Below are 69,686 nucleotides of genomic sequence, written 5' to 3' on the forward strand. Positions count from 1 at the left end.
GGCATTTTTTTCCTTTCAGGTCTAGCGTTTTTGAAGGCAACATTTCATAGAAGAAGCCCGTTTCGTCCACATTATAAATTTCGGAGGGCTCGTACTCGTCCATTATGCCTTCGTAACTTTTCTCCATCCAGGAAGATGCTGCTTCAGCGTCTACGCTCGCACACTCCCCCGACAACACTTTGGCGACGATGCAGTGCCGCGCTTTAAATCGACTTAGCCATCCGGCACTCGCCTTAAAGTTGTCGTGCCCCAGAATGCACGCGTAGTCAATCGCCTTTTGCTGCAGGAGGCTTCCGGACAAAGGCACCTTGTTCGCTCTCTTGTCCAGGAACTACTGAAATACGGCTTTGTCCACGCCTTCGTAGACCGGCGCTGCCAAAGTCTTGTTCTGAGCGCGCGCGCCGTTCTGGAGTGCCGCCATGATGCCATTCCTTGATTTCAGAATCGTAGAAAGCGAGCTGCACGGGATACCGAACTCCTCCGCAATATCAGTCTTCTTCCTGCCTTTTTCAGCTTCGGCGATAATTGCAGCCTTTTCCTGCAGCGTCAAAAACTTGCGCTTCCTTACAGGAGGCGGCATGTTTCCGACAGTAAAAAAAAAACAAAAAACACTGTACACAGGCAAGTCGCGAGCGGCACAAGGCGGATGGCGAGATCGGCGAGATAGCGTGGTCGGCGCAATAGCGAAAAAAAAAGAAAAAGGAGGTTCCTTCCTCTTCCCCGGTTGGCCGGCGGTGTCGTCACGTGGCGTGAAACGTCACATACATGCGTAGTGGCCAACAGACAGGCTAGCAAAAAGCCGCTTTCAGCGGGCAAAAAAAAAAATATGCTTTGCTATCATCATCATTACCGAACCAACCGAAAGTAAACAAAAATGGCTGCGCCGGTGCTTGTTGGCAGGTGAAATGAACGGGCTCGACTTGTCGGATGAGTGTGCTGCTGCAGTTTCGCCCATTCTATGTTCCCGACTGGCTGATGTGTCGAAAAAATGTTGCAGATCACTACCTCAAACTTTCGTTAATGCGGGACTGCTTTTTAAAAACCCTTCGCTGTTGAGAGGGGACAAATGCATTGAACCCTATGGGAGTTCGCCAGGGGCGCCAGAATTTTTCGTTGTCGCGAAAATTTCGTTCTTGAGGGCTTTCGTTATAGAGGGGTTCAACTGTAATGAAGAAAAAACAACCCACTCTGCCTGTGGAATTCAAACCCACTTGCAGCATGTGTTTTTTTCGTCTAGTTTCTAGTTATTTCCATGTGTGATACTTCCCATTGACAAAGAGTAAGACATCCTCTATTATGTTTGTCATAACGAAGCTCCTCATTTTCCCTGCACTTGTTTGCTAAATCATTCTTGAAAGCGCATATTCATTTAGACCCTCAGGGTAAACTAGAAAGAAAAAAAAAAGCTAACTCTGTAGTGATATTCACCCACTATGCTCCCAAGAGCCTTGCATGTGATGATGAATGGTGCTCGATAAGGAAAATCAGAGGCTACTCTCAATAAATCAAACTTGACTTCTGATTAACGTTAGTTTATCTAATACACAAGTAGTATAAAACGAGACTATCAGCTCAACTGTGGTGAGGTCAAATGACCAAGAGTCTACTTGACGTGTATGTCACTTGCATTGTTCACAAGGGTATTCTTACCAAAGTAGTAGTATTATGTGATTTTTTATTACATAAACAAAATGGAAGAAATTGTTGCCAGCCCTGTATCTGTTATCACTATGGCAGAGGCACCTCAACTGTGCCAAAGGAGCAAATCAAAGAGGCGAGTGACAAGGAGAAAGGATGACAATGGAGGCAGGCAAGGTAGCTGCGAAAATTCAATATGGCCATCTACAAACTTTATCTGTGTAACAATATTATTTCTGGGTAAGGAAAATTGTTAACGTTTTCCTGTCATGACTAACGGTTATAACAGCAGTTTTAATATGTTAAAAATGGCCAGGCTTGTTTTCCAATAAGCTTTGGCTGTGTGCCCACACAAACTGTTTGGTTAAAGTAAAGGTAGCCTTAGAGGTTTGGAAATGTGTTTCCTTAATGCTATCACCTCCAGAATCTGCTGATGGGGAGTTAAGACTAAAAAAAAAAAAAACACTTGCAGCCGACATAACATCTGTACATGCAAAACTAAGTTCGTTTAACACGTTTGGAACATGCTGTACTGACTGGCTAAGCTCCCCGAGAGTACTTTGTGCTAATCAGGGAATATAAGCCATTTGAGCTTTCATAGAAAATGCTTCAGCAAACAAAAAAGCTTTAAGCCCAACATAGTTCTAGCAAACGTATTTTACTCTCCTCGAGTTTCACTACACATGATGAAATCTGAATGGCAGCACAAAAAATTTAGCAGTGACCTGTGGTGGTTAGTGCCAACAGCCCTTCGCCAAATACACGCGGAAGCAATATAAAATGGAACGTATATGAGCTTGTGGAAAAGCATGCTGATTGTACACTAGTGGTTGTGCTAAACATTGGCGGCATGTCTAGTCATGCCACCTGTTTGCTTTGCAGCAGCTATGCATGTCGAAGTCCTTGTTTAGCGCACACCTTACCTTTGGCAGAGGCCGCTGTACTTAAAATTTTTAGTGTTCATAAAATTCAGAATTGTTTGTAGTCTGTGAGGTTTGAAAATGCTAGGGGCACTTTTGACCCCTAGAGTGCGACGAGGCGAAAGCTTTTGTAGTGCAGTGGTCAGTAGCCCTCCACTATGGGACCTCTCGCTCTTTTTTCACTTCCACCTTCCTCCTTTTCTTTGCAGCTTGGTTCAGGTGCCTGCAGAGAACTGTGACAGATACAGCGCCTTTTCTTTCATGTAAACCAATTTGAAACGCCACTGATGCCTGCTGTACTGCGTCTGCTTCTATATGCTGTGTGGTGTGGTGTTTGAGGAAACGCCAAATGAAAGGCGTCTACGGAAGCCTGGATCGGACACCCGGCAGGATCAGCTTCATATATGCATGAATTGTCTAGTGGCGCCATGACCAGTCGTGACATCATGACCGGATGTTGGTTTGGTTTGGTTGGTGGGGTTTAACGTCCCAAAGTGACTCAGGCTATGAGAGATGCCGTAGTGGAGGACTCCGGAAATTTAGACCACCTAGGGTTCTTTAACGTGCACTGATATCGCACAGCACACGGACGCCTTGCTTTTCGCCTTCATCGAAAAGCGGCCGCCGAGGCTGGGATTCAATCCCGCACCCTTGGGAACAGCAGTCTAGCGCCGTAACCACTGCACCACCCCGGCAGGGCATGACTGGATGTGACCTCACAATGATGTTACATCTGATCATGATGTCACCATGCGATGACATCATAGTGAGTCATCTCTCTTATTACTATTTATTCATGGCTAATTAGAATTAGTTATTGACTAGTTATTAGTTAGTACTAGTTAGTGACTAGACGTCATCACACCAAAGCTTTGCAGTCGGACGGACGAACATGATCATAGCCACGAGCATGAGCCATTCAAGGCTTTCACCTTTAAGCTTTAAAGCTACTTGGGAAACTGTAGAGGAGGAGGGCTCCGGGTAATTCAGCCACCTAAGGTTCCTCAACCTGCACCGATAACAAAATTAAAGAATTTAAATTGTATAGTTTAATATTTTCATGCAACACATCAACCACGAAAGATGCTGCAGTGGAAGGCTCTGGATTAATTTAGACCTTATGGGTCTCTTTTATCATCTGCTGATATTGCACAGCACACAGGTGTCCCTATGTTACAGCCACCCATTTAGGAATGCGACATTCTCGAATCACTTTCAAGCACTGTTGCTTCCAAACCAGCAACATGAGGCAGTGCACAGGTTTCATTTTTGTATTTTCCTATTCTGTACTGAACAAGATTACAGGCCCTCCTGAAAAACAAGATGGCTGCAGCAGCATGTCTTCCAAAGCTTCCTCCAAACGTACATTGGCAGTCTCCCTGATAACGGGAGGTGAGGCTGGCAGTGAGGTAGCTTCTACAAGGCAGCAGCACCAGAGATGATTTCAATCAGCTCCTTGGTGATGACCGCCTGCCTGGTCCTGTTGAAGGTCAACGTCAGCTTGTCAATCATCTCGCCCGCATTCTTGGATGCGCTGTCCATGGCTGTCATCCGGGAACTCTGTTCGCTGCACGAATTCTCTTTCATTGCATAGTAGATCAGGCTGGCCAGCGAATACTCCTGATAGCACTGCAATACCTCGGCATCCAGACTGTCATACAGAGAGATCTTTTCGCTGCCGCTCACAGTCTCCAGACTGAAGACTGGCAGCTCGCTCGTAGCGTATGAAACGACAGACTTGAATCGGTTGTACAGCAGGATTCCTTTGTCGAATTCATAGTCGCAGCCGAGGATGGCATTGGCCACTTGGACAGCATCATCGAAGATCGGTGGCTTTTTGCCGAAGTCCGAGAAACTCAAAATGATGTTCTGGCCAAAGAGTCGCTGAAGAATGCCACGTACCTGCATAATGGCAACCACAGAAAAAAAAAAAAAAAAGGTGATGACATTTTTGAGCATGCTATGAAACATGCTGCACAGGCAAGCTTCAGATTAATTCACCTTACATAGGGTTCATTACCGCACAGCGAAACCTAAATGCAAAGGTGCTGTCGATATCGCGGCTGGTGTGGCTAGAATCAAGCCCATGGACCTCGAGCTTAGTGACAAAACGGCACTGTGGGCAATGAGCAAGAAATATATTGTAGATATTAAATGTTACAGCCCTGAAATGATTTGGCGACAGATATTGGTGTTTTAGAAATACGGAATTTACTAGCAACTGTAATTAAGGGGTAATTAATAATTGGCATCCACTGGAACACACCCTTACGGCTAGAAAAGAAATGCATCCCAGCCTGGTGGTGAAACCCGGGACCACTGCCATTCCTGGGCAATTGCTCCACTGAGCAAGCTAACCAAGACATCATTCTTTGAAGTGCTACAATCAACGTGGACATGGAAAAATCCATCTGTCTCGGTACTTGCATTGCTTATCAGTCAACCTTCAAATAAGGCCAAATCCAGCAGATCGAATTGATGAGCAACTCAAAGTGGGAATAGATTGTCCAATGTTCAAAGGGATGCCCCAAGGTGGAGCAAATTAGTAATAAGGTAGCAGTTAGTCATTAGCATTCACCCAAATAAAGAATTATGGCAGACAAAAGCTATACAGTTTTCATAGAAACTTGGTAGTTGAAGGAAAAATCAACTGGTCACCAAACCCAGGACCACCGCATTTCCCACCATGCTGAAGCCAAATCGATCTAAATTGTACCAAATTAATCTCCAGCACATACATCCTGTTCTCTTTCTGATGCTGGGTCATGAGTGAATTTGAGGTCATGTCTTAACATGCACTTAACGTGGCAAATGTTGCAACGCAACAAACACGAAATAATGCTATGCCTGCTGCAAAGAAGACTAAGTAAGATGACTAAAGAAAATAGACTTTCTACCGGATAAAGTACCTTCCCCGACTTGAACCACAGGCGCAGATGTATAGGAACCAAGGTGACATTAATAAAATTACGAACAGCTGAAAGTATCCTTCAGGAAATAAATGATAAGAGAGATGGGACGTTCAGTCTGGATTCTTTGAGCAAAGCAAGTGTCACTTGGCAGTCCTGCAGGTACTGCACGGTCTACAAGGTGCAAACGTTTCGCCGGTATCGTAGGCGGTACATAGTTGAGTGCTAATAACAACTAATTATCACTACACCGGGGTAGCCAGAACGCACGAAATTAAACATTTTAAATTTTCCCTCGGCTGTCCCCCTAAAGTGATCCCACAGAACTTCCCCGAGGCAAACACTTCGGCACGCCACAGGCACATTTAGTGGCGCACTGTCCGGACAGAGTCCTGTGCAAGATGACAAATGAAAACTGCACACAGGTTAATGTACCGAAGCCTGCGAAACCTCACCTTATCGCCGACACAGACGATACGAGCGTTCTCTAGAAGCTGTGGGTCCTCCTGCATCATGGTTCGGATGCGCTTAGCGACGCTCGAATGGATCGCACCACAGAGGCCACGGTCCGACGAGATGGCAATAATGAGTGTCTTCTGCTTGCCCTCGGGTGGCTTGATTTCGGCCACATCATAGAAGGCTTGGGCCCCTTCACCGTAGGGTCGTGCCTGCTTGAGGTCACGCTCAGCACGGGCGTACTTGGCGGCCGACACCATCTTCATACTCTGGGTGATCTTCTGGATGTTCTTAACGGACTTTAGGCGAACTCGGATGTCTTTGAGGGTGGCCATGTTACGGGCCTGAACGCATACGGGCGCGAATGCGCCGACTTTTTGCAAGGCGGAGAACATATCGAGTCGGGGAAAAAATTTACTAGCCGGACAAAATGTCGACCTCCACCTTGCTCTCGCCGCCGGAAGTGCAGAAGAAAAATTGCCGTCTGCGGAAGCACGTGACTGTTTCTTGAGCGGGTGGTCTTTCGTTGTTGCTTACTTACAACGCTTTTAAAAGTTTTAATTTTTACACTTATATAATTTTATAGTGTAAGCATAGCATACTTAGTTTAGCGCAGCAATAATAAAGTATAATTCACTTCTGGTTTCGATTGTCAACTTTTTCCCGCTCAACTTACTCGATACAGGCGTACAGGTACAGCGCAACCAATCTGAAATTAAACATGCAGCCATTATGCCTCTTCTGTACTTTTCAAATTTAATGAATAATACGGAACATGAAGGAAACTTATGTAAAGTGCAACACTGACACCACAATCAGACAAGAGAGACAGGACAGGGCTCTCCTGTCTGATTGTGGTGTCTTTGTTGCGCTTTACATAAGTTTACGAGCATGAACCAACTAGCCTCGCAACGCATTTTACTGGAACATGAAGAAGCATGCGCATTAGAGCTTCGGTCAGCGACTTACCTACACACCCACCACGAAAAACGTCCCCCCCCCCCCCCCCCCCTCGTTTTTTTCTCAAGTCACCTAGAGTTAATACACAAAATACACAATACACAAAAGGCACTACCCTTAAATTTTTAGGGATATCTTTTTACATCGACGACTAGCAAAAGTTACTACTGTTCCCTCATTGCTCTCAGTACCACTCCCCCCCCCCCCCCCCCCCCCCCCACACACACACACACAAATTTTAACTCTGGGTAAACCCATGGCTTCAGTTTGGAGAATGCCCTGTCCATATGCTTACTGCAAATATGTTTTACGTTTTATCACATTGATGCTTGAACTGAACCGAAAGGTCGTTTCTTTAAACGCAGCAAATACAGTCAACTCAAGCAGACTTTCATTTTACTTCTTTATAACTCATTCAGTTTTTACAGAGCTCATGAAGGAGTAATTTTGTTGTTTTTGTTACATGTCAACTTGGTGTACATCAGATGCAAAAGCTGTTAAAATTTAGCCGATGGTTAATAGAACAAAGGATTGTGCGTAATCCAGTGAGGCTTTGGTTGGTTGATAGCTGTGGAGTGAGACGTAAATAGCGATTTAAAAGCCTCGCTGGTGTTTGGGTCCTTGGCTATGCTGTAGCCTTGACGTGCTTTTTCAGGAAGAATCATCGTGGTTGCAGCACCAACTTCAGAGTTCTTTGTGGTACCACTCGTGGATGCTCCACCTGAAGATAAATACAGATTGTTTCCAGATGAAAAACAGTATAACATGAGCAATGCACTCAAGAAAGAACATGATTAGCCCTAGTATCTTCAAGAGAAAACTTTTATACAACTACCTATGACAGATACAACAAATTCACACAGTGTGAGTGTTCACAAATATTTACTGCATGGTTTGGAAATTCGAGTGATTAGATGTTGATCATGAATGCTTCAGCACAACAAAGAAAAATGTGCGACAGTACACAACAATATATTTATTACCTGGTTCTAATGCAGCTCCTTCAATTGGTGGGCAAGGAAGAAAAAAGTAACATAAATAGTGAATTTCCGCACAATTAAAAAATGCTATGTACAAGTACAAAACAAACTGCAAACTATATTTTCTGCTCCATTCTTTGTGGTCACATTCATAGCAAAAAAAAAAGGGTGAGGTGCAAATACAGTTTACATCCTTGTGTATCATAACATATATGCATTTTGAGTGTCATCATCGCATGTAGACCACTTCATACCATTGACAACTGCAGAACTCTTCTCGCTGATTCCATTCTCTGTCCTCACTTTTTTCTTTCCATCTTCTGTGCCATCCGATGCTCGTTTCTTTAACTTCTGCAAAGCACAGGGACAAGAAATAACCATTTCTTTGATGCAAATTTTGGTAGTTAGACACTTAGACAACTGTTAATGCCTTCAAGGCGGTAATGATTTACTCGTTTGTTATGCAGGTAACCAATTTGAAGCACCCTGTTTAAAAAGGAAAACAAAAAATTCGAAGTGGTGAAAACATGGCCACATCAGTGGTACTTGGGTAGCATTTCAGCTATTTTGCAAGTGCCAATTGCAAAGTGCAAAAAGTTGACAAAGAACTTGCGACTGGTTTCAATATGCCTATCCTCAAGCAATGCTAGGATGCATGGCTCACCTTCTCAGACTTTGCTTTAGCCCGGCGCAGCTCCATTCGTGCTGCCAAGACAGCAAGGTCATCATCTGAGCCATTCAAGACAACAATATCGTCATCCTCGAAATGCTTTCCGCACTGGAAAACAGAAAAATATACAACTTAACAAAGCCATCAAATAACTGTTGGCATTTGCAAATGGCGAAATGACATCTTCAATAACTAAATGACAGGCACAAACCCTTTTTTGGCAAATTATATACGAGCACCAACTTTACCACTGCTTATGCAATACCAGATGTAAAAGTGTGGATTCTTGAATGTGTAAAGAATCTGCGAACAAATGTAACCAGAGTCAGGAATCATACCTTGTGACAAACTTCTGATTTCACTTCCTTGAGGGCACGCTCTGACAGCACACATCCGCACTGCCTGAGGTAACAAAACCTGCAAAAGGCACAGAAATAAGTGCAAGCTCAAATAAGCAAGAAGCACAAGGAAAGAAACAATGAGTGCTAAGTGCTGTCACACAAACACGTGCAATGTAAGGTATTTTGCCTTCGACAAGTTACAGTGATGGCACCAGGCCCAACATCAAAATTAAGCAAATTTTTCAGGCCTTTCAGAACCATGCTACAGTTATGCAAAAGAATATAGCAAACTATCACTCCAAATAAATTAAGCGCTCCCAAGAAACTTTCACAGCATGCACAACATACTATTCATAGAAAGGTACTAATTCTAAGTCCTTAGACTGACCTTTATTTCTTATTTTGTGAAAGAATTTTCTCCAAAAAGCTTCATAGATGTAAAGGGAACTGACATAGAAAAATTGCCCACAATGAATCTGCGAGTCACATTTGCTGACTGCTTAGAGAGTGCCCGGTAGTGCTAAACAAGTCTCAGGAATAGCCGGACTGCTAAGTAATGTGAGAAAAATAAGCTTTCTTGAAGCCAATGCTAGACACCTTTAGAGCTTGCAAGTGACAGTTGGGGGAAATGAGCTTTTTTGTATGAAGGAACAAGTCCAAACCTCTTTCTGTCATAGGCAAGTCCACAAAAGAATAGAGGAGACACTCAAGCTCTGTCTGTAGCACCGTTAATGGGTTCCATCTGTACCTTCCTTTGAAGTTCCTTGTTCGTGTAAATGCACTTTTTGACTCATTAATCCCTTAATTTGTGCCTCTATTCTTTCGCACACACGATGCCCACATCTCCCTTCTATCTCAGCTATGTCAGGTGGCCTCATGACGTCACACAGCCTGCCAACCGATCTGTGTTTGGCCATGTCACCTGCCAACGACCACCTGCCAAAGGCATGCTCATAATTTATCGTTCACTGTGTCGACAATGAACGCTGGATTTTCTGAGGAATGCGGCCTCTAACACAATCGCATTAAAAGGCAAAGGTGAAATGCCTGACAACTGCTCACCTGTACTTTCCATTCATTTCCAGGCCAACTACTGGGCAGATGAACCTGGAGGCTCTCAGGTCAACGTATTCGTCCCCTTTGTCTGCATCACGCTTCTGGTAGCCAGGATTTTCAGTGGGCTTCAGCTGCACAACATCCTAAAGAGGGAATCAGCATATGTAACTTGGAATTATAACAATATACTCATGGAATAAATATGCACAGCTTTCTCGATATCATTATGGCTGAACTCATTTTTATTTTGGGAATGAACCTGAAGTTACCACCTGAAAGTCAAATCCTGCTGCATATGCTCTAACTAGAACGGTTAGGCGTTTAACGCAGAAGCAAAATCAAGCTATTGAGAGTTCGGAGTGGACGTTTCTTTTTATTGCCTGGAAAAACCGAGCTACAAGGAAAAAGAGCAGTGTCATAAAATTGAAAATTGCGTGTGGCAAGGCGGCATGTATTCGAACTCAAAAGTAAACGAGGCGGATGCTCGGGCTGCTGTTACGGATGCTGTACTTGTTGTTGGGCTAGTTGGTTTGATTCCATGCTTGCGTGACACATGCTCCAAGTCCCGCAAGCATGTTGTGGACGGTTACTAACAAACGAAACTAACTTTCAGTGATCGGATGTGCTTGGCGGCTTCGCAGGCAGTGTCTTTGTTCAGCAGGCACTCGATGACAGCCTCCTTGTTGTACAATCTGAAAAATGAGAAGGATCGGTGCGGTTACAACACAAATTGAGGAGAACGAATATGTCAGGCCTGATTTACAGGCTAACGAACGTAGCCTGTTTGTGCGCGGTGGTTACCAAAAGACCAAAAGAACGATTCATGAAAGTGGCTACCTTCCAAGTTCGCAAGATACGATCGGTTGTCTGAGCTCCTCCTGGGTGATCGCGCAGTGTTTCCACTTCGCAACGGCTTCAGCATCTTTATCTTTCTGAAATCCCATGAAATAAGCAGTGACATGAGTGAAACCGTGTAAGCAGGAACAAATTCGGATGACTGACTGACCACTACTTACCTGTTCGGGCTTCTGTTTGGTTTTAACGAGTTCGTCACGCCGTGGGATAGTACCACCATCACATCCCATCTTGATTTAAATGCTGAAATCAGGCTAAAACTAACAAAAACTGCGATCGCAAAAGACGACAACGCTGAACGCACTGGCTGAACTGAAAGACAACACAGGAAGAAAACGGAAGCAGTGGGCCAGGACACGTGACACAAACTTCCGTCTTCTGTTGTTTGCTGCGTCGCACCGCTGGCTCTCCTGGAACTATATTATTTTTTTCTATTTGGTTATCGTCAATTCGTTAACTTTTTTTTCTATATAGGTCACTAGCGAGATGCAAATAAATGTCACATGACATATGTTGATTTGGTTATGGTTGGCACGAACCATCGCGTGCCATCGCCTCCTCACGAGCACGAGCGGCGGGATGAGGTCGGTCGGTACGATGAGGGGTGAAATGCGTGTGCTCTGAGATGAGGCGTTGGTTTTTGTGCGGTAGTCCATCTTAGCGAAAGATTCCATTTTTTTATTCGTCAGCATTAGAGCTTTAGAAGTATTCGAGATGGAATTTGCGTTTGAGGACGACGTATTCGACTCTCCTAGGGTCAGGAATCTGCAAGCGGAAACTTCGTACAACGCAAAAATATGTGAAAGCGAAGTGAGTAGTATCTTGCGCTTGCAAAATGGCTCACACGTGGGTAGAAGTGGTGCTCCATTTTGTTCCAAACTGGCTGCCGCGATGTTTTACTATAATACAAACACACTTTTTGAAAGGTAGCGAAGCCTGGAACATGGTAAATATTTGTTCGCAAGTAAATTTAGTCGTAGGCACAAACAAGTGATTAGAAGGAATTAATTGCGAAAAAATGCGCTGTTCTTGTAACATAACCATCTCCTCTCAGCCTTTTGCATCGCCGGTGGAAAGAGAAGCGAGAGCAGCATGCGAAGCAAACAGCACAAATTACCACGAGACATTAGGAAACTTGTCCAACTGCAACTGCAAAAAACTGCAGGTTCTGATGCTTTTGCTGTGAAAACAAGCAGATACTTCAACATCGAGCCTCTTTCTCAATGACAAGCACGTCAGGCCTACGTCAAAATCATACTTGAAGGGTTATGGTTGATGTGCCGAAGGTGCCAATCACCAGAGAAAGGTGTTTAAAGGTGGTAGAAAAGACCCCGGCCTGCTATTCCGCATTAGGGTTTGTGGAAAAGGGAAGTAAAGGAGAGTTAGGGTATATGTCAAATGATTAGGGGAATCCCCCAAGGTGGAGTATATTTGTAATAAGGGAGTAATTACTCATTGCATCCACCCAAGCGCAGCCACACACGGCTACAAAGGAAAGCTATACAGCTTTCTCAGAAACTTCGTAGTTAAAGAAAAATTCGTCCTGATCCGGGAATCGAACCCGGCACCACCGCCTTTCCGGGGCAGTCGCTCTTCCGACTGAGCTAACCAGGACGGTCAGCAGATCAGATGGTAGGGCGAGAGCGAATTGATCTATAACTCGAAGTGGGAATGGTGTTTGTCAAATGTTTAGGGGAATCGCCCAAGGTGGAGTAGATTTGTAATAAGGGAGTAATTACTCATTACATCCGCCCAAGCGCAGCCATACGCCTACAAAGGAAAGCTATACAGTTTTCTCAGAAACTTCGTAGTTAAAGAAAAATTCGTCTTGATCCGGATCGGGACGAATTTTTCTTTAACTACGAAGTTTCTAGATTCAGATAGTAGATTCAGGTAGATTCAGATACAGTAGACACCACTGGTAAAGATTAAAACCAGCCGAAAGACGCAGACAGGGAGGGAAGCACACAACACAATGCAAGCGTTGTGTTGTATGCTTCCCTCTTGCGTCTTTCCGCTGATATTATTCTTTACCGATATGTACCAACTGGCCCAACTGTCCACTCTGTAGTAGACACCACATTTGAATCTATAGAAGCCAAAATAGCCACTAGCTTTAGGTTAGACCTGGTGTTCAGTTAGGAAGTGCACAAGCAAGCATTCCGTTTGCTGCTAGTCTGTTCCAAATTGTTGCTTAGGTCAGCCTATGTGTTTAAACTTCTTTACATAATTTGGCCGCTTGTCTTGTACGAGGTGCGTGCGAAGTCTGAAAATCATTCAGCATTGCATAAAAAAGAATCGTAGTGGGGATTTTGTATGTCAGAAATTGAAAGCTGCAATTATCAAAGCCGTTTGACCTTATAAATGTGCTCCAAAACATAATTAGAATGCTTCAAAGGCCTTGTTTTATTGCTCCAAAGCTGCTCCAAAATGGCCTTAGTGTTACTGCTCCTTAAGAAGCTCCATATTCTGCTTCCACCCCTGCACTTAACGTAACGTCCCCTAATGATTACTTTCATATGAAAAAAAAAAAGTAAAATAAAGAATATCTTTCAGTGGTTTACCACGACCACATCTGATGATCCGGAAGAGAAGATGATGCTGCAGAAGTACCAGGGGGATTACCATTATATGAAGAACGACTTCCGCCGTGCACTGGAGGATTACGGTCTCTGCTTGAATCTGGCGCCAAAGTCTGCCACCTCTGTGCAGAGGGACTGCATTGAAGGGATGTCGCGATGCTGCTGGAATGTTGGCAGATACGACGAAGCCTTAAATCATGCTGAGGAGTTGGTATGTCAAGTACCGTTCCTATTCTGTTGCCAAACAGGTGCGCCCATTGCCATTCGAATCTCCGTTTATTGCCTTTTTGAATTTCGCAGGAGACATTGTCGACAAATTGTGATCACAGGGTCGCTGTGTGGATGCTGCGTTCCGAGATTTACAACCAGATGAGTAATACGATTGGTACGAACGGCATGTTACCTTTTATTGCCTTGCAGTCAACTTTGCTTGGACTGTAGTTAAATAAACTGTAACAGACCATGTGGTACGCCACTGTCGCACGCGTAGGTGTCTTGCCGCTCATGCACTTTGGCTTCGAGCTCTTTGATGCAAATGCAGAACTGAAATACGACGAGCACTGATTGTAAATTGACACCTGTTTGCCAGCTGGTTCAAGTCATCATTATGCATTTTACTGATAACAGTTTGATCTCCACATTTCAGAAGAAAGTGCGGCACTTTGCAGGTGCCTACTGGTTCGACCATGGACGTGTGATCTTTGGTACAGGCTTTCAAGGTGCTACTTAAGGCAGATGGAAAGTCCAAGTGAATCAATTAGCCTCACGTTTAAGGCAGGAGCATGCCTGTTAAAAACAAGGTAAACTGATTTGGTCCGCTTTCGAAGCATCTAATGAAATATGTTTCTTTCAGAATGATGTACCAAGAAGCACTGTCAGGCAATCAGTCTTTTGCAAAAGTGCGGAATCTCAAGGCACTTGCTGAGGTATTGAATTACAAAGCAGGAACAAAATACAGCCTCAATAACACTGATACCTCCTTTCAGGTTGAGGAGCTGGTGAAAACGTTGGAATTACCTGAAGATTTTGTATCACTGGCACTGAATGTATGTTCCCCAGTTACCGGTGTATTCTGGTTGTCAAAGAAAAATTTGTGGATGTATTTAGTAATGTGATAAACTTCTGTGTGCAGCGAGCACCATCAAGTTCTCACCTTGCAGAAAGTAAATTGTTGCACCTTTTCTGACCTGCTCTTGAAAGCAGCACTGAAAGGCAGTCATCTCTTTTTTTCTATTTCTAGAAGTTTCAGGAAGAAAGCAAAGTTGTGAGTGGTATGGACAGAGATGATGAAGGCACCTCACTTCTACTCATGGTGAGACTTTTTTAAATTTGTTACTGAATAGAAGATGAGGCAAACTACATTTATGTAACTAAAACTGAAATTGTATCTCTTTTCATTTCAGAGCGTTGTAGCAGCAGAGGTGATGTTCATGTTCGAGAGACATTGGCTCTCTTGGATTCCACATCAGCGACAGGCAATGTTAAGGTAAAGCGACATCAAGATTTAATGTCCACACAACATTTACTCTGTGCATATGTACAAAATAAAGCGACGTTCACTTCATGACACACATTGAAAAAGTCTTCCGAGCTCAATCACTGCAATGTGACGGTTGAAATGAGTCCCGAATGAGAAGCAGTTGCCACCTCCGCCAATCACGAGGACTTTCGAGGTTTTGTCGGCATCCGTGATGAGCAGGCTACTGTGGCCGAAGGTCATGAAGGGACTTGCTGGGTCCTGTCCAGGCATACACACTTCTCTGCAGAACATGGACGATAAGTTTATAACTGCCAATCCGCAAGGTTCGCCACAGCGGCCATCGACTCCTCCAACTAGTACCAAGGTGCTTGAGTCGGCTAGATGTGCTGTGTGACTAAACCTGCAAGAGTTGATGAATGAATAACAGCCATGATCGGGGATGGCAAAAATACAACCTTAGCTATGCAAGTAATTAATATACCTGAACTAGAATCTTAAGTTTCCATGTATGTTGGAACGCGTAATTTCGTTCTCTCAACGGTAGGGTCCTTCTAGGAGCATTACCTGGCGACAAATAGCGGAAATATTGCCAAATCTAACAAGGCCGCATTTAAAGCCCGCTATTCTCATCACTTCTGTGGTGCAGTAAGTTAATACGATTCGTCTTGGCACTCAGGACACCTGTTTGAATCCTCCAATTTTTTTCTGATTTTTTAATTCACAAATTCAAATAAATTACATATTTCCATGGGTGTGTTACCTTTTAGGTTGCATAATGTGATTTTTTTTTATTCTTAATAGCCGCACAACCAGCCGTAAACATAGCCAGGAGGTGATGGTATGGGAACGGTTACATTGTGCGATTACCTTCACCATAATCACTTCCTGCCTTGAGTAAGTGTATGCTACCATTAGGCTGCATTCAGAGACACCTCTCAGCAACAATTGCCATTTAACTTGCTGAGAGAGAACCAGCGAGGAGAAAAGTTGCGGGACCCTACCGTTAAGGGGACGGAATTACGCTGTTGTAACAGGCTAATGTGGAGATAGGCACATCAATTGGCTTTACATATTTAAACAGCTATTATAACAAGCATGGCTCTATACCTAAGAAGAATTAAAAGAATAATATACAAACATAGTGAATGTGCATGGTCTAGACACAAAAAGGTAGCTTGAGCGGGTGGTTCTGGTTATAAAACCTCCATCTTGAAGGTAATGCCGTCAGTCTTTTTTTTTTTTTTTTTCTTTGTGGTGGCCTCTAGATTTTTATTCACATTTGCATTGTATTAGTCTTTAGGGCGTCTGTAAACTAAGCTCCATGTGATATAAGCATTTTATGAAACAAAAGCGAGTAAACGACACACCACAATAATATCTGGACAAATTTTGGGTCATACCTGGGCAGAAGTCCATCAACAGGCAGTTTCTGCCATATGAGTGTATTGACATCAAGCTTGTAAATGCAGTTAAGAGGTTTCTCGTTATCAGACAGCCCGCATGTGACAATCATTGAAGACTCGTCACGAGTCTCAACTGCAGCATGACTGTGACGTGGCGGAGGTGACGTTGCACTTTCTTTAACTGGGCTCCAAGAACTTGTTGAGATGTCCAAGATATAACAATCACTCAGTGCTTTTTCCCGTGGTGTCCGTCCACCAAACAGGACGACTTTCTCGCTGCCTCCTTCACTTCTTAGCTTTGTCAAAGTGTGTCTCCATCTTGGTGGCGGCGTGAATTCAAAATGCGATGGCTTAGCTGCATATGAACCGTTTGAAGGGTACAAGACTACATCACTATCGCAAGCTCTGAGCGGCGACGTTCGACCTCCACTTATAAGAATGCAGCCATCGTCGAGGCACACCATTGCAAAGTGCTGCCTGCCTTCCAAGCACACAGGGACCGGTTCTGACAGGAAAGTTTCTGGATCAGTCAGAACAGGTGCGAAGACTCGGCAGTGCTTTCCACCGTTCTCAGCAAACCCACCGACTGTCAATACTTTGCCGTGTGCAGTCCGTACAGACGAGTGACCAAACCTCCGTAGGCAAGCATCTGCACTTTGTAACGTCCAGTCTGCTCGAGTCGGCTGGCCTATGTTTCTGGTCACACGAGCGACGTTATGCTGCGCGAAGCTAGTTTCAAACGCACCGAACATACTTCCTTTCCTGGACAAAGAGAACGCGTAGTGGGCGCATTTCTCGTGCCACTCCTCGAACTCGTCGAAAGGCTCGAGATTTTGGAAGCGTAGCGCTTCCTTTGCGTCCAGACGACTGATAAACTCATCCATGCTGACACAGTCGCACGTTTCGAAGCCTCGCGTCAGGTATCTCTTTCTAAGCGACATCACGTCTGGGTACTTTTGCAGAGATTTAAGCGGCGAACCGAGGGACTCGAAGTGTCCCAGCATGACGATTGCGAATGCGTCGCGCGGCTCCACTTGCTCGTAAACGGCTAGGGCCACGTCGTCGAACATGCTTGATATCCATTCGATGAGCCTGTCGGAGTGTCTCGTATCCAAGTACGAAAGCACGCACTCTGCAAACACGAGAGTGGGTACAAGGAAATCTAGACCATGATCGCGCAGAGCCAGCTCCAGTCCGTCCAGATCACGGATGTCTTGCCCCAAGAGGCAGTACTGTACCTTCAGCCCCGAATTCGCTGACCCGCCCACCAAAGAAGAAAGGTCAGTAGAGCTTTCAATTATTTCTCTTTTGTTAGCGGCAACTGAGGGTAGATCAACTTCGTAATAGCGGCAGCCATTGGGTAGCGCGCCGGCTGCCTTCAGTCTGAAGAAGTTCGCGTCGTAACCGGCGCCAAGGGACAGGACTTGGCACGGCTTTTTGTCTTCGAAGAAGTCGCAATAGCTCTTGAATAGCAGCGACATGCACTTGGCTCGAATGTAATAACCGCGGTTGATGAGGGGCGATCTTCGAGCGCACTTTGCGACGAATAATTTCGTGAAATCGTCGGTAACGTATCCTTTAGAAGCCATGGAGCACTTGCTGACGATACTGCTGTCATTCGTTCTTTGCACTGAACGGGTTTTGTCCTTTGTAGACATTTTAGCGTCTCGCACTGCAGAAACGATCATAAATTTAAGAAACGCATGAAGCCACTGTGCAGACGTAGTAACATAGGTATGTTGTCTGAAAAAACTTGCATAGCACAGGTAGCACAGGCACAGATGGCACAGGCTCGCATCTTATGGGCGCCGCCATGCTTTTTTGTACCATACCGCACTTAATACATAATAAATGAAATTAATAACCACTTAAATTGTGCGCATTGCAATAAAGAATTTAAAAATTTATTTTTAGTATGTTTTAGTAATATTTTAAACTATGTTTTGCAAAAAGTGTTTGGTGATCAGTCCGGGACTACTGCGCCTCCTTCGTAGCAAGTGCTAACGGGCGAGCATCTGTAGGTTGTGCATTGCATTGCTTGTCGTTCCGTGGCAGCGCCGGTGAGTCTGCTTTTATTACCGAACTTGCTGCTTTATATTTTCCAATGTTTCTATCGTTCGTGAGAGCTTATCATTTTCGCGAGGGGCGCCTTAGCTATTGGCATTCGTAGACCGGCGTGTAAGGCTTAGGGACAGTGCCAACTCCCGGAGAGCTGTCATTGCTGCTACCTTCGGTTTGTATCCAGCTTTGCCTTGAGGCTGGCTGTTTGGAAGCGTTCCGTTATGAACTCGAAGTAGTGTGTTTTGGTCCACGCATTAGCTTGTTTTTGCATGCAGCTTGCCCTCGACGACAGGCAGGTGGATTTAAGTTCCACGCCTGTCAGTCGGGCCGACCAGCGCTGTTACTTCAAATGCTTGAAGGGGTGACGAATCCCGGCACTCGGCAGGAGAATGCTAACCACGTTCCATGTTTTATGCGTTTACTTGGAGCAAGAACCGGCGCGTGTTTGAAGTGTTGACACTTCAACAGCGTCGCTCGCACCGGTGTGCCGTTCGCCGCCCGCTTTCCTCCGTGCCTCGGTAGACTTCCGGTACGACCTGTCCGCGCTGTCAGAAACAAAACAAGCATCCGATGCTGCGGACGAGCATTCGACAACTTCTGCTTTTTCCGTTCTTTCTGGGAAAAACCACAGGAGCGTAGCGTAATGGCTTTAAACCCCGTCAGACACTGTTCCTAATCCAGGCGCTAACGCCAGTTCGGGTGGGTGGGCTTGCTCCAAATGCCTGAGCTCTGACCGGCAATAGACGCAGGTTTCTCGAGTGACCGTGAAAAACGAAAGGAATGCTTCCCCCTGGCCAGTATCAGTCACTGCGCACATACTGTCGGCGTAGCAGTAAAGCGCAGTGCACTGTTCAGGTGTTCAAGAGCACCTCGTTGGTTCATTTAAACGAGTGCTTCCCGTGACGTCATGCGCCGATGGCCGTTAAAGGGTTCCCCCCGCACCTCCTATAAAAACTTCGCATACTTTGCCGTGCTGAGCTATCTTGCGAATTATATCCCCCTTCGGAAGTTTCGCGAACTGTGTAGCGCGTAGTTTTCTTTACGGGTTATGGACCCGTTCGCTATATAAGGAGGGTCGGTCCCGTTGTGAGATTTGCATATTTTAGCACGCGTCAGCGCGCGCTCGCCGCCGTCTGCTTGGCTCCGTGCCCACGAGGAGTTGCGTTGGCTAGCGGTCTCATTTCACGCTCGTAGTACTTCTGCGCTATTGCTTTTCTTTATTTCCGGCCGCCTTGTCGGTTCTGCGTTTTCTCCGGCGTGTACAAGCGAAGACACTTCTTTTCGCCGACGTTCTACTTGCTTTTCGCGGTGCACGGTGTTGCATCGAGGCACCCTACCTGTATAGTTAATTCGCTTCCATACCACCGGTTGTGAAACCAGCGGAGTCTTCTTATCCGCGAACGGCGATGCGAGGCAGCTTGAGGACGACGCTGTTTCTCCCTCTCTCTGTGTCTGCCCATTGAAGTGAGTACCGACGCCTCATGAATGTCGATACTGGAACTGTCGTAACGCATCGCGTCTGTCCGGCTGGTGCTGGCAGGTCGAAAACGCCGTCGTTGGAAGAACATCTGGTTGCGCGTTATTGGCAGGGTCGTGGTTTCGCCGATACTCTGAGCTAAATATTGCATTGAGCAGACCCACTGGAAAGGATTTTTCATCTTTGGAAGGACCCTGGGACTAGAATTTTGTTGTGAAATAGTTTGGGGCTGGTTTGAGATCGTAGCCTGTGCACGTCAGAAATCTACTCAATTTATACATGCTTTTTGATGCTACTGGCTCTTTTCGTTATCTAAGCATTTTTGTACCCAACATTGAGCAGAATTGGCTCAATGTGGAGGCTGTTAAAGCACTGTGCTGTTACAGGCCTCTGTGAAGTTCGTGCATTGCAATTGCCTTGGTGTTTTTTCAGCAAGTTTTCGGATAAAAACAGGTGATGGGTGCAATAGTTCTCATGTGTCAATACTGGGTACTTTCTGCTGACTTGTGGTGCATAGTGGTTAGGGTTAGTTTAGGTTTAATCGGGGTTAACAGGATAAAAACTCTTCTGTGCTTTCTATTGAGGGAGTGAAAATCACTGATGTTTACTGCACAAGCGTATATAAGTATGTTAAATATTTACTTTGAAGTTTGTCCAGTTTGAAGGTCTGAGCTTTGCTCTTTTCTGAGCTTTCAGTTCTGCTTACATTCGGCGTGTTTTTCTGGTGTACTCACTTCACCCATGTGATAACCGTATCAATGGTTGCATAGAGGTAGAGGCACTTGCGTGCCATGGTGGTAATCAGGAGCATTGGGCTGTTATTTGTTATTGTTATCAAGGCTTGTGCATATCAGGCTGGGTTTATATCTCATAGCTGCATTCATGAGTTGTGGGTGGGCTTGCTGTTGTTGCTAAGTTATTGCTTGGCCCGTTGGGCTTGGATACCCATGTAGATGTGTAATGTTAGGAGATGCCATAATTATTATTGCAATGCTGACCTAATCTTTTTGTTGTGACCACATTAACAGTGGCAAGAATTTAATGTATTTTTCACTTTCTACTTAGTTGTGTTGTTCCGGATATGAACTAACACATTGAATAATTTTGTGATATTTAAGATCATTTTGACTGGATGAATTTGGTGCCTCTTTCATTAGGTTCTTTTTCGTTTCGTTGTGTAAAGGAATTGGCGTTTTCCTTCCTAATGGCCTTGCAGATCAGTTAAGTGCCCAAAACAAGCCTGTTTAATGCACGGAGAGAGAGCGCACATAGTGTAAAGTGTGCTCTACTTTCAGAGCTGAATTGTGTGGGTGTCTGCTGTGGGCGCCGTCGAGTCTCCGATCTCTACGGCCTCGCGGCACTCTTTCCAGGTCGTACGGGGGAAGGGGGGAAGGGAAGACTGTGTGTGGGAAGCAGTGGTGGCTTGTCTGCTGCCCTCTCGAGGTCATTGCTGTTTATCAAGTTTGTATGTTCGTGTGGTAGTACGGAGATGGCATGGCTTACATGCAGTTTAATTTACCCTGACCTTGCGTTCGTTTGATCACTATAACGGGATACAGCATAACAGAGCAGCAGTTGAAAACAGTCTATGGCTTGTGTTGTGCTTTGTTACTCCACTAATCAAAGCAGTAAGTGAACTCATTTCAATAGGGCACTCCCATCCCCTTTGATCATGAAATATGATCCGGTGGCAAGAAAATATCAAGATTTTCACAACATGCCTAGATTATACACACGAGAAACTAAACTTCGAGATCTAATGTAATATTTTGGAGTCGTGGTACCTTTCAGTGTCGTTGATCTGTGGCCTTTAGGATGTCTGTCATACTTGCCTTACTGCAGTGTGAATTCAAGTAAAAACAGCTTAGTAATTTTGGTTCTTAGGGTGGAACATATATGTGGAGGTGTCAAATTTAAAAAGCCATTTTCTATATTCATTTTGCATGCCTTGCTTAAAAGGTCCTATGTGACATGTGCTCTAAAAGGGTTAACATGTGGGCTCCAGCCATTCGTTGCACATAAAATCCATGCTGTAGCTGAAGCCAAGACAGTTGCATACACACATGTAGAGATGCCGCAAATGTTTTCGAAACAAGAACCACAAAAATGGCATAATTGACCATTGAAATGCGTAGACTTCAAGTGAGTGGTCTCTTGTGCACTTCCATCGTCACCTTCATGGCATAGCACTAAATTTCAGGCAGCATCTTAAAGCAAAAAGGTCCAGCTTTTTTGGTGGCTTTATGCCAGAAATTTATGTATGCACCTGTAATAAAACCTTTGGGATATAATTCTGCTTTTTGGTTAGTGTCAGTCACTGCTAATCAATTTTCGCCCCCAATGTCCCACAGGTGGTGGTGTCTGAGTGTTGATCACTTTAGGCCTGCACTACCATAGGGGAACGGACTCTCTAAAGCTGCTGTCAGAATTATCTAGGCTTAGATAGAAAAGACTCAACTCCTGCTTGTGACCCTCCTTATCGTATAGGCAAGCTGTACTGAGCAGCTGATGATTTGAGCTACTCACGAGGACAAAGCTATCTGTCGCTCCAGAACTCTTGCTTTCTAGTAGTCCCTGAACAAGCGAAGTCCGAAAATTTGAATGCTTATATTGTGAGCAGCATTGCTAAGACTGCAATTGATGATGTGGTGTGCATCAATTTCCAGGTTTTCTGGAAGGGAAGTTGGGTTTACAGTTCTGAAGTGGAAAGCTGATGTACAGGCACACGCAAGCGAGCCTAGATACGACACACTGAAAGGAGCATAGGCACCAAATTGTGGTTGCATGTTTTACATCTTGTTAATGCTTAAGACATTTCTTTAATGGATCGCCCCACGGTGACAGCAAATAATTTATAACTGAATTCTTTTCTTCCTGTAATGTATACCTTATCAATGTGTCCATTCTTTATAATATTGTGCGTTTGTAAATAGCCATTGATGTATTTTCATCATATGGCAAGTTTTTTTAGATTTGGTGATTCGCTGAACTGCCTGAACAACCAACAAGCATTCTGTGCTTAGGTGTTGGACAGGAAATGAAATTTTGAAATTATTTTTCTTGCTTTCGACAGCAGAGTCAATATATGGTAATTTTTTTCATCCTTCATGCAAACTCTGATGTCATAGCCATAGCCATTGCTGAACTGTTTAAAACGAAACAGGTGTGTGTAAAGAAAGAGTATAAATATAGGTATAAGCAGCCTTTAATACATGTCCACCGAGTTGTGTTGCACTACATCTGCAGGTAAACCATTGCAACCTCTAGTGGTGTGAAAAAATTGTTTCGAAAGTACTAATCCGGGAGGCGAAAGGTCCAACATTCCGACTGATATTTTCGAGAAGGCAGCTAATTCAGTGGATGAAAGTATGAAGACACCCCGGAGGGATTCCCATTTGATTATGATAAAATTACAGCCATAAATTTTTACAAATTCGGCGCCGAAGTTTTTCATTCAGCTCAGTGAAGCTCTGAAAGTGGTCATAACTCCACAGGAAAAATCTCGCGGCAAGAGACTAAATTCTCTCAAGTGCATCAATATGAATATGGTGAACCATATCCCGCACAAGCCAGGCATGCCCAAGAATTGTCCTGACATGAGCAAAATGTGCGGCCTCTTTTACGTTCTTTAGATTATCACATTGTAAAAAGCCGATGCGTCAGCCAGTGCTTGTAATTATGCTTTTAACCCGCGCTGCCCGTGAACCATCTTCTGAAGAAACAAACAAAAAGCACTGCCAGGTATTTATTTGTACGTTCCTTTTTTAGAACCTCTCCATACAGTGTACATTGATGGTATAGCTTGCGTTGCTTTCATGTGAAGGCTACATGCACATTTTACGACATTCAAGGACTCGTGGTTGTTTGAACACGAGAGTTCAGCACGCTTGAAATCGTTAGCTGTGTGTGATGTTTCCCCGGACACCTTTGAGTACAAAACGTAATCATCAGCAAACAACCTAATGTTAGACTACATGTCTGAAGAAATGCCATTAATATTGTTACTTAGCGGATTTGCTGGTTGTCCTGAGGATGAAGTGCGACGGACTCCCAGAAGAAGGCGACGCAGACGGGTGGCGAGATCTGTACTGTCATCAACGTTAGTTGTGCGGGCAGCTATCTGACTGTGAATCTTTCCGTAACATCTCTTGGTGGAGGTGCGGGGTAGATAAATTAAAACTGAAGTGGCCCAAAAACAACCTTGAGGCATTCCCAGTGCAACAGAGACCAGATTGGAGCTGATGTCGTTGATTGCCACCTTTTGTTTGCGTGATTGCAAATATTCAGTGTCTGTGTTTACTTTCATTTATTGTGTACATAGAATGGCAGTGTCACATGCTTTTCTGAAGCCCAGGAATATGCAACCAACTTGAATATTTCGAGTTCGGAAACTGTATCATGGTAAAATTCAGTCAGTTGCGTTGTATCCATCTGTTAAACCCACATTTTTTTTTTATTTTGCGTACGAGAATATAGATTTTTGGACCTTACCCCATGGTGTGATGATCGACGGTCGTGCTAAAGCTTGCTTAGGCAGAACTTGTTTTTTCGGCCAACTGTGGTTGTCTTTGACTTTCATTTTTCCTTTAAAGGAGTATAGACACATACATTTTCTGTTCTGGTATTTTTGCTTTAATCGATCCACAGATGTCCAAAACAGAGGGACTGCGACCCAAAAAGCCCCAGCACAGATCAATTAATTTATTATCTGTGCAATTATCAGGGCCAGTTTCAGTTTCAATCTCGAGCACGCGATGTCAAAGATACGAGAACGCCACACGAGCGCCTCCCTACTGGCAAGGTTGGTGATCACGTAAACACTAAATCTGATGACGCATTCGGGTCGCATTTTTCGTCTGCTTGCTGTCGCACGTGCAAGAAAATATTGTCGTCGAGCAACGCTTCAGCGTAGCATAATTAGTACTGCGACATTGTTTCGTCCAATAGCGTGGATGTTGCTAATATGCGAGAGCTGGCTGCTGCGTTAATAGCAAAGCGAAACAGGTCAAGCGGTGGCTCTGTGGTTAGGGCTCTTTACTGCTGAACTCGAAGACATAGATAGGTTCGATCACAGAAGCAACTACCGCGTTGCGATGTAGACGAAGCTGAAGCGCCTGTGTAGTGTGCGATGTCAGTGCAAGTTAGAGCCCCAAGCAGTCAATAAATTTAGAGCCCTCCACTACGGCGTATCTCATAGCCGATGTCATGTTTGGACACTAAACTCCATATCCCATATGAAAACTGAGTTATGCTCCAGCTAGCATTCCTTTGCTGCTATTTCTTTGGCATGTACGAGAACGTACATGCAGGATATAAAAAGGTGCATTATGCTTGGCATGCAGGCGCGAGTTTGATAGGCGCTATTGAGTTCCAGGGATAAAAAAACAAGACTATCCAAATACGGCGGTGTTCATAAATAAAGCGCAATAAATTTGCCTGTCGTTAGCTTGGCAATTCAAATGAATGCAGCGATGATTTGTTGATATGACTGGCGCAAAGCACGCAAACGACAACACCGAATAAAGAGGAGCGCATTGGAAGTGAAATTATGAGTCATACGCAAGAGTAATGTTTGAATTGCTTACAAACTTATTGTCACTAAGGGCCCGAAACAGTATTATTAGCACAGCTGCGTGATGACCACCAACACAGGTAGCGTGAACGTCAAACTAAACCCCATAACTAGCTAAACGCGGCTACCGGCAGGCGCGGTCGCGGCGATACCGCGGCCCTGCAGTCCCCAAGGAAGCGCCCGCACGGCGGCGCGCTAGTTGGCAGAAAATGGCCGCACTCAGGACCGGCTAAAATATCTGGTCTATAGAGTTTTCTTTAATTGAAGATAAGTGAAGTACCCCAGGTAGTCAAAATTTTTGGAGCCCTCGACTATGGAGTCTGATAGCCAGAGTTACTTTGGCACGTTAAACCTCATAAATCTATAAACCAACTGAGCTTCTGCATGCTAGACTCTCTTATTTTAGTGTGCAGTTTTTACTTAGTGATTTGGGGCAGGGCTTTTTCATAGCGTTAAAGTGCTGCAAGCTCCACGGCACAGGCGTAGCTGTCGTATGATGACTGGGCAGTCCTAGGAACTTCAGAACATGGGTAGGGCTATTCAGGATCATTCCACAAGCGGGTTTTCGAGGGAATATAGGAGGAAATGCATGAGTCAGACGTTCCATTTGCTTGTGGAAAGGCCTCTGTATGACATTTCCTGTCTAGCTCAGCTCGCGTGTCATATTTATTGGGACTACAGCCATCTGATAGCACGGGCAAAGAAAAGCAGCTGGTGGCCAACTTTGTCTGTTTAGACGTTGTGGTTATTAAACATGTATCCTGTGCTAACCTTTTAACTTCCTCTCAGCCGTTCTGATGCCGCTTGAACAAGTTTCTGCATGTTCACGTTTTCATTTTTTATTAGAATGAGTAGCAGTGCTATGAGATCTAAACTCTTGGTCTTCAGTTACTGCTATTCTGGCATACGGTTTCTGCTTATGCTGTTTTTTTTCCTGTAACACATTGCTGTGGCATATCCGCTACTAGGCTTAATGCATCATGGCTGCTGTATATATTTTTGCTCATTTTTTCTTTGCGGCAGTAGCTGCATTGTGGTGAGGGTGAAATTTACTAGGAAACAAACTTGTGCTAAGACTTAATTCTGACCCCCCCCCCCCCCCTCCCCTCTCCATGTGGTTGCAAATTTGGGGAGGGATGGGGCTTAACTGCAAAAGGTTTTGTAATTGAAGTTAAGCATTGAGTGGCAAGAATAGGTGTTTTTTTCACCCCATGTGGTAATATTTTGCCTGCGTGGCTTGCAGGTTTTCGGGAGCAGTGTGAACGCGTTCTGCCATCACCATGGGAGAACAGGGGCCCCTGTGTGTAAATGTACATGCCACCAATGCCACCACAGAGAACCTGAGCCGCCATGACATGCTCCATTGGGTCAACGACTGCCTGCGCACAAACTACACAAAGATCGAGGAGCTCTGTTCAGGTGAGGATGTTGGGAAGCAGTCAAATCTCTGTGCAGTGAATCGCGCTGGACAGCCAAAAATTTTTTTTTTTTTTTCAAAAGTATCATTGTAATGAAAAACTTGCAGTTATTAGCCAGTGGTCAAACCAAGGAGAGAAAATGACATACCTCGGCAGTAGACACTTGTGCGGACAAGCAAAATCTAAAACGAAAGTGTTGCACTAACTTCGAAGTTGCTTTATGTGAAGAGTTGCGGGCAGCGCATGTGACAGACTACCTTCCACTGCGCAACACCTCATTGGGTATGTCGTTGCATCGAGCGATGAAAAAAGTCAGTTCAGTGTGACCTCATCTTCAGTGTTCAATGAAGTTCCAATCTTGCCTCTATCTTTCCGAATGATAGCAACGGTCTATGGGGCAATGCCAAGTTGTCTGTAGAGATGGATTTGCTTTTCCCTGCGCCAATTTTTAGCAGTATGACCACTTTTTTCCTGCAACAAAAGCTGCTTTAGCTTCATCTTGGCACCATTCATTGTTGAATCTCGCACAAACTTCGCAATAAGGTCATCCACAACAAAAATGCCTGCCTGCACGCATGAGTGGCACTAACAACTGACCGGTGAATTTCAAGGCAGGTGGCTAGGCCTGCTGGCTACTGCACATTAAACCTCAGCTGTGTGGTGGCGCTAGGAGTTGGCACGAGATATGGGGATTATGGTAGCTGCAGCGCTCGGCATACACACAGAAATGGTGGTTTCTTTTGCACGCGGGAGTTGCGGCGCCGTTCATTTTAGCCGAATTCGTAATGTGCTGATGTTCCTTATCAAAGAACAGTAAATTATGTACGTTATTCTGAAATATGCGCCGTATAGAAATGGGTAGTTATGAAATATTTTACTTTAAAAATCCCCACCCAATTTAAATATTTTCAGTTATCGATTTTAAAAAAAACATTGCTAATGTGGTGTTTGTACTAGTAACGAGATTTGACCGTACTCTAGTTTACAGCAACTGTTTCGAAACAGCACAAGTACTATTTGAGCATTTATATGTTGTGCAGGTCTTTATGAGCAGCTGATAAACTTCACTAGAGAGCACTTGCTGCAATGTGTGCCACTTGGCTTCTTTGACATGTCAACTATCTGAATGCAAAAATATTGCCCAGAGATCTTGTAACTTCCTAAAAGTCAAGTGCTGCTCCTTAACAGGATACTGAGGACAATTCAGTTCAATTATTGTTCTTGGTAAAAATTGAATCCCTGGCTGTTTTTAACAACAAAACAAAATATGGGTCAACAAGCGGGATTTGATTCAAACTTGTGACATTCTGTCCGAAAAGGATGAGTTGCCGCTGCCATGAAACATGACAGTGTAGTTTACTGTGTTCCGGACCCAGAAATCGATCTCATTTCAAGCATTTTGCTTTCAATATGTTAATAATGGAGAGACCTGTTTTCAAAAGCGTAGCTTTTTGGGCTTGTTGGTGCATGAACATATTGATATTGCAGTGCAAAACAGACAAGACACGAGAAGACAGGGTCTTGTCTGTTTTGCGCTACAATATTGCTAAGACTTCTTTTGTCGATTTTTTGTAGCTATTTTAAAAGCTCCATTTTTTTTCCTTTGAGTGGTCTCTCTCTGATAACTGGAGACTATCAATACAGGCAAGCTCTTACTTGTCCACAGTTGTTCAAATTTTAGAGCATGAGGGCTCTGCAGTCATTTCGTTCATTCACTGCTGTGTGGGCTTCCTCCAGCTTTTCTTGTAAAGGCATCGTTTCTTGGATTGTCCAAACTATGCAACGCAAGCAGCTTTGAGCACATGCTTTTGGAGCTTGAGTTGGGACTGTGTTGAAGAGCTATCCATATTGCTTGAAAAAGATGCTTTGCCACTAAGAGTGTCTGCACAAGTGTAGCAGTATAGAATCGATTCTTGCATATTTTATAAACGGCTTCATTGCGAGATTTCATATTCTTTTGAATGGCCAGTCTGCTTGTGTGTTTGTTGGCCAATAGAGGCTGTTCTAGCTTTTTTTCGTACGTGTCGGTTTAGACAATTCTTTTTTTTACGGTCCACAGGTGCGGCTTATTGCCAGTTCATGGACATGCTCTTTCCCGGTGAGTATGCCGTCTTTACTGTTACTCATTGCATGCCTGCAATTAGTTCTTGCGCACATTTTTTTTTTATTTATTTATTGTACTTGTCGTGGAAACTTCTTAGAAGTGGTGATGCATGGACTGTGCCATCTGCAAACATGCTGCGCCACTTTTGGAGCCATTTCCCAAAAAATTGTTGATATACATGACTCAAAGCTTAATGTTGCATGTAGTCTTTCATGAGTCCTGTGCTGAGGCATAATTTATTTTTTTCTGGTATAATACCTTTGAATGCATTTGGTTCAGTAGCCAATGTTTGCTATCTGGTTAGGTGCTCCTTTGTCAAATTTTCGCACTGCAAATCAGTTGTCACTGTACGTCAGGTCATCAAATGTTTTCTTCTTCCATACTTACCTGGGGCAGGATCTGTGAGCTTGCGGAAAGTGAAGTTCAAGACAAACCTTGAACATGAATACATTCAGAACTTCAAGCTGCTCCAGGCGTCTTTCAAGAAAGTGGGTGTGGACAAGGTATGTCGCTGTCTTGATGGGCTGCTCTCCCAGCTTGAACATTCTTGTGTGTGCTGTGATGCAGTGGTCATTGACCTTGCATGCATTGTTTGGAGTGCCACAGGGGTTGATATATTCAGTCAAATCTTGATGTAATGAATCCTGCAGGACCGCAAAAAGTCGTTCGTTATTTTGAAATATTGTTGTAATGAAAAATTGGCAAATATAAGCCAGTGGTCAAACCCAGGTATGAAAATGACGCACCTTGGCAGTAGGCTCGTGTGTAGACAAGCAAAACCTCAAATGAAAATGTTGCAGTAACTCCAAAGTTGATTTATTTGAATAAATTATTTTCTTATGCCGCGTGCACGACCAACGCGACCAAGCACTATGTTACACCACTAAAGCACACACTCCTTCCACTTTTTGCAACACCTCATCGAGTGCGTGGTTGCACCGAGCGATGAAAGTACGGACTTCGTCTATGTGCAAAAAACATCAGTGCGGTGTTGCCTCTCTTCATTTCTCCCTGAAGTTTGAAAATCTTGTCTGTCTTTCAAAGGGCTGGCACGGTCGAAGCAATGCTAGTTGTTTTGCAGAGACCGATTCGCTTTTTCCCTGCGTCGATTTCTTGCAGTGAAAGTTGCGTTCCTATCTTGGCACTTGGCTGGCTTCAGTCATCGCCAGATCTTGCACAAACTTTGCAATAAAATAATCCGCGACAAAAAAAATACTGCCCTGTATGTGCGAAATGGCACAAACGACCAATCAGCTAGATAAGAAAGAAGGCAGACGGCTAGGCCTGCTGGCTATTGCATAATAAACCACAGCTTTGTGGTGGCGCAAGGAGCTGGCACTAGATAAGCTGATGATAGCTACAGCCCACTGACTATACAATTTTTTTCAGGCGAGAGTTGTGAGCTGTGGCACTGTTAATTTTAGCCGAATTCGTACTGATGTTCCTAGATTACAGAAGAAAAATTAAAATATGTTCATTATTCTGAAATGCGCTATTTTTAAATTTACAATTCTGAGATACAGTTGAATCCCGGTACAGCGAACGCCGCTTGAATTAAATTTTCGCCACAACGAAGTATTTTGCATTCCCTGTGAAGCTCCCATAGGACTTAAGGGGGGATGTGGGTCTTAAAATTTTTTTTTTTATTCTTGGTTCAATCTGAATAAAGCTTTACAGCCTTGTTCAGTTTTTCACACTGATTTCAAATCTGTAATTAGATTTGTGATAGCTGCACTGGTTCATGAAATTCTGAGGTTTAAAAGGAAACAATAGTGGTAATTTCTTACGGGACTTTTTGACAATTTTGCCTTTTAAAATGCGAAAAGCAAGTATGTGGCTGCAATGCCAAAGACATGCTCTAGGGGGTGATGCTATTTTTGTTCATTTTAATGCAATTTATAGGCAGAAAACTGGACCAACATTTACAGTGAATAATTTCGCTCAAATTTCCTCTCATTACTATCCTAATTTGTAATTAGCAGAGTAATGCTACAATGATATAAATAGCATCACCCCCTAGCATTTTTCCTCATGATTACAGTGATACCATATTTATTATTGTCACTCAATGACAACATAGAAAAAAGGCCCGTAAGATTGAGTGCGGTGTCCAAAAACATCGAACTGAGAAAAACGCATTTGAAGTTTTAGACAACTGTAACTTTTGCTAGAATGCAGGTACAACAATTTAAATAGCATCATTGTGTAGCCCTGCTTTTCAGAAAGAAGGCCATACTAAATATGTAACTGTAGCTTCTCATAAAATTGGCAAATCCCAGCCATAAAGCCATGTACGTACCCCTAGACCAGCATGAGAAACTGAATTTAGCATTTGAGGTGCCCGTTTCAGTGCCCTCCAAGATAAATAAATGCTCAAATTGTGTAAGAAAACAGCCCTGCCATAGACAGACAAACTTACACGAAGTTTAGGTTGAAACATGGTGGCATGTTTATTCAAACGGCTGGTCACTGTCCCAGAATAACTGTTCTATAGCAGACCAGGGCTATATGCAGGATCCCTTGCTGGCTTGTGTCGCTTAGCAAACCTTGCCTTGGCAGCACTGTTCTCTTGGTGTTCTTTCCGAGACTTCTGTAGCCTGTTTCTATCCTTCTCAAGGCTGCGGCGCACCAAGCAATTTCCAGCACTGTAACCGAGCTTCTGGGCAATTTGTGTGCTGCTTTTGACGGCTCCCTGGTTGAAGCGGCTGATAGCCTCAGCCACTGCTCTTTCAGTGCTGCGCAGTGAGGCATGCTGACTTTTTGGGACCTGATCCCAGATCATGGCATGGAGACTTTCATTTGAGTTCTGTGTGATCCCATCACTGCACCGCTTCAAGAGGGCATCGTCACTCAGCCTCCTAAACAAAGGCTCCAATGCCTCGCAAACGAAGCCAGGCAGGCTGTTTTTGTGTGGTGGCGGCTCCTCATTCATAGCCACAGCCCTGTTATATCTGCACCAAGACTCCGGGCCTTCAGGGCAGAATTCGTGTCTTGGTGCCTCATCCGTTGACGACATGTGGTGCAATGTAGCCTGGACTGCTTTCTGCATGCCCGGCACATCGTTTCTGTGGCTCCGTAAGGCATAGCCATAATAACTCGTGATTTTTTTAATCTTTTCTTGAGTGAGCCTTCCTTTCCCACCAAGTGGCTGACCTTGGGCTTTTTTTTTGTCGACAAGGGTGCGCAGGGCAGCTCCAATGCGTTTGTGAACGTGGTTTATACAGTCCTTTTTATCCACTTTTATGTACCCATATACTTCATCTTCAGTCAGGGCATGGTACGTCCGGCTATCCCCATCAGACAGCATTGTTGTGTATCGCAGCTTGTGTTTTACAAGCGACCGCCGAAACAAGCACAGGGCTGCTTCAACTTCCATCTGGCCAGCCTTGCAGTCAACGTTTTTTTGGCAAAGTGGGGCATGCTGGACTAGCCAGGCTGCATGTCCTTCTTCATTTTCTTTAGGGCCTTTTGTGCAGCCGAGGCAAAAGTTTGATAAAACAACATGGTCTATTACAAGACCAGTATACATCTCAACGATGCACCCCACACAGATGTGGGAACTGTGTCCACGAGTCAGCCAGGTGCCGTCATACACTACGTCGATGTTTCCTGGCGCGTTGCCGAACTCCGTATATAATTCCTTGATGCGAGCAACGCTAGCGGCCTCGCACTCGGTAGGGGTCGCAGTGCAGGCTTCTTGCATCATCTTCATGTGGCCCTGATAAGTTTTGTGATGCAAGCCGCGGTGTGATATATTCATCACGGCGAAAAAGTCGGACAGGGCTGTCGCTCCCTTGCCGATGCTGTGAATAGCTTTCATAGCGCGCACATTCACCTCAAAAGCAGTTATCTTGGCATCAGTCGCACCGGCCACCCTCGGAGATGAGAAACGCTCCTCGCGCAAGTCGCAAGTGCTACAGGACAGCACGAGCTTTGCACACAGCCCATACTCTGGGCCCGACTTCGATAAAGTCGCGCTTTGCGTGCCACACTCAGGGCAAAGCACAAGCCCAAGGAACGTGTTCACCGCGGCTAAGTCCACGATGACGAATTCCGTACAGTTTTCCTTGTCGCTGTCGCTTGCCTGCAGATCGATGTCTAGAAGCTTGAACTTGCGTTCTGTTGCGCTCTGCGACGCCAGATGCTCTTTCACGTCCGCAGCATTTCTCGCGCACTCGGCAGACTCACCAGCAGAATAAAATACTGTGTCGATGCGGTCTTTGATGCCTCCAGAAGCATCCGTTGACGGTTCAGTAACTCCAAATGTACTGCAGCTGGGCTGGCTAAGCAGAGAACAGGCCGGTTCAGATGCAACAGGCGATCGTGGTAGCGCGCCGTCGTCCGGGGCAGCTGGCGTCAAGGCAACGCCGTCGTCCTTCGGCCGCGCGTTCCATGGACGCTTTCGTTTCTTCCCGTACGCTTGACGCGTCTTCTTCTTTAGACGAGCGTCTCCAGCCATTCCGGCACAAAACAGAAATGTACTGTGTCGAGAAACACGATCGGAAACCAAGACGCGCAAAGCGGCAGTCACGGCGGCCAACGTAGAAAAAAAGAAGAAAAAGGCGTGACGTGCCGGTCGCGCCAGCCAATGGGAGGCGCGGAACGGGACGCTTGAAACGCGCGCGCCCCACGAGCCAATCAGCGGCCCGGAAGTTTCCCTCAGAAAACCGGCTAGGGCGGCCGTTCTGTTTGAGCGACGCCATTTTGAAAGGCCGCAAAATGCGCACAAAGAAACCAGCTTCGAAACAAGCCCAAAATGGCGCCGATCGGCCGGCTGCTTTGCTCGTGGCGCGCGCGGGAAGTTCGAACAAATTTTGTCCTTTCTCGGTCATTTCGGGGCTCCCTTGGTGTTTTGAAAACAGATTTTAGCGCATTTCCCGATCAAATTCAGCGTTAATAATTTAATGGCAGGTGCTTGAAGGTACAAACAATCCGAAAATGAGTTTTTCTCAAAATCGATTTTTTGGCTATTTTTGACCGTTCTAAGACCCGCGTCCCCCCTTAAAGGGACACTAAAGAGAAAAATGAAGTCGGCTTGCATCGATAGAATGCCAGTTTTGGTTAAAAAAAGCCGCTCTTACTGAAAACGGAACTGTTATAAAGTAGTAAAGAGGAACAGGAATACAGGTATCGCCGCCACAGCCGAAAAGGCCGAGGCGCGCAACTACAAATCGCGTGACGAGCAAGGGATCCCGGAGGCTGGCAAATGTCAACTACGTTGACAAGGCGGTAGTCTGTTTTGTCTCTAATGCTTTTATCACACGTAAATGATGGCGAAAAGACAACGTAAATGTTGCAAAGCAAATATAAAAATATACTCATTTCGTCCTCGTGTCAGTAGATGCCGCTAGTCTCTCAGCTAACATGGCGCTGCATTTGTCCACTTCAGTTTCCGTTATGTTCCGGCTCAGGCACTTCGTGCGTGCTTGGATAGTTTGGTTTGGACCTGCGGCGCCTGAAATAAGAGCTCGGAGCAGCAGATGCGCCACCTAAGTGCGTATCGAATGAAGATCAGAACTCTGCACGCGCCTGCGAAGTATTCTCCCTCCCCACTCGGCAGCAATCACAGTCTCCTCTTGCGTCATAGTGTCATTCTACCCTACTACGTAGCAGGAGAAAACAGTTTGAATTCGACCAGCGGGAACAAAAAAACCTCAACTTCTTATTTCAATATCTCTGCAATAATTTGATTTTTTTGCTGCCGGATATGCGGCGACAGTGTCACCAAATGCTGTTTATTAGATTTTGATAGCATATTTGAGCGTCTTTAGTGTCCCTTTAATGTGTTCAAATTTCCTCAAAAACTAAGTGCTTTACGAGCACACTTTCGCCTCTACGAATTTTTTGGGGAATTTTTGCGAGTGAGTGGCCTCTCTGTCTTGTCTTTCTTCAGAAGGTGGGCGCTGGAGAGACTTTGGTAAATAGTGATGTTTTTATTTAATCTTTTTTTTTCTGACTGCCCTATTTTTCGGATGCTTTTAGGGCCCTTTGTAGGCCCTAAAGATGGGTCGGCGGCTATGTCATACAGTCTTGCATGTAGATTCGCTGTACTTTCTGGCAGTTGGGGAGATTGCTCCGAGGTATGAAGGTTATCTGCTATTCCACACGAGCAGGATGAACGTTTTTTTTATGCGATGGCCGCTTGCTACGGACAAGCGACTGTAAGATATAGCGGTTCCAAGCGGCTACCTAGGACTCTTGTGCTTTGCCAGCCTTGCAATATAATGGCGCGAGTGTGTTGGCATTCTCTACTCGAAGAGGGTTAATCCTGAAGTGGCTGCCTTCAAATCTGTGCTGGTTGGGCTGAGGTGTGAAACTGTTGGAAGTGTGAACCTTGAAATGATGTGAAAACTGCAGATGTTTCATGTCTGCTTTGAGAGTGCCAACAGCAGTGCTTTGTCAGTTATTGTGATAATGTTTACAAATGGTGAATGAGCTGGTTTAGAGGATAGTGGCAGCGAGGCTCTGAAGCTTTCCACTCTGGTCTCTTGCAACACCTTTGTAGAACATCCCTGTGGACAGACTGATCAAGGGGCGTTTCCAAGACAACTTTGAGTTCGTGCAGTGGTTCAAGAAGTTCTTTGACGCCAACTACGATGGGCGCCCGTATGACCCCATTGAGGCAAGAGGCAGCACCTCCGTTATCGGCACGGCCACGTCTGGATCAACCTCGCGCATCGCGAACAACCACAAAGTTGCCGCATCAAGGCCAGGTGAGGATAGTGTGTGAAGTCTTCTTGGTTAATGGAAATTGTATGTAGGGGGAGGCAAGTCCTTGTGGCTAATTTTGATCTCTACATTTTCGCAGTTTTGATGACATTTTTCCGTGACTATCTGCAAATTTTTGTCTCCATACTGCTTTCTAAATACCTGAATCTGCGGGATTGACCCTTTTGATTGAAATGATTGGCAGAACTTTGATCGCCCGCAAGCCGGGAAATACGTTCTTTGCAGACCTCGTTTTTGTCCTCTGGCTCATGGTGGCCATTCCCACTTTGAGCAAGCCCTCAAAGTACAGAGCAGAGGAATGAAATAGAAAGAAATGTTTGCTGTTACTCGGCTTGAAAGGGTGACCAAAACTGCTATGGCTGGCTGGTGGCATTTTCTGCTGTTGAGTTGGTTGTGAAGCTAGGCCTAGCTGCCCTAGCCCCTTTGCCTCGCCACGATCATGGCACAGAAAGTGGAATATTTATATTTGTGTCATTGCTGTTATTGGGGCGTGGCATCGCTATGTCCTATTATCTGCAATCAATGACAGTGTCAAGACCTCATTGTTATTTTTTTTTTAGAGCACACATTTGATTAGATAAAATAATCCAGAATCCTTAGCCAGAGACTAATTGTGGGTCATGAAATGTATGCGTATCTACTGACGATTCAGGAAGACAAACAAACATCATATGACAGAAATATACGAAAGGAAAAAAATTCATCCTGCATTGATTGCCATGTTCAATCAATTAACAGTAATATGCCATGCCACAGATTAAGGATGCAAATAAAGTCGCTTTATTGAGATACTACTTCTGTATGAAGGAAAAATTCTTCATTGCTTTAAATGTATTAGGCGAAGATATGACTGAACAATGGTCTGATCACTGCGCAGTTATTGGTGCTTTGTGCGACAGCGAAGAGTGAGTGCGATGTCCTGAAGGAGCTAAGGACCGGGACCCATGGTTAGCACCTTTGCAGAGCTGAGGCGAAAGTAAATCTAAAAAGGCATGCATTAAGAAGTATTACACGAGCTTCTATCACAGCCTCATTCCTGGCTGACTTCATGCTTGATATACGATAAATGCACCGTTCATTCCACCTCATTCCATGTCAGGCAAAATATGCTAACTACAATTGAACTCTTTGTTATAAGAACTCTTATAAACAAAGTTTTATGTTTTGTACGATGTCGGTGCACATTAAAGAATCCCAGGTGGTCGAAATTTCTGGAGTCCTCCACTACAGTCTCTCATAGCCTGAATCGCTTTGAGACGTTAAACCCCAACACCAAACCAAACCACCTTATACTTATCGATTTCTCTGTGTATGTGGTCATCTGGGGACTGGGAGTTTCACAAAAGAAGTATATAGCTTGTGACACAAGCTTACTACCTGGTAGCTCTTCACTTTTGCCTGGCATAATGTCAAGACGCCATATAAATTCTACTGCCCTGCAGCTGCACTTGTTGGCACGTTTTTTTTTTTTTTTTTCCTACAAGCTTGGATCCTGGTAATTTCAAGTTGTGACAGCAGAAATATTTGGCAATATAAAGAGCTCCAAGATGTGCAAACTAGCCACATTTCGTTGTGGGCGGTACTCAAGGTGCCCGTGCACTAGACCCTTCCTCGGGTACGTCACACAATGCGAGTGATTTCAGAGTGGTGACGTTTCCGGTTTGTGCCGCAGACGCCGATGGGCAAAACAGTCTCCTGAATGCATGCGATCGCATAGAGATTCGCTGCGCGAGCAGCAAAACTCTTCATTGCGGGCATTGGGACCTTTGCCTCGACCCTGAATCGTAATGTCTACGAGCTGCTGTGCAGTGGGATGCACCAACCGCGCCAAGAAAGGCTGTTATACGCTTTTTTAGTTTTCCACGGGACTAAAATCTCCTGAAAGTGTGTGTGCATGCACTACGCAGAGATAAACGGAAGCCAACACCTACAGACCGGATCTGCGGAACTTGCCCATGCTGAATTGTTTGAGTTCAGCTAGTTTATCATTCACTGGACTTATTACATTATCTGGTGATTTACGTAAAACTGTTTGACTTCAGGTTGTTTCGTATCCATAGAATGAGGGGCTTTGAGAAGGCAAGCCGTAACTCATTCTTTAGCTTCTTCGTTAACATTTGTTCATGCTTCCTCAAAAAGGGTGCTCAACTCAACCTCTGTTGGTCTCATTTATATGCAGCTCATCTCAAATGGCAAGTAACAACTAGTAAGGTATGTTGTCAGAGAGTTTAAGCTGAAACTGAGGTAATGAAGATCAAGTAGTTAGAGGGAATAAAAAAATGTTACATGCACTTTCCCGAAACTTGTTGTTCCACTCACAAAGCTGTGAAGTACGTAGTAGACCGAGTGAGTCCAGATGAGACGAGCACTTTCACTTTGAAGAGTAAATAAGCCACATGCGTGCAAGCTTCTCCTAAGCTACTACTGTTAAATGTGAAGCATTACAAGAGCGCGCACACTGTGAAACTTTTAGATTACCAATCGAGCTATTGCAGCAACTAAAGTGCCAGAACCCCTAGAAAAACGTTCAGCGTGCATAGGGACGGTAGAGGGTACTAAACATTTTAATTGTAGCAAACTGGTAGCATATGTACGACTTACAAGTGTAAAGGCTAGACTTGCAAGCGTAAAGGCTAGATAGGCAGGGTCTGAAGTGCTCATGCGGCATATGGGTTGTGAGGCACGTCGCATAGCATGGATCCGGAGCACCTAGGCCACCTAAGGCCTGGCACTGCACGACACAAGAGCGCACTTTAAACTTTGGCCCCATCGATAAGTGGCCGCCGCTGCAATCGCGGCCGGAATCGAACCAGCGACGTCGAAAACCGTATAACACGATCAAAACATGCGAGATCCTGCGTTCTGCGCATCGCAGGCTGATTTCATGTGTCAATGATATATTCTGGTGGGACGATTTGCGTGTAATGCACTTCCAATCTGCCGCATGCATTCATTATCCTGCTGATCAAAGTAACCTGTTAAAACGCTATTGCTCGACGTCACATAGAACACAGCTTACCCGGCCATGCATGTGCAGTGGGCTGCCTGTACGGTTCCTTCCTCATGCAAAAGCAAGCGTCATATAGCTCGCCGGTAGTTCTTAAAAAGCAGGACTTTAAGCCAGTGTCGGCAATGAAAACTTGGCGAACATGCCCTTCCGCTGCAAGAACGTAAGCCTTCAAAAAGCGATAGAACTGCAAGCTATCCGTGGTGTAGCTACGGCCGGGCGTCTAAACAAGTTACACGCATATGTCACTAAAACGAATATTTGGCCACAATTTGGGGTCATTTTTCCAGTCCTTCAAAACTAAGGGGTCGGGGTATCGGTCCCCGTCAACTACTAACTTTTCAACTTACCGCCGACGAGCTATTTCAGGCAATAACATCGCGTACTCGGACAGCTCTATCGGTTTGGAACACACGGGAACGCATTGCATGCTAGTCGGGACAAGGAATGGGCCTTGGTCGAGACCACGGTGTAAGAAATAATCGAGACTCTAGCGTGCGCCGCTGCATTCAGTACGGCGGCGGCCGAGAAAAACAACAGATTTTGCCCATCGCCGCTGCATCGGAGAGCGCTGCAGTCGCCGCACGTGCGTTCCGTGACGTTACGTTGTTTACTCAAGGGAGAGGTCTCTTCGCGATGACAGTAGTGCACGGTAAAGAACCTCAGGTGATCAAAATTATCGTAGCCTAAGTCGCTTCGGGACATTAGAACCTCATAAACTGAACCCCGACAGATGTTTACGAAACACAAGAGCCGAGAGAAGGGAAGTGATTTTTTTCCTGACAGCTCAGAATCTTAAAGTGCAGCGTGCACTTATGGTTAGAGAGCGAAAATGTGCAGTCGAGCTGACTGCGCTGTATTTTGGCATGGGTTCAGTTTCGAGAAAGTGTGGCGAGCGTGGCTGCTGCTGACATCCTTCATCCTGAATCATCTTTGCAGTGCATGCCACCAAGCCCATGACGCGCAACACTCCAGTGTCCAAGCCCATCGGAGCCGCAACGCGGATAACGGGTAGCACAGGCGCGGGAGACTCTCACAGGCTGGAGGAGCTCACAAGCCAGGTGAGACGTGCTCTTAATATCTTGTTGGAATTACTTGGGTCGGACTGCAGTCGATGCCGGCTGCAGCGAAATCTGCTCGACCTGCGAAAAACTTTGCTGAAGCAGAGCTTCATTGTAGTGAGGTGGGACGGGAACAGTGCCAGGTTTGATTGGTTGGTTCACGAATGCAGTTTACCGTAGAAACCCGCATGTGATACGGATCCTCGTATAATACAGTGCAGTCCACTTATAACGGTGTTGAGAAAATCGGAAAATCCGATTGTTATAACCAGTTTCATTATATCTGGACTGGTGAAAAGAAAGAAAAAACAAGCAAAAAGGCATGCCCACATATTTCCTCATGCAAGTAGACTTGCCTGCTTGCCAGTGATGAGTGAATCGGACAGGAAAACACGAATTATCGGGAAACGCACTGAACACTTTATTACAGGGTACATAAATAGCCTTAAGGGGGGACACCCCTCTTAAAACTTTTTTCCTTATTTATGGGTGGATCTGACTGAAACTTGCACCATTAATGTACTTTTGCATGCTGATTTCAAATATCTGATTAGTTTTCTTGTAGATGAAATAGCTTTCAAAATAATCCCTAATTCATGTTCTTCGTTTGGAGGTGAGTTAATTACTAAACACTTTATGGCATGAGGAGAATAGCCCTGCCAGAGTGATCTAGAAGGATCATAGAGTGCCGCTAGTCATGAATTAACGTGGTAGAAGAATTTGAACCAAAGTTACAATAAGTCAAACTTTTATGAATAAAAGCCCAGGTTGGCACCTAAGATTGATAATTAATTCGGTAAATGTTGCCGCATAATAACTGTACATATTTTTGTCCTACGGCACTGTCGAAGGTTTTCTCTTTCTAACAAGACAAGAATGAGAGCTATAGCACAAATAGACTAAGAGATATCTCTCCTCCAAAATTGCAGCACCCTCAAAATTGCAGTTTTGAGAAAACGAGGAAAAACACTTCACAGCATGTAGGTGTAAATTATGTCAATGATTGATATGTCAACAAGATCAGAAACAGGTGGAAAGTGATCTGAAGCGAAAATTAATGGCCTATGCCAATTTGAGCCAAAGTTACGCAATAGGAAACGCTTGAAAGGAAAATTCCATTTGGGTACCGAAGACAACATAACCTTCTCAGCAAATTTTCTTTTGTCGTCACTGCATTTACCTTGGTTTCATGAGACTCGCAGGATTCCCTTTCTAGAAAAAAATTTTTTAAAGCAATAGCAAGAACAGGACCAGAGATATTGATCTTTAAAAAATGCAACACTATCAAAATTGGGGGATTGTCGGAAGCACTCAAGCCTCACGGCATTTAATCAGGAAGGGCAACCCCAAAGACCTCATGCTATTAAAATGCACCAGGAGCATAGTCGGGGTGCATGCTGTCGCGGTGTTTTCTTTTTTCTGTTTTAGCAACGCCAAGCGAAGCCGCCCGCTTCTTTGCAGAACGTACGCTACGGTGCAAGTCCTTTTCTTCAGCTCTCCTGGACCCAGTTGCTGTCACATTTGTACTGCATTCTTGCAGAATTGCTGCTGCTGTATGCTTGCAGCCGGCATTGAAGCGCAGCACAGCTTCTGCTGTGGCTGCTTCCACAGCAAACAGTGATGAGTGCCGCTCTTTGTGGATCAAGGTCCAGATGACCGAGTGGAAGCTTTCGTTCGAGTTCTGGGTCTTCCCCCGAATGCACCTCTGCAGCAGGCTCTTCTCTGATAAACGACTATAAACAGGCAAAAGAGCATCAGCCACATCTCTTGGCAGACTGTAATTGTGCTTTGGTGCAGGCTCCTCTTTTGCCTTTGCAGCGTTGTGGCGGCACCATGACTTCTCACCGGTAGGACACAAACTGTGTTTGGGGCAGTCATCAGTAGATGTGATGTGGTAATATGTCGCCATCACAGCTCGCTGCATGGCATCCACATCACCTACATTTGATCGAAGCGCTCGGCCATAATATATTGCCAGCTTGTCAACTAGATCAGCTGTCAGCCTTCCTCTGCCACCAAGACTTTGCTTCCCTGCACCCTTGTGTCTCTGCAAGAGGTTGCGCAAAGCTGCTCCCATACGCTTGTGCACGTGATTTATGCAGTCCTCTTTGACTATTTCAATGTAGCCATAGATTGCAGCATCTTTAAGAGCACTGAACGTGCGACTGTCCCCATCGCATAGCATGGTTGTGTAGCGCATGTTGTGGCGCTGCAGAGATCTTTCAAACAGAATTTTGCCAGCCTCTACTTCCATTTGACCAGCCTTGGAGTTGGTGTTTTTTTGGCACTGGTGGCGTGATTTCCAAAGTTCGTAGCCGTCAGTGTTTGGCTTGGGACCAATTTCGCAGCCCAGACAAAAGTTTGACAACACCACATAATCAAGCACGTAACCAGTGAAGAGTTCCACCACGGCACCGACGCCTATATGTGATGAGTGTCCGCGCGTCATCCATGTGCCGTCGTAGCACACGGCAATGTTCCCCCTATGCCCAAAACACAAGTCATCGTAGACCTTCGCCACTGCCTGCGCGGCTTGTGCCATAGCGGTCGTGGCGGCTCGGGTAGCAGCGGGTTGCAGTGTGTTCTTCAGATGCCGTTGAAACGTCTTGTTGTGCATCCCGCGCCGCGACAACCCCATCGCCGAAAAGATATCGTTCATTGCTGTCTGGCCGTTACCGGTCGACAGCATTGCTCGACTAGCCAGAATATTCAGCTCAAAAGGATTGCACCTTTTCTCGCCGTCAACCCTCCGCGAGTTCCACTCGGCCGCAATCTCACCGCAGTTGTCGCACAGCACGATCAGTTTTACGGCGAGGCCATAGCTCCGGTCGCTGGTAATTAAACGCACGCATCCACGACACGTTTTGCACCGCACGGCATCCAGGAGGATATTCAAAATGCTGAGGTCAATTACCGCATAGGAGGCTGTTCCGTCCGCATCTGACTCTGCGGACGCACCACTTGCATCGGCGAACAGCGCGGTCTTTCGTGCCGTCGCCGGCGTCGATACCAGTCTATCAAGCGTAGCCTGCTCACAGGCACTCACTTGAGTTATGTCACTGTTAGTGACAGGCGCGGTATCAATACGTACACGACTGCAGTCGGCACGAAGAACGGCGTCGTTGTCCAGCGGAATCGGAGAAGCGTCGCCGCCCGCAACGTGATCGTCACACAATCCCGCAGCACTGGCACTTGCTTCTTGCACAGTATGCAACGAAGTCGCATTCTTAACGCGTTTCTTTGGTTGCTTTCGCCCGAACTTGTGCAAAGAGCGGTACTTCTTCGCGCCTGGCATGACTCTCGCGTTGCACTAGCGTGGTCGGCAGAAAGACAAAATGGCGTCACTGGGAGTCCGCATTTCAGGGCTAGCTTGCTGGAACCAACCAAACGACGCCATTTTGATCACGTGCCTTAACCGGCCAATAGTAGCGCGCGCTGCATGCTATCTTTTTGTTTGTTTTTTATGGGGAAGGCGGAGCGCACAGGGTTGCTTTCCGAAAGAAAAAATAAGCCGAAAGCGCGCGCTTTCGAACGAGACCAAAATCGCCGCGGTGGAGCGCGTAGTTCTCATGCGCCGGGCGATCGAAATTGGGTGTCGTTTGTCCACAATTTAAAGGGCAGTGGGTGTGGTACTGCATTTTTTAATCACTATAACTTCATAAATACGCGGGGTATAAGGATGAAAATTTGCGTGCAGATGCGGAATGGTGCGAGGAATACGAAAATGAAAAAATTGAAAATCCGATTTTCAGGCAGATTTTCGGTGCCAAAGAGCCGTGTCCCCCCTTAAAATGACTTAACATGCTTGTCGGAAAGTCTCGCTCTTCCAGTAGTTCGTACGCTGGCAGCAGTACTTTTGCCTGGACGAAACCAATCGGCGTCTGGATGAACCGCAGGACATCCCCAGTTTTGATCATTGAAATAGTAGTGTGTGAACCTTGAAACCCCTGCCAGAAATTCCTATGAATCTGCTGTTTCACCTTGAAAGCTATTGCCATCTTCCATGGATGCACAATTGGGGAATAGCGATACGACTTCAAGACAGGCATTGATTGCGCTGATGATAACGGTCATTTCCTAATCGCACGCAATACAGTTAAACCTGGATATAATGAAATTGAAAATATCTGGAAAATACTGTTCTTGGCCATTAAGTATGGTTGTCCATTGCAAAATACAGTAGCATTCCTTGAGAGATCTCATATTTGCTTTGCCCACAGGGTGGGAGGGAGAGTTGTGCCAGTTAACGTCATTTTGATATAAGCACAATTTTCTGAGCCATGATGGACAGAAAGCAATTATGGTGACTGAAATAGCTCCAACTTGAGCCAAAAAAGTATGCTGCAAGCCCGGCACGATTTCTTTTGCCCGCGTGTCTCTGCTTCCGGGGATGTTCGAACTTTGGAAATGGTTTGCGAGGGTGATTGTTGTTTCATTTGCTACGCATTTGCTATATACATGCGATCATTGTAAATATTAGGGAATTACGGGAATTCTTTTTTTCTTCTGAACTCTCTGCCAGCTACTGCAGATTCACAACTGTCACTGCTGTTATCTGGCTCATCCTAAGTGTATAATGATTGCGTTTTGGAAAAATAACGCGCACCTGTAACTTATTACCCGGATTTATAAAAGAAAAACTTTTAACCGCATATTGTGCGCCTCGTTGCGCAAAAACCCCAGCATGGACGCGGTAATGCACTAGCAGACTGCATCGGTGCGGTGCACTGCCCAGGCCAAGCCAAAGCAAGCGAAGCAAAAGCAGTCCCAGCCAAAGCGAAGCCGCGGCGCAGTAGTGCTCGTTGTACGTCTGGCGCATCTGTCTCTTTGTTGTTGGTGGTTCGGCTTTGTGCGTAGTGGTGCGGAAGTTGTACGTCAAGTGGATGGCCAGCAGAGAACACGGTCTCACTCAGACTGGAAGAATGAAGAGGCTCCTTTGGATACTGGCAGCGTGGGACAGGGTCTCCCATCATTGTGGAGCACAGCTTCAAAAAAAACTGGACTGTCAAATGCGCTTGATGGAACTGAGGATGACTCTATTTGGGACGCCAGCGACAATGGTGACGACGGCCGCGACGATGTCAGCCATGGCTTGGAATCCAGTTTTTCCAGCAACGACTCCAACTAGACAAAGTACAGTAAAAGCTCGTTAATTTGGACTTCTAGGGACCGTAAGATATGTCTGAATTAACCGAATGTCCGAATTATCGAGAGAACAAAAAAAAAACATGCACGATTTTATCTCAACATACCTTTATTACTTAAAGTAATCACGGATGCTTGTCTGCTTTCCCCCAGAAACCCGCGCGGATACTATTTCCCTCAGACCTTCCAGGTGCTCAGCAGCGCGCATGCCATCTGCAGTGCCCCAACAAAATTCCTCTAACACAACGAGGGCCTCTGCTGCTTCCTTCACTGCGAGGGGGCCGAGGCTGCTCCTCTTAGCCCCTTCCTCCTCCGAATCTTCGCCGTGCAGTACGTCCCGGACAATTTCTTCCTCAGTTAGAGAGCCGGCTGTAGCAACGCCGTCATCAATGCTGATGTAATCGGCGAGTATCACTGCATCCGGCAACATCTTCGTTGACTGCACCTCTTTCGCCGCACACAGTCTTGAAAACGAGACCATGTCTGTCTCTAAAGTGCGCACACCACCCTTCTGACGCTTTGAACCCATCTATATACATCATCAGTGCAAACCTCTCGGCCTGCGCCATGACGAGGGGTCCACTCAATGGGAGGTTTGCATCACTCGAGTTGACCACCCACCGAAGCAAGGCTTCCTCCAACTCTGGATGAGCTGCTGTTCGCAGACGCTTTCTTGACGCTTGGAACTTCTCGCTTTTGAACGCCTGAAGAATCTGTTCTTCATTTTTTACATATGTGCTTAAAGTACTCCTTTTAACGTCATATTTTTTCATTGCTTCTTGTCGGGAGAGCCCATTCTTAAGGGCCCGCAAAATTTCCACTTTGGTAGCCAACTCCTTGGCCTCGTAGCTCTTCGGCCATTTCGCCGGTGTTGCCATCGGGGGCAAGTGCGGTGATACCAGCGCACAACAGAGAAGCAGTGAGCCGCACTAAAGCGAGCAGTCTTCAATACAACAGCGTAGCGCACCGACAGCAGCAAAACGACAAAATGGCACCGCCAGTAACGTCTACTCGTGAAAAAACAAGAAAATGCACCCATCCAGCCACAAGTCGAGCCAAGTTGATTAATTGATGTCCATGGCGATGCTGCTTTTGGGTATCGCTATTGCGCCGCGTTCGTCTTATTTTCGTTTTAGAGTCTCTGTAGTTGCCCGAAGTTGTCCGAATTATCCGTTGTGCGGTCAAATCTGCCCGAATTAACGAGAGTTTCGTCCCATAGACTCCTATACAAAATTCTGGGGACCAGGCGCGAAGGTCGAATTATCAGTTTTTTCAAATTAACGGGAGTCGAATTAACGAGCTTTTACTGTTTGCGCTTAATAAAGGAAGGTGTTCTGGCCTGTATATGAAGCCTCACTTTTTTAGATAAGTATATTGCAAGCTATATCCTTTTTGCGGGTTAGTTTTTAAGGCATGTTTGCGAAATTTTCGCGTAATTCGCGCACCCCCTTTTGAAAGCCCCTATACATGGAAAAAGTGTGCAAATTATGCGAGTAAATATAGTATTTGCTGGCATGTGACTATAACATGTAGGTCAAACCTGGCTTACCCTTTGGTGTCCTTTTAACCTTGGTTCCTTGTTCCTGTTTTAGATTGCAGAGCTGAAGACGACTGTGGATGGGCTGGAGAAGGAGCGGGACTTCTACTACGGCAAGCTACGTGACATCGAGGTGCTCTGCCAGGAGTGTGAGCAGAAACATGGCAAGACCCAAGTCGTTGACCAGATCCTCGAGATCCTCTACGCCACCGAGGTGAGCACCGTTGTACAGTTTGGAAGTGACTGTATGAAATCTCCCTCTGCGTCTTCTGAGCAGCAGAATCTTTTAACTTGAACCCGCAGAAGCCCACGGTGTTATTTCTTTTATTTTTCTTCAGTGAGTGTTCCTGAGCAATGAGCTGGGATAAGATCTAGCGCTCTCTAAAATAGCTTTAACAAATCCAGTCCAGGGCCTGATTCATACGGTTCATAAGACATGGATAGGGAAAGAAGCGAGATGAATGGCGAGCAGTCCAGTGTGTGGGCTTGTGGAACCCAGTTGAGAACCCCTGGTCTAAGCAAGTGCATTGCCAAAACTTTTTGAAATGAAGTTACTGCATGATTCTTAGTGCTTGTCCCGTTTGTTAAAATGAGACAACCTTGTTACAGAATACAAACGACATCCACTTATTTCGGGCTACACAAGGCTGATGCCCCAGGCGTCGCTCGGTGGATTTGTTCTTGAAGCCTGCTAGACTTGGCTTGTCTTCAGACTTAAGGCTGTCTGGTTTCGGTTTTGCAAGACATTCCCCCCCCCCCCCCCCCCCCCACACACACACACACGCACACACACTCTGATCTCCAGGGCGTACAAGAATTGGATTGGTCGCTCGAGGGTTGATCCTCCTGATACAGTTGAATCCCGCTATAACGAAATTCACGGTGCACGAAAAAAAATTCGTTCTCGCGGAACTTCGTTATCGCAAAAATTTAACGTGAAACGCAGAAAGAATTGCCCAAGCAGCAGCAAAGGCGTTTAATGCCAAAAATCTGTAAGCTTGGTTTGCTTACGCTTCACGGCGAGCAACGCCGTCACGCGATTTTCGCACTCGGTCAGCAAACCCATTGCAACATCGTCGTCTCGGACAGCAACGAAATTCCTGATGACATCAAAAGCGTCCATCACCTGTACGGCGGTTGCCGCAGCCGGCGCTTCCTGTACGTCGTCGTCTTCTTCATCGGAAGAGTCCTTATCATTCCGGGCAGCTTTTATGATCTGCTCATCACTCACATCTTCGTGAACAACAACACAAGCGTCAGCGCCGATGTATTCGTCGAGCTCGAGATTAGGCGGCACGGTTCCTATTTCTCCCAGCGTTTTCCAGGCGGCCGCGATCCCCGGAGCCGGTGACGCCTCTTCGTTGTCGTCTGTAACGCCTGGTGTTAGGCCAGCAGAGTGTACGGGTCGACCTTCGGCAAATCCGGCGTGCCTGAAACAGTTCACAATTACTGAGCGCCCCAGTGTGCTCCAGGCAGCAGACATAATCTGCAGTGCCACGTACAAGTCCACCTTCGTATCTCGGCCGGTTTCAGTGTTAAAAAGCAGCCGCTGAATTAACCTCCCGCGGTAAGCGCGCTTCAGGCTAAGAATCACGCCCTGATCGAGAGGCTGTAAAACAGACGTGCAATTGGGAGGGAAAAACCTCAGCTCCGTGTTAGTGAGCTTGACTTCGTCGGAGTGATGCGCTGAACAATTGTCCAAAAGCAAGCAAACTTTACGGCCCTGCCGCTTCATGTCGCGGTCGAATGCCATCATCCACTCGGTGAAAATAGCGCGGGTCATCCATGACTTGTTGTTCGCCTTGTACTGCACAGGTAGGCTACGAGTTCCCTTAAAACAGCGCGGCTTGGCACTTTTGCCTATGACTAACGGCGGACGCTTGTCCGAGCCATCCATGTTTGTGCAAAGCAGCACTGTGATGCGTTTTTTGCTGTGTTTGCCGCCGTGACAGCGCTGCCCCTTGAAGTCGAGCGTCCTAGCCGGCAACATCTCGTAGAATAGCCCGGTCTCGTCGGCGTTGTAAATGTCTGCAGGCGCGAAGTTGCTTAAAATTCCGGCCATGTTACTCGCCTTCCAAGCAGCTGCTCCGTCCACGTCTGCTGACATTGACTCGCCGCACAACACTTTTCCAACGATGTTATGGCGGGCCTTGAAACGGTTTAGCCAGCCAATGCTGGCTTTAAAATCATCAATGCCAAGTAGGCATGCATAGTTCAAGGCTTTCTGCTGGACGATGCTTCCGGACAGGGGGACGTTGCTGGCTCGTGCTTCCACAAACCACGCATGCACTGCTTTGTCCAACTCTTCATGGAGGGGCCGCGTCACCTTTTTGTGCTTCGAGGATGTGCCTGAAGCAAGTGCCATTCTCACGCTGTCCTTATTGCCTAGAATCGTTGACAGCGAACTTGCAGGAATTCCGAAGTCTTCAGCAATTGCCGCTTTCCTCCTTCCGCTTTCTGCTTGGGCGATTATTTGAGCTTTTTGCTCAAGGAAAAGAGTTTTGCGTTTTTTCACTTGCGTTGCCATCGTGTCCTGCGGATGAAAACTCGTCGTTGTCGAAGAGAAAGGCAGCGAGTGAACAACGCGACCACGACACAAAGCCAAAATGGCGGAACTGCAATCACGTGATTTCATGCTTAATGTGGCTTTGGATTTGACTTGGACTTCTCGCCAATAAAACTAGTTTCGGTTTCGATTTTGAACGCGAAAATTTCGTTGAAGCGGAAACGCTCTGCAAAAATGGTTCGTTGTGCAGAGAAATTTAGGCCATTAATTCTTATAGGATACTCGCGGGGAATAAAAAATTATTCGTTGTCGCGGAAATTTCGTTTTGGCGGGATTCAACTGTAGCCTCGGCAGGCACGATCTCACCTTTCAGCCTCTTTTCGGAAACATTCTCACTTGCCATCTTCCATTGCTGCCGTGGCTGCAGACTATCACGAAGGAGTCTTAAGTCCCCTTCCTTAAGGGGGGACGCGACCTTTGAAAACCGAAAAATCGCGAAAAAGTCGATTTTTGGAAGATTATATATTCCGGTAGTATGACTTATAAACTACCATTTCTGTAATTATCAATGCCCAACTCGCTGTAGAAATACTCGAAATTAATTATTTAACAAGCGGCGGTAGCCGCGGAGCAGCGAGCAAGCGCCGAAAATTCCCAAACTTCGCGCGCGCACCATTCTTCTCCCGCCGAACTGAGTGCCGCCATCTTGGTCTTGTTTTGTTTGTGAATTCTTGCGCTTTCTTCTGCCACCCTCGGCGACGGCGGCGCGGTCGAGGCGTGGCTTGCTACCGATTGAGAGCCTCATGGCGGCTTTCAAGTTTCCCGCGCTCGAATTCAAAACTGCGATTGGGCAAAGCGCGCACTCCGCGAGAACTCGGGGGATCGGGCGACTACTATTGGCTGCTGCGGCCGCTGACGCGTCGGTCTCCGCCTCCCCGCGTCGTCTGCTACGGCTCTTTGCTTGCTCTCGTTGTTGGCTGTCCTTGTACTTCGAACGTTCTGTTCGCCTTTCGCCATTTTTGCGATCGCCGGATTTACGATCTCTCGTCGCTTATGCCGCGGAAGATAACCCGGGAAGTCGCTTGTCGCGTTTGGGCCGCTCCTCGTTCCTCCGGCGAGATGCCGCGATAGATAAACCGGGAAACCGCTTGCTGCGTCTGCGTCGGCCATCATGCTAGGGCGAAATGCCGCGGGGGAATCGGGAATGCCGATTGTCGCGGCTTGCAGAGCACAGGATCGACGGATCTCAGCATGTGGAAAGTGGTCCACGGCACCAAGGCGTTCGCTGTAGCTGATCGGCTGTCGCACAGATGTTCGCTGTAGCCGAGATCGACGGAGCGCCATAGCCCTAATGTATATTTTGACGGCCGCACCGGACTTGTTCGCGATAATTGCGAGTGTTCGTCTTAAGTGGGGCCGTTATAAGTGGGCTCGACTGTACCTGAATAAATTTTTGAGGGCAAGGCAAGCCCATGTATTCAAAATATTATGGCTGGAATTTGTCATAATTAATTTGGTTAATCAACATAGGTCTAATTGATAACAAAAAATCCAATTCTACGCTATTTCTCAGCAAGAAAATTTAGAAAAAGGGCTTTGTCTTGCCCTGAGGAACCTATCTAGGAATCAGCATGACAAATTGCACAATGCCAGTGTCTTTCACAATTTCTCCAGGCTTGATATAAAGGACCTATTCGAATCAGTTTGATATGCTTCTGTAACTTGAGAACTAGCGTGCACAATTCTATGAAACTTGGTGGTTTTTCATTTGTTAATGTCATGAGCCTGTCTTCAAAATTTCATCATGATAACTTCAGAAACAAAAAAGTTATTGTTCTCTCAACCTTTGAGAGCCGTTTTCTCAGAATCAATTTTTTGCATGGTGTGGCTGCTAGGGAAAGTCATAGCTCAAGAACCGCTTATTGGATTTTCATGAGGTTTTTTTTGTTATATACCTAAGTAAAACTCTGAGGGCAAGACAATTCGTTTTTTCAAAATATTTCATGTGTAATTAGGGGCAGTCAATTAAAATATCGTTAAGTCAGGTGTAAATTTGGACACTAAATTTGGGGCTGTACTAAAATTTTTCAGAGAGGAAATTTGGAAAAAGGGAATTGTCTTGCCCTGGGGAAACTATCCAGGAATGACCATAACAAATTTCACACTGCTAGCACATTTTGAAAATTCTCCAGGCCCGCCCCTAGGGACCTATGTAAACTATCTTGATATACTCCTCTAACTTGAGAACCGATGAGCCCAGCTCCATGAAACTTGGTAGTTCTTCAAATGTGTGTACTATGAGCATACCCTGAAAATTTCATTGAAATACCTCAAGAAATAAAAAAAGTTGGTGTTCAAGGGTAGCCTCCCCCCTTAAGTGTCTGGCCTTGACGTTCATTCTGCTTTTGCACATTTCGCAGTTCCTTGTGGTACTCTCTTGTCCATCTGTGCCAGAAGGCTTCTGTAGTCTGCTGGCCTCGAGCCCATAGCCTGCGAACTGATGTGTTGACTTTGTCTGCTCCGATTTTCCCCATGCTAGGCAGCATTGCGAGACGTCTTCCAGTCAAGAAGGAAGTGCAAAGAGGTTCCGGTTCTCTAGGTCTGTCATGGACGTGAGTTAAAGGTCGGGAATTTAAGACTGCTTCAATTTCTGCCAGTACAGCAGTTAGCTCGTCGAAGGTCAGAGACTTGTATCCGATCATTTTTTAAGCGCAAGTTTGGTCGATCCGACGAGGCGCTCATAAAAGCCACCCCCCCATGGGGTGTGGTCCACTATGAACGTCCATTCGATTCGTGCTTTTGCGACATAGTCAAGAACCTCTAGTTTTCGGATAGAGTTCCATAAGTATAGATCTCTGTTGGCCTTCTTGTAAAGCCTCTTGTCACTGTAAATGACCAGAGGTACACCTCTTGAGATGAAACTTCTGAGGCCTTCAGAAACTACTCTGCGGACATGTCTCTTGCGAGCTCTAAGTGTACCGCTCTTGTTACAGCACAGGTGAATGTGATATAGGACCTGTAAAGGGAGCTTTCCCCTTTCACCAGAAGTGGTCCCGCGACGTCGGCTCCTGTTACCTCAAAGGGCTGAGCCTCAGTGACTGGATCACTTCGAAGCAGTGTTGTCATCTCAGTGGCTGGACGTGCATTGTAGCATCGTGTGTGTCCTTTGATGATTCTTTTCACTAGCCTGACAGGCTCGCACAACATGATACCCTCTCTCTCTCAACTGTACCAGAGCATCTTTTCCTCTACTGTGCAGCAGTTGATGGTGTGCTTGACACACGAGCAGTTCTGCCAGTCGATGTCGGCTTGACAGTAAAACTGGATGACGTTCGTTGTATGGCTTGCCGCTCCGTTGAAGTCTGTCTCTTATACGCGTGATACCAATTGTTAATTAACACTAGAGTGTCTCTCAGGGGTGCGTCTGCAGGAAAGAGTTCTGCTTTTTTCGCACGCTCAACTTCTCTCTCGCCGAGTCTGCTGTGTCTAGTATTTGTTGGCTTCATTCAGTTCAGCCGCAGTCAGTGGACTCTGCTCAGACATCGCAACCCCTTGTATCAGAATGCCCATGCAGTCACTCGGAACAGTCGTGCAGCGCTGCTATATCGATGTGTGTTCAACAGTGCGGGAACTCCTGCTGAACTTGTCGTTTGAAGGCCTTCTACGCTTCGTCTTTCTTCCTCTATTGTCGGAATGTTCCTTGGAAGAGATGAGGTCTGTGGCCATGCGTTTTCCGTTGCCTTCACCCAGTGCGTTCCTTCCCACCAGGTGGAACTCTCAACAAGCTGATCAGCTGCAATTCCTCTAGCCATGATATCTGCCGGATTCTCTGACCCCGAGCAATACCTCCTTGCTGAGGTATCGGTAAGACTGAATTTCCATTACGTGATTGGTCGCAAATTGTTTCCATTGCGAGGGTTGTCCCAAAAGCCGATGCAGTGCTATCATCGAGTCAGTCCAGAAATACGTCGCCTGCGGTGGCTCTTTCAGGCTCTTCAAAGCGTATTGATTCAGTCTAGCAGCTAAGAGGCACGCCATCAGTTCCAGTCCCAGAAGAGTCTGTCGTTTGATCTGGGTGACCCTTGACATGCTGACTAGGATGCTCGAAGCTGTAATTTTACGCAAATGTAGGCCACCGCTCTGTATGCCACAGGGCTGGCATCTGCTAACGTGTAGGGCTGATGATGGCAGGCTCGGCAGTGCTAGATCAGCAGTGGCGTTGCACTCTTCGAATTCCAACTCTTCCAACTCTTTCCAATTTGTTTAGTTCCTCACACCACTTGCACCCACTTCGTATCCAGATCTGCTGGTAGGGTATCATCCCATCCCATTCCCTGCCACAGCTGCTGGAATAAAGCCTTTGCCCTTACGGTGAATGGAGCTAGCTGTCCAGGTGGATCATAGTCTCGCCGTAATCTTGAGTACAGACATTTTTGTGCTTGTACCTGGCTCGGATGGATCGCTTGCCAGTGGGGTGAATGTCAGGTTATCTGTGCTTGGGTTCCATGTCAATCCCAGCACTAACTCCTGGGAGATACTCGAGGTGTCTTGCTTCGCAGTCATTCGCCACAAATTGCTCGTTCAATGTCTGATTGTTGGATGGCCACTTGTGCAGTGTCATAGATGCTGCACTGAATATTGTCCTCGATCTTCATAATCTTGCTTTGTCCTCATTTTCTGCGCCCGTTAAGTGGGCATCCACATACAAACAGGGCGCCTGTAGCGAAGTAGTATCCGGATAGCCTCCTTCCATAATTTCAAATGATTCTGGAGAGTCGCTGTCAACAACAAAGGACTTGCGGTGGTTCCGAAGGGAACTCTTCATTCCCCAAGTCTGTACTTCACCTGTTGGTCCATTTGCTTCCGGTTTTTCACGGTACCACAGGAAGTGCAATGTATCTGTCATTCTCTTTGATCTCGATTTGCAAAAATGCTTTTTCAGTGTCTGCTACCAAAGCTATTCTGTGGCTTCTGAAATTTAGTAGCAGTGCTAAAAGGTCGGCTGTCAAAATTCGGACCGCTTTCGAGGTTTTGATTCAGGGATTTTGACTTTTGTTCATGTGATTAACTGCCAAAAACCACTCTCAATCTCACTGCATTGCTCGTTTCTCGAAAAACTTGCTGATGGGGCATGTAGTAGATCAGCTTACCTTCTTTTTCTACTACCGGTTCAGCAACGTTTTCCGTGCAGTACTGTCTGATGATAGCATCGTACTGCTTTAGAGAATTTTTGTAAACCGTTTTGTCAGTTGGGGCAAGTGTTTTTCCGCAACTTTCCTTCCATGGAAGGGCTATCTCGTATCTAGAGCCACTGTGCCTGATATTCTCTTCGAAAGAATCTTGCAGCTTGTGCTCTGCACAGTTGTCATCGCCTGTGACTCGAGAGTCCAAAACCGCTCCAAGCAGTTTGCAGTTTCTCTCTCGGCAAGTGATACTCGAAGAGCAGTGGTTTGCATGCATTGTGAGTCACAAGTCTGGTATCCTACTGGGATCTGACTGCACCACCCAAAGGATGTTTCCACTGCTTGCAATTTCCCGTCGAGCTTCTTGCTTCTTCCTATTAGAAGTTCCCAGTAATGCTGTGAGCTGATAAGGAAGTCTGTCACCTTATAAAGCCCGGCGACGCTTTAAAGCGGAGGCGCTGAGATCAGCGTTACCAGCTCGTGTTAGAGGAAAATAAAGATGTACAGCGCGTGCTCAGAGCGCAAGCACGGCACGGGCTGTTCAGAATGAGAAGCCTGCCACGCTGGTCATCTTGCTCTGGTGCTCCGCTGCGACCCAGCAATTTCGCAACAGTGGTGACCTGGACGTCTTTGTGCACCCAGACCTTGCTTCCTCGACGCATATGTTTCTCAGGCGAGACTCTGTAAAGGCACCTCTTACCCCGTCATACAACGGCCCATACCGCGTCCTCAACAGGACGACAAAGTCAGCGACAATCCTGCTGGATGGTCGTGAAGAGGTCATCTCTCTAGATCGCCTCAAACCCACATACCTCGAGACACCTCCCCAGGAGCTTCCCTCAGATGTTTCCGGCTTATCTACAGACCTGCTTGCCGCCGTGGCACCCCCATCTCTGCCCTGTCGGCGCATACATTTCGCCGTTTTGCTAGGCGGGGGGGCCCTATAGCACCCGCCGACGCTATAAAGCGGAGGTGCTAAGATCAGCGTTACCAGCCCGTGTTAGAGGTAAATAAAGATGTACAGCACGTGCATGGAGTGCAAGCACGGCATGGGCTGTTCAGAATGAGAAGCCTGCCACGCTGGTCATCTTGCTTTGGTGCTCTGCTGCGACCCAGCAATTTTGCAACAGCCTTTTTCGTTATCACAGATCATGTCAGCAGCAGTCAGGTTTCCAACTAATTCTTTAATTTTGAGGTCAGGAATCGGGATCCTTTGCTCACAGATCGTCTCAAAACTTCAATCTGATACATCTTCTTATTGTGTGTGGTTAGCGACACCAGCACTGTTAAAATTTTGTTCTGACTGGTGTCCGCTGAACACACCAACTTTCAAAGCTTGTTTTCCAAGAATTTTCCAAGCTTTACAGATGCTTACTCAGTAATAAATGACCGTTGGCTTCCGCCGTCTGCACACAACACAGTTGTGGTTTGTAGCAGTACTTCTGGTTTGCAAGTTCACAGGGACAGTTGTGACATCGTTTACATTTGCCTCCACTTTCGGATTGATGAATTCCGGATCGCAAATTGTTGTCCCATATCGTTCTGCACAAGTTGCGCATCTAATGCTGCTTCTCCACTTGTTAGCACTCTGTATGAGGGGGAAATGCGGTGTTCCTTACGTTCCCTGCTCCTGGCCAAGCGTCTGCAAGGCCGCGGATCCAAGAGACAAGGGTATCATATAATCGCCGGAGGGAGCATGTGCCTTCGGCGCTCAGCACAGGCTCAAGGTTCAAGAGCGCCCGCATATGCGCATGTACAATAGCATCCGCTTTGCGGAAGAGTCTTGAGAAGCAATGTGGTGTCATAGCACTGCGATGACACTTCTTTGCCATCAAATTTCATGAGTTCTAACCTTGGAAGCATCATCTGGCAGGTCCCATTCACAGTGACTGCGTTGGTGAGTGGTGATGGTTCTTTTTGCTGCCCTTTTCCTTGAACTTCTTTAATCTCTTCCTGGAGCTTTGCAATGTATGTAACGATGTGGTTGTCATACTCTATAGATTTGTAGTCCTGCCCAGCTTCTTTCCTTGGAACTAGCGCCGCGACAGAGGCGTTAACTTGTTCAGATGGGTCTGCAAAGCACCAAGTCTTGCCAACAACATATTCAGTTCCTTCCGATTGTGGCTCTTCATGCAGGAGTCAATATTGGAAAAGTCAGGTCACCTGAGACCAAAGAGCTGTTCTCTTCTTTGCTCTGTGTCTCTCCATATCGCTGCACTTTATAAGCACTGGGCAGCGGCTTCGGGTAGAAATTCTTTTTCTTCGTTAGTAGTCTCCCTCAAGTACAGGCAGTTGTCTTCGTTAGGTCGCGGCGTACATCCCGGGCTTCAGCACCAGATTTGTATTTATGTCGCGTTCGTTAAAATTAGACAACCTCGTTACAGAGTACAAACGAAATCCACTTATTTCAGGTTACACAAGACGACTGACGCCCCAGGCGTCGCTCGGTGGTTTCGTTCTTGAAGGTTGCTAGACTTGGCTCATCTTCAGACTTGGGGATGTCTGTTTTTGGTTTCGCAAAAGTGCTTTGCTTTCTTTGTGCTTGGGATGGTTCCTTTAATGGTGACATTTTCAACTTGCTTTGTCCGTCCGTCCCTCTGTCTCTATACTAAAAAAAAGGGGGGGTGATGAAGACCAAACCATATGTTTCTACTATATCTGATTTTACTATGCGGGGTTCTACAGTGTAGTGTAGTGCCTCAGCTAAGGAGGCTGATCTGTTGATTCTGGTATGGGTTTCAAATCCAGTTGAGGCAGTACTTTTTTTTAAGTTCTCTTCGTGTGGGCATGCGCTCTGATGAAAGGCTCTGCTGACAAGCTTTGGTAGCTTTTCACTAAAAAGCCTGTTCAAATTTGATTCCACAAACTAAGGTTTGGATTTCTTACTGTTTACCCGGCTTCTTCAATCTGGTGGTCATTTTTTTCAACATCAGGTGGCAGGCAGGCAGCAAGTGACCAAGGGCTGGTATCGTACGGAGTGTATAGAATTGTTCAGTTTACTGCAAGCCAGCTGGGCGACAACAGTATGAGGTGCCATTTTATTGCCTTTGTTCACAATTTTCCTGTGACCACTGGGCTTGCGATTGCATTAGTTCATGTTCTTTTGTCGTTTCGTGAAGAAACACATGGTGCACAGGATTTCTCTTTCTTGTTAGCGTTTGTCAAAGTGAGTTACCATTGTACTGCAGCTCAAAAGCCCCTCGCTATGTGCTGGCTTTGTTCACCGTGTGGTCAACACTTAGCTCAGTGCTGTTTTTTCTTGTGCAGGAGGGTTTCTCTGTTCCCGAAGACTACGTTGAAGACGGTGGACCTGTAGCCGCAGGTGAAGAGGAAGAGTACTAAGCTCATTATCTCCTCTCATTATATTTTGGCTGCTGCAAGAAATCTTTGGTCTCTGTTCACGATGGACTAAACTCGGCACTTCGAAAGAAATGCCTTGACAAAAACCTGTTGTGTTGAATTTTTTTTTTTTGCCCCTCCCTCTGTGCATCCTTTTGTGGCCACTTTTCTTTTTTTTCTTTGTTCTAGACTATTTGACTATTACACCATTTGGCTGCCTTTTTACTTGTTGCTATTTCTGCGGGAGTGGAGGGCTTGGAATTTGCACGTAACTGTACATGAAGCAAACTGTTGACACTCGAGGCATTGGGGAGACCGAAGCAATATGCCTGCGCCGTCATGGCGGCTGGCGACGCAGTTATTTGTTATAAAGGTCTCTGATGGTGTATTTAAGAGATTTTAATCATCTTTGACACTGTTATGTGTGTTCGGATTTTTTCTTTGTCTTCTCGAAATTGCTTTATGATCTCATGTGCACAGCCCACATGATTTGCCAGTGTAAATGTGAGCTGCCGAGGAACGTAATTTTCTTCTCTTCTGCCGCGACTTGCTCGGTTTCATCTAATATTTATGGCCGTGATTAGTTGGATGACAAGTGTGACTGCTTTTTGTTCCCTTAAGTTTTTTTTTTCTAGGGAAGGAGAAAGTGACATTGCAGGCATGTGACAATTTGTTGCCCATAATGCATGACAGGCATCTTTTTATTTTCTGCTTCGCTGCAGTATGTCAGTGCTCCCTGGTTACAAGATTTATATATAGGTGACATCCCTCTTACCTTTCGGCCTGTTTGTTATGCATGCAGTAGCCTGCTAGTAGGGACTACTCCTGTGCAACTGCGTTAATACTGAACACAACTGCCACCTGTTTCTGTAAGGGCCCGGCAGACAATGCAATAGCATGCACGAACAAGTTCGGTGCATCGCTCTTGAGAGTAGGTTTTGCGGCTGCTTTGCTAGGGGCAGCTGAATTGCTTGTCATTTCGTCCAGATAGCACGTTAATACTGTAAGAAATATTGTGGGGTACTACAAGGGCAAGGGTTGTTGACCAATGAGCTGCATTTTTAAAACTTGCCAAAGCATGCGTTCTGCGTAAACTCTTGTACAGGCATCGAGGCTATAGTTTGAGGCCCAAATGGCATGTGAATGTTCAGTATTAGCGAAGCAGCTTCACACTTAAATATTCTTGCGAATGGTTCTTTCCTTAGAAGTTTTATGGTTTTATTTTTCCAGTCTAAACCCGGATGCATCTTGTACATACGGATTCGTAGGCCTGTTGGTGTTTAACTGTGCACCTGTTTTGAATTGTATGCAGCAAAGGACATCTTTCCTTTCTCCTTTGTTTTACGACAGTTTCCTACACGTTTGGCTACTTTTAACTAATGAGCTGATCAGTGCTGTATGGTCCGGGAAAAAAGATTGTGGGACACGACTTTGCGGAAAAAAATATTTCTGTGCGGTGTCGCAAATATGAAAAACAATCTGCTGTATCATGAGGGGACATGCACGCCCCATTCAGAAAGGAGACAAAGGAAAGAGGCAACAAATTAAATGTTTTTCCACAAATGCACCTCCCGCAAACTTTTGTTCCTGACTGTACGCTGAACTGCTATGTTTTTTCGCTCTGTCTACACTAATGGAGTGTTGCAGTGCGAGAGCAGCAAGTGTCGTGAATGTGCACGGCATTGGCCTTTCATTCGCAGTGCAAAGTTGTCAATAAAAAATTTACCTCCCACAATTGTTGCTGTTCTTTTATATGTGAATGAGTGATTGTAAAGCTTTGCTGCTCTTTCTCTGCTCATGGTGGAAATGAATGAGCTGTCACAATTTTACTTAACTCTAGGCTGTAGCTCATGAGTTGGAAAGCAGGATTAGGTGTTCATGAGTATAGTATGAATGTGGCTTAGCATAAGCGATTTGGAGCAATTCCACTAGTTCAAAATAAGGGCAGACCTTGCTATACAGAGGGGTTGGTAGTTGCCTCACTCTCGAGCTCTGCAATCATCCGATTCCATTAAGGTTAACCATATTTGCAACCCTTCGTAAAATGGGCTGCTGAGCCACTCTCCTAGCTTGGGTTTGAACTGAAGTGACACTTTTGCAGCGTGTTTGACCTGCGAGTAAAGCACTGCTTGAAGCTTGCAGTGTTTAAAATGCAATTTTTGTTTATGAAGGGGAAAGGCTCAGCCAGCAGAAGACTGTCACCGACAATTTGCTTGTGGCGGCGACAGAAGGCAGCTGTGGAAAGTCTATATTTATGCTACCCAATATAGTGGGATACTGCACTGCATCAGGTGATGTTTGCTTTCACCTTCCACTACAGGCTACAATGTTTTGTATCGCCAAGGTTGACCAGACCTGCTGTAGAAAGTTCCCTGCATAAGGACGGTTCACACGACGGATGGAATTTCTGCAGTCCACGCGCGGATGACCACCACATGACCCGACGTCACTGGCTCCGCCTCGTCCGCGGACGGCGCAGCCTTCGCAAGCCTAAAACTGGCGCGCTTCGTACTCCTGTCAAAATATGCTATTTTTCTAGCAGAACTATACGTAAGTGAGGCAACAATGGTGCAATAGGGTGCGTTGATGCTAGTTGATGCACCTCAGTTAACATGGAGTGGTTAACAATGCGGCGTTGTTGGCTTGGGATGCCGTCGCCTGCCGTTTTCCTCTGGTGGTGGAGCTCGCGCCTCCCCGTTCGCGCCACTAGGCCAATATTGCATACGCGCGGCAACGAAGGAACAGGAGGCAATGGTGGCTACAAGGGGGAGGTGACGCCAACGGCGGATAGAAGCCGCCCTGGCCACCCCTCCATTTCAAGCCGGGCATAGGTGGCGCTGTTGGCCGTAGTGTGATGCATGGTACGCGGCGCTGGCCTTGAGCCACGGTACTTGAGCATGCGCATGCCTGCCGTGCGTGCAACGCGTCGGCATTTCAGTGATGTTGTTGCAGGTAATGGCACGGCTGCTCGATGGAAGCGCACTAGGTGCGGCCTGCTATATCGCCCGAAACCGGCGGGGGGCGCCTACTTCCAGTCGCCACCGTTCGGGGACAGCCGCGCGCTGAGAGCTGCGCCTGGCTGCGCTTTAAGGGAGGCGTAGGCGTGCTAGAAGCGCTTTATTTTAAGGATATAAGAGCTCCGCTTCACACAATTTGGCAACAAGAATTAGTATATACTCTCATGTCTAGGTGACCATGTCAGCACTTAGCGCTTGCTCGGCAAGGATGTACACTGGAGTGTACCCCGAAAAACTTAGTCACTTTGGTTGAAGACCACTCGAGTGGAGAGCTTGCATTACCGTGATGTTGCATCGAATCCAGTTGTTCGTCACATTAAAATGTGACCCGGCTGTGAACAATTCGAAGCTGTTCAGCTGCCATGGTAGCCTAATGCATAACCACTTGGTTGAAGACCACTCGAGTGGAGAGCTTGCATTACCGTGATGTTGCATCGAATCCAGTTGTTCGTCACATTAAAATGTGACCCGGCTGTGAACAATTCGAAGCTGTTCAGCTGCCATGGTAGCCTAATGCATAACCACTTAAGTGTGTCGCGAATTCCGTGTGTCATTTTCATACCATTTACTCATTCCTGCATATAGCTTTTATACACAAATTGATGTCAACCTGTTCTAAGCTGCCATCGCTATCCAATAAAAAAAATGTCCTACTATGAGCAACCTCTGTGAAAATGAGACTCTGTCGCATTTTCAATTTGTCACAATGAGATAGAAAGGTTGGTTACAGTGTAACCAACCTTTCTATCTTATTGTGACAAATTTTACTGTGCAAATATGAATATATTTATTAGGTTAAATCTAGATGATAACCTGGGACCTTCGACTCAGTTGGAGATCTTGAACTTTGTACGCCAGAACGCTATCCGTCATGGCTTCCCGCATTTTGCATGACCGGACAAAGTAAGCGCGCTTGATAGAGCCTGTCTGCCTCAAGGTGCTACATATATGCGCCGAAAGTTTGTAATAATTTTTTATTGGCTGCTCGCAAACCCATACAATTTTGCTGGTTTGTAATTTTTAATGGAAGAACGCGCATCGAGTGTTGCTGTTGTGAAACTATTAGCTGTGATCACAAGAATGTTCACGCGTCAGAGCGCAACTGCAGCTGAGATTCAGCAAGCAGCCAAGTACGCTTATTTAATGGCCACGCAAAAAAAGGAAGAAAATTACCAATCGCAGACGGAAAACCTTTCTTGAGAGAGGTTTATGCCATAGCCATACACATCGCTCCACTGTTGAGTTGACATTTCCAGCCCAGCTCGCTATCAGGGGCAGCAACTTAAAGATATCTTGCATAACGCCTTAGCATGGGCACGATCATTGTTTTTATGGATTAGCTGCAGGTACTGTGTACAGAGAAAAAACAATGATGAAACCAAAAGTTCGCACAGCTTGCTACTTCACCGGACCTCTTCAGACTTCATCATCCTGTTAATGAAGGTGCGCGTAAGCTGACAAAGCTTGATTACTTCCTTTGCGGGGTATATCAAGCCTCCATTGTCCTTGGTTTTCATTAACCTGTAACTGGTCCAGTTGACTATATTTCCTGCAACAGGCTGTTGCTCGACTGACATGTCGCCTCAAAATCATTACCAAATATCGCATAAATTAAGCAACAACCTGGTAGTGATAAACAAATCTTGGGGTTAAGTCTCCTTGAGGAGCCTCATTAGAGTGCCCGCACTTTGCTACCTGCTTATCCACCGTATCCCGTAATTGCTGCCTCTGTCTCATATAATTAGAATGCAGCCTTAAGCCACCGCATTATATGAAATAGCACCCTACACATAGCTATATAAAGCCCCTCTTTACCGCAGCCGTACGAACGTGCCCTATAGGAGTATAATGTACCTGACTTGGGATCTAAGGGCCCTCCGGCTTTCAATAATTCCCATTTCACCCTTACATCTTATTGACTCTCTCTGGTTTGGCAACTCCTGCCACATTGAATATGTCATGTGTTCTCATTGCGCCAAAGGTGTCTGGCCATATCACCAACTAAAGTGCCTCTTACCACAGAGGTTTTTTTCCGACTGTCCGCCGACAGAGCGGGCGCCGGATTTTCTGTGGAACGTGGCTTTTCGTTTTATCGCATCGGCTCAAACAGTCTCAACAGTATAAACAAAAGTTGTATGCACAGGCTCCCTTACTTGCAAGGCCACTCAGACTAGCGCGGCAAAATTTAGAACAAATTGCATGCTTATATATAAAAAAAAACCTTCGTAGCTTTTTCTGATATATCCTCACAACATAACCTGCGAGAAAAGATTCTGGTGCTACCTCATCGTGTTCATCTGCTTCCCAACGCATAGTTAAAAATCCTAGTTCACTGGCCAGCTCCCTGGTAACTAAATAGGTTAAACAAAGTGACGGGAACACAGGAAAAAGAGGACGACACAACTAGCGCGGTTATGCCGTCTTCTTCTCCTGTGTTCCCGTCGCGTTGTTTGCACGGTTAACCTATAATTAATCACCAACAAGTCCAATCTGCTGCCCCTTGTAGCAAATTCAATGGCAGCTGATAGGGCATTATGCTTCAGCATCTGGACTTTTTAACCGCAGCGCCGCTTTCATTTCAGAGGAAGCGAGTGCATTTCCACTCCTCGCTGCTGTCTGCCTGAAGCGAGCTCAGCAGATAAAATTAGAGGGTCTCTTAGAAGTCTCTTAAGCGCAGGACGGCGAAAGCCTACCCTTCTCCTATCATTTGCCTCTCATCGTTTGCCAAAGTTCGTCATTTCAAGTCGTCGTTTGATATATTGGTCGTTTCTCAGTCATGATGTGTCTGCCTGCGTAGTCATTGTAGCCCTTATCACTCATAACTAAGTAGGTTACTCATTTAGAATCAGCAGCGGTCATTACATGTCGTTTCAGATATTGATCATTTCGTTGTCATTAACCGTAATTATGAGTCATGCCTAGCTATTATAATCATTACCACACATTGCTAAGCACTTTTACTCATTTCTAATCAATTGCGGTCATTATATGTCGTAGTTTGATATACTGGTCATTACAAATCATTTTAGTCATTATTAACCATTATTAGTTATTAGCATTAGTCATTATCTCTATTAATGTCTGTAACATTTATTGATTACCTATCACCATCAATCATTTTCATTCTTAATCTCCCTCCTTGCACGTCCGCTTTCGCGACTGGCACACCAGTGCACAGATGCGACGCACAGATAACAGGCACAGCTTCTGCGCATAGATTTTCGTTCCATGGGCATAGAACGGCTTTCGCCTTAAAAAACAAACGCATCCAGTCTCAACGCTAACGTGCTTGCACACGCGCGCACATAAGTTTGCTTTTACCACGCAGACGCGAGGCGAACGCGCTCGGAAAGGAAGCAAACCGCGCGCTCAGAGCCGGCGACCCCGGCGGCGACGTGTCCCCGAACAGTGGCGCCCTCAGCAGAAATAGCGGGCGCAACTGTAAACTCCCCAAGGACGCGCTTTCCCATTGATGGCGGCGCGACGCAGCAGGCCGCACCCAGTGCGCTTCCATCGAGCGGCCGGGGTAATGGTCTAGCCCATTAAACGCTAGTCGAACTTGATTTCGGCTGACAGAATACAATTTTAAACCGTGGTGGTGCAGTGGTTAGCGCATTCGACTGTTGTGCCCAAGGATGAGGGATCGCATTACAGCCGCGGCGGCCGCTTTTCGATGGAGGCCAAAAACAAGGCGCCCGTGTGCTGTGCGATTTTGGTATACGTTAAAGAATTCCAGGAGGTCGAAATTCCGGAGTCCTCCACTACAGTGCCTCTCATAGCCCGAGTAATTATGGCACGTGAAACCCGGCAAACAAAACCATTAAAATCGATTGGTTGGTACTTCAATACTTCTGGTGCGTAGAACATCGGCGAACCTAAAGCTTTATTCGCGAATTCTTTCCGTTTCAGGAATTGAAGGGTCTGAATGAGTCCCATCTGATCGAGATAGTGCATGTCGAAAGTAGGAGACAGACTAAAAATGAAGATAGAAAGGTGTTTCGGCTGCGTGCGGTCGCATTTTTTTTCTTTCAATAACATTGTGTATTGCCCCAGGGCATAAAAGAACATGTAAGAAATTAAAAAATGGGTAATAAATGAAAGAAAAAAGGTTGCCTGTTCTTTGGTCGGTGTTTTCCACCTTCAGTTTCAAGAATAGGAAGCATAAGCATTACTCCTAAAAAATGTAATTGGGGTTCCAAACAAGCAAAACAAAGCATAGCAAAAATGTATTGCACATCGTAGCAATAGCAATGTACGTACTGCACATCATAACATTTAGGGTAATTCAAAATAAAAGATACATATACTTATATGCGTCTGTGTAGTTAGAAAAACATTAAACATTGAACACCAACACTGCATCGCTTGTCACTAAGAAATGGGGAGGCAAGGATCACTTTCCACTAAATAAAAAATTAATACATTCGACCTTGAATAAATTAGGGCACCCTCTTTAGTTGCAGTATTTTCAATCTTTCCAGCTTAGCGTTGCGCTTACAGTTCTGGGCCTTAACATAGAAGTGGAGCCTGTAAGAACATAAAACTTGATAATTTTGTTTTTGAGGGACATACTGTGATTTTTATTTATTTATTTTTTTTTGCGCTGGAGTTCATCTGTTCGGCGAAGCTAAGCACTCACATTAACATGTCAGCAGCGAAACACATCTTGCCGTAAACGAGAAATAACCCGCGAGCAAACAGGAACGCTGCCGCGCCGTTCAGACACCGCGAGAACCTGCACTGCATCGCCAAGCTGACCGTAGCGCCACCGCGGCCTTCTTCTTTTTCTTCTAGGTTCTGTCACGGCCGATCTCGAGGGAGAAACGCGCTCTCCTCGATATAGTGCTCTAGAAGATTGGGCAGTGTGTCGACCGCGCCGCGAAATGCATGGGAGCGAGGGGCCGCTTTTGCGATGACGGAGGCGCCGCAGCTTAGAGGGCGCCACCAGCAACTGGTGTGTCAGTCGTCCGGGCGCCCGCGTATGCGCGCTGTGCGGCGGGGCGGATACCGCGCGGACTGTACGTTCTTGTTTGCTTGTGCGTCGTCTCGAGCTGTTCGCGACAAGATTTTACAAATATGCCGGTTAACGGTGCTCAGTACTGTTAGCAATCACCTAATTTATTTTCCATTTTAGCCGTCGGCAACACCTCGGGGAAGTAACATGACCGGAGTTCGCTCCGAAGAAAACAGCTTGGAGAGGGCCGGCGTACGACTCGCACAGCACGCTTCACTCGCCGTACAGCTTGCTTTAGCATTCCTAAAGCACCTAATTCACGTCCAGAAATGTAGTCGTTTTGAAAAGAGGGCAGGGTGGAGGCAGGATGTATGAAGAAGTGAAACATACAGCACGTGCGTTCGAGCGCTGACTAGAACTGGTCACAGTAACCCCATTATCAAAACAGTCCAAAATGGTATATTGCGTTGTTTTTCACGCCAACTATGCCGACTACAGTACGTCATTGAAGCCACAAGAGAAGTCGGCATTCAGTTGGAATGAAATAAATGTGGACTACCCCGCATGGAGGTAGAGATATTGTAAAGTAAGGGCATGAAAAACGAACGACACCACGCCAACTGGCTACTGAATAACGGAACACAGTGGGTCAGGAAAGGTGGAAGAAGTGGGAGATAAAGGTTGCACAGAAAAATAAAAAGAAACGTGTCGCCTACCAGGGAGGGAGAAGGGTTGGTGGAAGGCACGCAGCGCCGTGAAAAGAGCGACCGCGAATTTGAACAAAGGTTCAGAATTTTCGTGCGGCACTGCAAACGCACGACGAAGAAAGCAGGCAGCTAAAGACAAATAAAAATGGAGATATATTAAAAACAATTAAAAAAAAAGGAAACAACCGAGCATAAGAACCAAATGAGGGCCCGGGAAGAGGAAAGCAGTGCACAAACAGGCTGAAATCGAACGCGTATAAAGATATAAGCATCGAAATTTAAGAGACAGCAATTTGTGAAACTGCACACTAATCTAAGAACACACCATTTTCTTTTCTCTCCATAAGCTGAAACATTGTTGTAACGGGTAGCTTTAAAAATACCCAGAGATGTGCGCTATACTTATGACATTTAATCTCAATGCGTTATAGTTTAACAATGACATAATTGTTCAAGAAAATGTTTCCATTCTAGGGTGCGCAAGCCACCGGTAATATACAAGTCATTGCCTCCAGAAGATCGCTCTAGTCCTGTTTTATGTACATGCAAAAAAAAAAAAAATGAATAGCTTTGAAAAAGAAATAACGACGGAAAATAGAGGACGCAGAGGCTATAGGGTACGCTTAATTCGCTTCCGCTAGATCATCCTTCTGCGATAGAGAGGTTGTGAGGCCGGCACGGTTTCTCACCACGAACAAAAATAGCGCTATAGGTTCGAAGCTAGATCGCAATTTACTCAAAAATTTGGCTCGGATGCACGGTCCTTTTCGACTGCTTTGCACTTCAGATTTTGCAAACTTTCTGTAAAATGTGAAGGTTAAAAAAGCTTATCTACTTGGAGCACCATGAAAAGCTCCCACTTGAAGCAATGAAATTTAATGTGTTTTTGTAAGCGAATCACGACAAGAGTTCCCAAAGGGAAAATAATTAAATTCCCTTGGAAGTATTTCACGTGTAATATCAACCTTGTTAACAGTTATAGTCTGGTTAGTACTGCAAAGAGCACCCGCGGCAAGTAGCCCGATTATATATAGTCCGGTAAGCAGTATAGTTGCAAGTATATCCAGTCGATTACTCATATTTCATACCACACACTCAAATAATAAACGCGTATTATGTCCGCATTTGATTTCGGCGTTATATTAATTGCTTGCGTATTAGATGCTCGTCATCTTTTTCGCATTTTTCCGCTTTCTCTCGGTGCGCAGAACTGCATCACACCTGCCAATTCGACGCGCAATTATCAGTGCTTTTTTTTTTGTTTGCTTGCTCTGTACCATTTGATGCCAGTAAAGCGTCCGTACTCAAGTGCCCACTATGAACGTATTACGTATGTGACAGGTTTAATTTTTCACATTTTCTTTGAAGTAATGCCGCAGCTGTACTTGATATTTTTTTTTCATCTAAACAGCTGGTTCACCCTTTGGTTAGTGGCACGCAAACAAATGTCCGTGGTATACGTATATGTTAATCACGAACAAAGAATAAATGCTTGAGTCGCGTATACCTTGTTTATCTTTTTTTCCCGTAAATACCACAGTGTTTTAAATTAGTACGGTAGTGAATAAATGTGTTTTGCTCGCACACTGTATTTGTAATTTATATAAGCGGTGATTAGGGCACATAAAGAACACCGATTAAAGAGATATATTACAGATTACTTACGATTTAAGATAAACGTTGTTATGTATTAATAAGCGCAAGCTGCAAAATGTAAGCAGGTGTTCGTAAATAGGGTTTGTAAAAAATAAGTGTTCCTAAAGAGGCATTACGAAGCACAACTTTTGATTCGCATGTACACTGTTCTTCTCCGCGTGTTAATAGCGCTCCTGGGCAGTAGCCTTTATTCCCGTACGGGAAAAACGAATGCAAAACACCACGCTTCGTTGCAAACATTAAGTACAAATTGCTCATCTGGACGATTTGTAACTGTCCGCAGGAAGAAATGTTGAGAGTTTCAGATAGCGATTCAAACATCGCGCGTTGCTCCGAAGGACTACCCAAGCGTGCACGATGTCTCCAGATAGACGTAAAGAATGGCAGGGATCAGTTTAAGCACCTGGAATAAGTTGCCTCTTTATAAATTATCACACTAATTGCGTAGCGTCTGAAAATCGCTCCAAAGAGAACCGCACCCCTCCTCTGTACCCCCGCTATCCCGCGGCCGCTACGCGCCGAGCGGCGAACGTGGCACCCCTGTTGCACGTCGCGCCCTCTCGCGGGAGTCGGTTCTTGTCATCGCAAAAGCGGCCCGCTCTCCGGCGCCGGTCGTCACACTGCCCAATATTCTAGAGCACTATATCCTCGAGACCGGCCGTGGTTCTGTGGGGGATACCGGACGCGGGTTATACAGGTCTAATGTCGCGGCGGCGCGTAATTCCGTCTCCTCAACAGTAGGGTCCCGCAACTTCTTTCTTGTCACTGGTTGCCTCTCAGCGGGTTAAGCGGCGATTGTTATCGAGAGGTGTGACTGAACGCAACCTAAAGGTAACATACACTCACTAAAGGCAGGAAATGATAATGTTGAAAATAAATAGTGTTAGCGTTGGCATGTTCTTGTGTCGTGGCTGTGTTCACGGTTGGTTTTGTTACTATTAAGAAACAAAATATCACGTGAGGCACTCTTGGCGTCCGGGGGATGGAGAGATAGGACGTGGGGAGGGGGGGGGGGGAGTTCACCATAGCAACAGCCCAGTGAATGTCGGTAGTCCGGCGTGGAGGCTCCGGTGCAGCAGCGTTCCTGGGTATGTCCAGGCGAAGCCATGGCACTGCGCCTCTGCGAGGCACAGCGAGGACTGCTGATGTCAGCAGGACGCCACGGCGATTGGGACAACCGCAGCAGCAGGTGAGGACCGCAATTGACTTCTGCCAAGGCAGCAGCGCGGCGGGTGGCGCTGAGGGGACCATCCGTGGACGGCGCCCGAGGCCCGCGAGCAGGGAGCCCACGGGAAGCTGTGTCGCTGGAGAATCCGGGCGGCAGTAAAGAAGGACCGTTGATATACCTCTGCCGTGGCAGAGGGGCGGCGGGTGACGCTGGAGATGCCGCTGGAAAGGCGGCGCGTCGATGACAGCGAACACAAGGCCCACGGGAGTGCTGGCGAAGCAGCGGGGGGACCTCAGGAGCGGCAGGGGACGCGAGTGCGTCAGGGCCCGTGAACAATAAAGTCCGCGGTAGATTGGCAGTGGCCAGTCCTTTATTTCTCTTTTTTTTTTTTTTTTTTTTTCTGGCTGCCTTATTACTTAGGTGCATTCTTGACCTGTTTTCTGTTGTGGCGTGCACACTGCTGCTGCCAACAGTCCATCCTTGGCTTTACAAGCACCAGTGGATTTCCGTTAGATCCTGTACTTGAGACTGGGGATGAGGAACTCCTCGAAGTATCCTGCCGACCCCCAACCACGCTCTGTACAGAGGAGGAAGATTGTGTTCCTTCCAGCCTGTCTGATTCGGACACGCCCACTTGATTGCATGGAGGCGCCTATGGCTGTAGTGCGCAGGTCACTTATGCCTACTGGATCACGTTTATACGTGTCCATTGGTATTTCGTCGGGGCGTGCCCTTCGATGCCACCAACACTCCATCTTAGTTTTTACAAGCACCAGCGGATGACCTTGATCATGT

The 69,686-nt window shown here is 45.9% G+C and overlaps 5 protein-coding genes across 8 annotated transcripts; 2 read left to right on the top strand and 3 right to left on the bottom strand.

The window, feature by feature from the left end:
- Positions 1-3,815: 3,815 nt before the first annotated feature.
- ATPsyngamma (ATP synthase, gamma subunit) lies at positions 3,816-6,399 on the bottom strand. Its single transcript, XM_084579259.1, has 2 exons — positions 5,923-6,399; positions 3,816-4,460 (listed from the first exon to the last, which is right to left on the bottom strand). Exons 1-2 carry the CDS (start codon positions 6,316-6,318, stop codon positions 3,975-3,977), a joined length of 882 nt encoding a protein of 293 aa, XP_084435385.1. The 5' UTR covers positions 6,319-6,399; the 3' UTR covers positions 3,816-3,974.
- An 873-nt stretch (positions 6,400-7,272) lies between these two features.
- Positions 7,273-11,138, bottom strand: LOC146179591 (replication termination factor 2). The gene is made up of 8 exons (XM_084579261.1): positions 10,947-11,138; positions 10,768-10,862; positions 10,538-10,622; positions 9,937-10,073; positions 8,872-8,950; positions 8,528-8,641; positions 8,118-8,214; positions 7,273-7,604 (listed from the first exon to the last, which is right to left on the bottom strand). Exons 1-8 carry the CDS (start codon positions 11,013-11,015, stop codon positions 7,399-7,401), a joined length of 882 nt encoding a protein of 293 aa, XP_084435387.1. The 5' UTR covers positions 11,016-11,138; the 3' UTR covers positions 7,273-7,398.
- A 163-nt stretch (positions 11,139-11,301) lies between these two features.
- Positions 11,302-14,908, top strand: LOC146179592 (uncharacterized protein C8orf76 homolog). Of its 2 annotated transcripts, XM_084579263.1 has the most exons (9): positions 11,302-11,595; positions 13,342-13,578; positions 13,668-13,752; positions 14,014-14,167; positions 14,221-14,293; positions 14,354-14,413; positions 14,500-14,530; positions 14,608-14,679; positions 14,771-14,908. In XM_084579263.1, the coding sequence occupies exons 1-8, from the start codon at positions 11,500-11,502 to the stop codon at positions 14,652-14,654; spliced, it is 783 nt and encodes a 260-aa protein (XP_084435389.1). In that variant the 5' UTR covers positions 11,302-11,499; the 3' UTR covers positions 14,655-14,679; positions 14,771-14,908. The 2 variants fall into 2 exon arrangements, with proteins under 2 accessions (XP_084435389.1, XP_084435388.1); XM_084579262.1 differs by lacking the exon at positions 14,500-14,530 and having other exon boundaries at positions 11,304-11,595.
- Positions 14,849-18,071, bottom strand: LOC146179593 (tRNA wybutosine-synthesizing protein 4-like). Its single transcript, XM_084579260.1, has 2 exons — positions 16,248-18,071; positions 14,849-15,247 (listed from the first exon to the last, which is right to left on the bottom strand). Exons 1-2 carry the CDS (start codon positions 17,936-17,938, stop codon positions 14,929-14,931), a joined length of 2,010 nt encoding a protein of 669 aa, XP_084435386.1. The 5' UTR covers positions 17,939-18,071; the 3' UTR covers positions 14,849-14,928.
- Positions 18,072-18,217: 146 nt separating this feature from the next.
- Positions 18,218-59,124, top strand: Eb1 (microtubule-associated protein RP/EB family member 1). 3 transcript variants are annotated; one of them, XM_084579264.1, is made up of 8 exons: positions 18,218-18,310; positions 26,604-26,779; positions 28,838-28,876; positions 29,279-29,385; positions 35,388-35,595; positions 39,558-39,679; positions 46,417-46,575; positions 57,318-59,124. In XM_084579264.1, the coding sequence occupies exons 2-8, from the start codon at positions 26,641-26,643 to the stop codon at positions 57,390-57,392; spliced, it is 849 nt and encodes a 282-aa protein (XP_084435390.1). In that variant the 5' UTR covers positions 18,218-18,310; positions 26,604-26,640; the 3' UTR covers positions 57,393-59,124. The 3 variants fall into 3 exon arrangements, with proteins under 3 accessions (XP_084435390.1, XP_084435392.1, XP_084435393.1); XM_084579266.1 differs by lacking the exon at positions 18,218-18,310 and adding an exon at positions 18,366-18,483; XM_084579267.1 differs by lacking the exon at positions 18,218-18,310 and adding an exon at positions 19,622-19,775.
- The last annotated feature ends 10,562 nt before the right edge of the window (positions 59,125-69,686 follow it).

The sequence above is a fragment of the Amblyomma maculatum genome, chromosome 9 (genome assembly GCF_055883805.1).
Source record: "Amblyomma maculatum isolate TAMU_Amacu chromosome 9, ASM5588380v1, whole genome shotgun sequence".
NCBI classification, from domain to species: domain Eukaryota; kingdom Metazoa; phylum Arthropoda; class Arachnida; order Ixodida; family Ixodidae; genus Amblyomma; species Amblyomma maculatum.

Coding starts and splice junctions, on each gene's coding strand:
- LOC146179591 (XM_084579261.1), bottom strand. CDS start 11,015: ATGGGATGTGATGGTGGTACTATCCCACGGCGTGACGAACTCGTTAAA. Junction 10,074..10,537: donor AGCACATCCGATCACTGAAA/GTTAGTTTCGTT, acceptor TTCCCTCTTTAG/GATGTTGTGCAGCTGAAGCC. Junction 8,951..9,936: donor GAAATGAATGGAAAGTACAG/GTGAGCAGTTGT, acceptor TGCCTTTTGCAG/GTTTTGTTACCTCAGGCAGT.
- Eb1 (XM_084579264.1), top strand. CDS start 26,641: ATGGGAGAACAGGGGCCCCTGTGTGTAAATGTACATGCCACCAATGCC. Junction 26,780..28,837: donor GATCGAGGAGCTCTGTTCAG/GTGAGGATGTTG, acceptor TACGGTCCACAG/GTGCGGCTTATTGCCAGTTC. Junction 29,386..35,387: donor AGAAAGTGGGTGTGGACAAG/GTATGTCGCTGT, acceptor ACACCTTTGTAG/AACATCCCTGTGGACAGACT.
- LOC146179593 (XM_084579260.1), bottom strand. CDS start 17,938: ATGATCGTTTCTGCAGTGCGAGACGCTAAAATGTCTACAAAGGACAAA. Junction 15,248..16,247: donor GTTGATGGACTTCTGCCCAG/GTATGACCCAAA, acceptor CAACTCTTGCAG/GTTTAGTCACACAGCACATC.
- ATPsyngamma (XM_084579259.1), bottom strand. CDS start 6,318: ATGTTCTCCGCCTTGCAAAAAGTCGGCGCATTCGCGCCCGTATGCGTT. Junction 4,461..5,922: donor TCGTCTGTGTCGGCGATAAG/GTGAGGTTTCGC, acceptor GCCATTATGCAG/GTACGTGGCATTCTTCAGCG.
- LOC146179592 (XM_084579262.1), top strand. CDS start 11,500: ATGGAATTTGCGTTTGAGGACGACGTATTCGACTCTCCTAGGGTCAGG. Junction 13,753..14,013: donor CCAGATGAGTAATACGATTG/GTACGAACGGCA, acceptor TCCACATTTCAG/AAGAAAGTGCGGCACTTTGC. Junction 14,680..14,770: donor GCACCTCACTTCTACTCATG/GTGAGACTTTTT, acceptor TTTTCATTTCAG/AGCGTTGTAGCAGCAGAGGT.